Source organism: Mytilus californianus, unplaced genomic scaffold (genome assembly GCF_021869535.1).
Source record: "Mytilus californianus isolate M0D057914Y unplaced genomic scaffold, xbMytCali1.0.p SCAF_8, whole genome shotgun sequence".
Taxonomy (NCBI): domain Eukaryota; kingdom Metazoa; phylum Mollusca; class Bivalvia; order Mytilida; family Mytilidae; genus Mytilus; species Mytilus californianus.
This window is the reverse complement of record NW_026262734.1, coordinates 79,665,235-79,737,323: the sequence shown is the minus strand read 5'-3', so window position 1 is coordinate 79,737,323 and position 72,089 is coordinate 79,665,235. Positions and strand designations below refer to the sequence as shown.

Genomic DNA, 72,089 nt, shown 5'->3' with positions numbered 1-72,089 from the left:
TTATCACGCGAAAGAAAACAAATAACTATGGCATGCATATATAGCAACATTGAATATTTCTATGATGAAGAATAGTGGTAAAAATTAGAAATATACATGTTCAACTGTGGACTGTTAACTTGTGATCTATATCAGGTAAGAAAATCCAGCTCAGGGTAACAATCTGGTAAAAATATTGTCCTTATATGCATGAAACATCTGCCACTGGACGCTAAACATCAATCAATTAACACCATCATCATCCAATATTCAATCTGTTCGGCAAGTATTTCTTTAACATTTCTCTGAAAGGGAGAACAAAAAATTAATCTATGAGGGTCTGCATCATGGCGTTTACAGAATAGAGAGTAATGGACAAAACGTACAGAACAAAGGGCAAAAAAATAAAGAATAGTGAAAAATAGTGTAAAAATTAAAGAAAACAGAATAATTGGGTGCTAAAATATAAAGAAAAGTCTGAGAGAATAATATGCCAAAACAATAAAGAATAGAGAAAAATGGCAGAAAAATAAAATGAATACAGAATTGAAGGACCCCATCCAGACCCTCATCTATACTCAACAAAACTTAATTTTATGATGTGTTACAAAATCGATTTTGCATGAATTAAACGAAACTTTAAATGAAGATCAAAAAGAAAGCCTATAAATTAAAAAAAAAAAAAAATTAAAAATCTTGTGAATAAACTTACCTTTTCTTAGTTAATGGCAATCATATTTTTAAAGGAATTCTTTTCTATTCAAGAGAACTTTCCCATGAGCCACAAATCGGCAAGTGTTTATGCATATGAATTTATCTCTGTTTTAGGAAAAAATATGTCCAGAACATCAATGTTAGTTGATGATGTCGTCTGTAAGAGCACTTATTATACTCCCCGCTGTCTTAAGTGGGTAGTATATGGTGAGGAGGGGTCCATCCGTTTGTCCCTCCGTCCGTCCTTAAACTTTGGCCGCCATTTTCTCAGGAACTTTTATTCAGAGTTTCCAGAAATTTGATATCAGATTTTACGTGAGGATGCTATACTGAATGGTGGATTTTCAGATTCATTTCTCATCCACTTCCGGTTTACCAAATATTTATTTATTCTTACACGAAAACACCATGAATAAAATTTTGTAACTTAATCGTTTATCTCAGGATCCGCAAATCAGAGCTTTCTGATATTATATTTGACGCTGAATGGGGCCATGCGTTACTGTGTGATCAATGCATTTTCAGGTTCAATACTCATCCACTTCCTGTGTACCAAATACTTATATATTCTAACACATAATGGCCATAAAAAAAATTTTGTAACTCGTTCATTTCAGAAACCGCAAATCTTGTATTTGACGCTGAATGGGACCATGCGTTACTGTGTGATGCATTTTCAGGTTCATTACTCATCCACTTCCTGTTTACCGAATAGTTATTTATTCTAACACATAATGGCCATGTATGAAATTTTCGTCGCATTTTTCTGAGGAACTACAAGTCAAGATTTTCTGGAATTTGGAAGTAATCTGTGATCTTGGTGTGAGCATGTTTAACATTTAGTGCTTTATTTACATCCATCACTTTATATTAACAACTTGATTACGGAAGGTTTTTAGCCGGGGTTGTTTAGGCAGTAAAAGCTAACACAATTCAACTTGTTTTTTTTATAATTCCAGATAGTCTCACAAACGAAGTACATCTTCTTCTGCTTCTCTTCTTCTTCTGCAATCCGGGTTTTTGTTTGTGCAAAGGGGTTTATAAAGGGGTACTTTGAGGGTCAAAAAGGAAAGAGAGGTTTACTATAGAACCCTATGGGATTTTTTCACATGATTATAACTTGAAAACAGTTTGTGATAGACACAATCTTTATAATTGAAAATGTTCTTAATGATAAAGCACATTAAATGAAATAAAAGGTTAGTCCCCAGGGGTTAGACTTCACCCCTGCCATTTGAGAAAGTTCTAATATCTTTTAAGTGGTCAAGATCCCCACCCCTAAACCATATATATTCTGGTTTGTCATGATAAAGCACATTAAATGAATTAAAGGGTTAGTCCCCAAGGGTCGGGCCTTCACCCCTGCCATTTGAGAAAGTTCTAATATCTTTTAAGTGGTCAAGATCCCAACCACTAAACCATATATATTCTGGTTTGTCATGCCAAAATGATTTCAATGATATACAGGGTTAGACCCCAGGGGTCACCCTCACCCCCTCCCATTTGAGAAAGTTCTAATATCTTGTAAGTGGTCAAGATCCACACCCCTAAATCATGTATATTCTGGTTTGTCATGCCAAGATGATTTAAATGATATATAGGGGAAGTCCCCAGGTGTTCCGCCCGACCCCAATGTTATAATATCTTGTAAATGATCCCCACCCCTAAACCATATATATTCCTGTTCGTCATGTCACAAAGATTTGATATATAGGGTCACTCCCCAGGAGTTCCCCCTACCGCATTGATTTAATATCTTGTAAATGGTCGAGATCCCCACCCCTAAATCATATATATTTTGGTTTGTCATGCCAAGATGATTTGAATGATAATCAAGGTTACACCCCAGGGGTCACCCCCACCTCCTGCCATTTGAGAAAGTTCCAATATCTTGTAAGTGGTCAAGATCCCCACCACTAAACCATATATATTCTGGTTTGTCATGCCAAGATGATTTGAATGATATACATGGTTACACCCCAGTGATCATCCCCACCCCCTGTCATTTCAATTTGTTCAAATATCTTGTAAATGGTCAAGATCCCCACCCCTACACCAAATATGTTCCTGTTCGTCATTTCACGAAGATTTGAATGATATACAGGGTCAGTCTCCAGGGGTTCCCCCTACCCCAATGATTGAATATCTTGTAAATGGTCGAGATCCCCACCCCTAAACCATATATATTTTGGTTTGTCATGCCAAGATGATTTGAATGATATTCAGGGTTACACCCCAGGGGTCCTGTTACAATCATTTCTTGTTCTTAACTGATAAATTTATACTTTCCCCGACCGGTTCATTATTTATGATCAACGTGTGGTTTGTTTGATCTCAAATTTTCATTGGTTAACATTCAATTATGCATCAAATGTTCTTGCTTTTTTTTAATTGTCTATTGCAACGTCATGAAAAAGGCGACCATGTCTGTTGACGTCAAACCGAAAGAACGTTTTTTGAGATCATTGAAAAAGAAAGATAACGGTAATTTGCCAACATTTCAATAAAAATCATTAGGGAAACCGAGTCAACCACCGAATGTCGTGCAATACTATATTTCTGCACCCTCTACTGTAGTAAATAAAATTTAAGTATTTATAAGGCTCGGCAAGCCACGCTTTTTTAATAAGTAAACGTTATTGTATCGAGCGGAGAAAGATTGGTTTAATTACACTCAATCCGGTAATGATATTTTGTTTTGGTTATGTATTATGATAGAAACACGTGGCATAGATTGACTACCTTTCAAAACTAATATGATTTCATTATAATATAAATACATAAACCATTTTATGCTTACAGTCGCATGTAATGTAGATAGATATATTAACAAAATGTAGGCGCTCATAACGAGTACAAATGAATAAGGAAGTGTAAGAACTTGAAATGGGTACATATGATTTTTGAAACAGTTACTGTAGATGCTCTTAACGTTTACAAAATGATCCATTTATTTACGACAATTATAACCATTGATTAAAAATCTAAAATCGAAATAAACAGCATTACTTTTTTTAAATTTAGGTCTATAAACTCTAAAGCACAGTACTTTTGTTGTTAAAAAGAGGTCTTAATCAACACAAGAAGATCGAAATACCTGTACCAGAAGTGGATGAAATCAAACTAGTTATGGATGGAAAACCTAACAGTTTTGATACTGAAAGAAATAGAGATCCTTACAAGCACGACAAATCCGATATGGTTAATGGTAAAACATGTTATATCGATGTTGTTGAAAATGGCGAGGCTTTAAAATTCGATTCGGAAGAAGAACCTATTCAAACCAATACATGTAATGAGCTTTTATTAGAAAACGATTTTTCTAAGACAATCATTCAAAAATACACTAAGGTCAGACCTTATAAATGTGAAACTTGTGGCAAAATTTTTTCTCAGACCGGTAACTTGAAGAATCATATAAAAATGCATACCGGTGAAAAGGCTCATAAATGCAATGTATGTGGTAGAGGATTTCCTTATAAAAGTGTTTTATTGGGTCACATGATAATTCATTCTGACGAAAGACCCTTTCATTGCAATTTTTGCAGTAAAATGTTCCGTCGTCTTGGTAATTTACAGACACATGAAAGAATACATACAGGCGAAAAACATTATAAATGTGAAATTTGTAGTCAAGGATTTTCTAGGCAAAACAAGTTGTTCAAACATATGTCAAAGCATACAGATCATCGTTACAAATGTGATGTATGTGAGAAAGGATTTGTACGGAGTGGTGACTTGTTGATACACAGAAAAATTCATACAGGTGACACGTCATATGAATGTGAAATTTGTGGTAAAGGTTTTAATAGAACAAGTGTATTGAATAGACATAGGAAAACACATACTGGTGAAAAACATTTTCGTTGCGAGATTTGTCGGAAAAGGTGTTCAACAGCTGGGGACCTAAAGTTACATAGGGCAATTCATTCTGAGAAAAAACCGTTCAAATGTGATCTATGTGAAAAATCATTCAGGCGTAAAGATCACCTCAATTCACACGTGGCTATACATATAGGTGACAAACCTTATGCATGTAATTTATGTGGAAAAAATTTCAGCCACAATGGAAACTTAAAGGTACATTTGAGAACCCATTCTGATGAAAAGCCTCACACATGCAGCATATGTGGAATAAAAGTTCGACAAAAGGACAACTTGAAGAAGCATATGAGAATACATACTGGTGAAAAACCATATAAATGCAATTTATGTGGAAGAGAATTCTCTCAAAGTGGGGACTTAAAAAGACACACAGAAACGCATACGAATGAAAAACTGTTCGAGTGTAATGTATGCAAGAAACGTTTTGCCACTAAACGTAACCTTCAGAATCACATGCAAACACACAAAGGTGAGAAATCATACATATGTGAAACTATATGGGCACATAAAAATACATACTGGTGACCAACTCCATGATTGTAACGTATGTGGTAAATTATTTGGTGATTTAGATACACACAAGAGAACACACACTGGTGAAACACGTTTATATACATGTATTGTGTGTACAACATGATTTAATACATGTACACATACCAACCTGCGGTCACATATGAAGAGTCAACATGTTGGCATAAAACCGTATAATTGCGGTGTCTGAAATAAATCCTTCTTTCAACATGACGCATTTAAAAGCACTTGAAAACGCTTACTGGTGAAAACCAAGTAACGTGATATGTGTGACAAAAATATTTTGCTCTAATAGATCATTACATAATCATAGGAGAATACATACAGGTGACAATCGTTTTACGTGTAGTAAATGTGAAGATACGGTTCGTTCAGCTGTTTCACTAAATAATCACATGAGAAACCATAGTATAAAGACCTGATGAATAGAGTGATATGTGGTATAAAACACAGGATGATCATCAACTGATAAGAGTGATATGTGATATAATTACAATTATTGTAAACACAGGGTGATCACCAACTGATAATAATGATATGTGATATAATTACAATTATTGTTAACACTGGGTGATCACCAACTGAGAAGAGTGATATGTGATTTAATTACAATTATTGTAAACACAGGTGGGGTAACTAACTGAGAAGAGTAATATGTGATTTAATTACAATTATTGTATACACAGGTTGGTCACCAACTGATAAGAGTGATATAAGTACAATTATTGTAAACTTCAGATGTTCACAACATATTAGCCCTTAGGATATCAATATCCAACTAATTTAGAGCTTTAAACTTCTTGTTTTTCATGCAAAACTGCATAAAATAGCCTCGTTTTAATTTTTTTTAATTTTAATTCATTATGAGTCATTTTGCTGCAAAATCTCTTATACCTTGAATGTTTATTTTGGTAAACAATATTTTTTTCACTTTTCCTTGTGTCTTACCTTTGTGGGTTTGACACGGGGCTAGGAAAATATAACACTTTTTGCTCACCTGGCCCAAAGGCCAAGTGAAGTTTTGTCATCACTTAGCGTCTTAAAAATCGCTATAGATACAGAAAATCAGACAGAGCAAACATGTTAAGAATGTTGAGATCCACCTGTCTATCGACATCAAAACTTTCAGACGACTTCATATTGCAGTTATTGTCCTTATTGTAAAGTACCAAGAAATCGTTTGTCAATGCATTACATTTGCGCGGAAAAATCATTACGTTTGTGCGCAGCTTTTGATTACATTTGCGCGCGCGCATTCATTTTACAGGTAAACTGTAAAATGAATGCCAGCTGAAGGACGCCTCCGGGTGCGGGAGTTTCTCGCTGCATTGAAGACCCATTGGTGGCCTTCGGCTGTTGTCTGCTCTATGGTCGGGTTGTTGTCTCTTAGACACATTCCCCATTTCCATTCTCAATTTTATCAGATAATTACAGGTAAATACTAAATTCATAGGCCTAGTTATATCGTTTGTAGCTTTTCTCTTTAAGGTGAGAGGTACGTATATGAACGCCTCTAGCGGAAAACGGGAAAATTTGCGTTCGTTGTTATGCGAGTTATCTCCCTTACACCAGAAAAATATTTTCAAGATGTCGGAAGATACTCCGCTTCGTCGGAAAAATGGACAATTCGGTGGTAAAGTATTGAAAGCTTCTCATCAAAATATAACAAAAAGTGCAGTTATTGTAAATGAAATGTCTAGTCCGAGTGAAACATTACTTCCCTCCCACGAAAATGAAAGTTATTTGGCATGGCGTGATGGTCGAAGAGTGGTTGAGTTGGGTTTACCATAGGGTTTACTAGCTGACCAACCGAAAGCTTGCAAGAACTGTTGCGGACCATTGTTTCTACACAACTGTTTAAAAGAACAAAAATACGGTCTCTTAAGTATTTTGTATATACCTTGTGACAGCTGTCCCTACACAAATTTAATAAACACATATAAACGGCACAGATCAGAGACTTCAAAAAAGGGAATGTTGATATGGGACGTGAATACAAAATGTAGTATGGGTAAGAATATTACAAACACTTGCATATACACACAATAACAAATTAAAGCTCACACTATGATGTTGGCTTTTATTTTTTGAAATTCCATAGCAAATAGCCTATACTATACTATAGACGAAGACTTACACTTACAAGTTACAGTTGCATACAAAGAAATAAATTCCTTTCTCAAAACAACTGTCAACACTAAGAGGTATTCAACTCTCGACAAAAAAGAGGAAATACACTTTTATATGCTTCATAATGATATTCTTGATTTGATCTTCGTGTTAGATATTCATTTTCTCACATAAATATAAACATTTGGATGTTCATACAAACAAAAAAACGTTGTTTACAGTGCTTTCTTTCACGTCCGCAATATGGTCTATAAATAGAACTGGAAAGTGCTAGTACCGAGAGTGAAAAATAAAGGATTAAAAAAAAAAAAACAAATTGAATAAAGATATTGAACAAGAAATTTAAATTGTTGCTTGACATAAAATTTGCGAAATGTAATGTTGGAAATTACTTCAGAAGGGTACAAGCAAGAGAAAATGAAGAACAAAAATTAATGCGAATCGAAGTGGGGATTGGACCTTCTGCACGGATAAACGGAAAGTAAAGTGGTCTTTTAAAATGAACGAAAAATTATAAATAAAGGTTACACGTTTCTTTTTAGTCAATTTGAAAATAATATTGTGAATAATGAGTTTCAAGCATGAAAATACGCGAAGGAAAAATTACAATTCCGCTACACGACAATTATCCTTTACCGCCGCTTCAAAATGAAATAAAAAATGATTAGCAAAGTTCATATAGCATGTATAGTATACTGAAAATTTAGAGATTTGTGCGTGCATTGATTAATTTTTTTTTGAAATGGGCAAAATCATGTCACTATTTATTGCGATTTCAGTAAAAACTGCATACAAATGTTGCAATTAGAATTCATAATTAGAGGTTTTATTTTTACGATACGTATTTCTTAAGTACGAACATTGTATTAAAATGCTTTTCCAATAAACTTAAATTTTATTACATAATATTTATGAGAGAAAAAATCTTTGTTTAGCCTATTTAGATGCAGGAATGGGCCCACACCAGACAGTCAATTTCCTTGCTGGCATTAACATCCCCCAATAGCAGTTAAGAATTTAAAGATAAGAGAAAGAGAAATCGGCAAAACCATAGAAAAGTGTGCTGAAATATGTTGTCAGAAAGCTCTACAAGAAGGAATAGATTTAAGCAGGTAAGTCAAAATTTTTATATCTATAAAAAATAAGAAGATGTGGTATGATTGACATGCAATAAGACAACTATCCACGAGAGACATAATTACCTAGAAACTAACAACTATTAAACCGTACGGCCTTCGATAATGAGCAAAACCCATATCGCATAGTCAGCTTAAAAGGTCCCGAAATACTGTAAAACAATTCAAACGAGAAAAACAAACGGTCTGATCTATGTACAAAATAATAGACGAAAAACATATATGATATACAGCAACAAACGACAACCACTGAATTACAGGCTCCTTACTTAAGACATGCACATACAACATGTGGCGGGGTTAAACTAGTTTGAAGGCGCTAACCCTACCAATAACTTGGGATCGTGATGTATCTAGTAAGTAATTAACAAATTTTAGAATATGTCTTTCTGAAAAAATAAATCATTGCAAATGGTGAACATTTAAAATTAAATCTCGAAGTGTCAATGGGTTCAGCATTATGAAAAAATCAAACGAAATTCAGGCATCTCCTAACAGTCAATAATATATATAATGGATGATAATTTATAGATATATTGAAAACAAAGTTAATCTGATTGCTAGCTTGCAAGATTAAATAGACCTAAACGACCCATTAACACGAAGCATATATTTTTAGAGATGAAGATGATCATTCAAATGGACCTTCAATAACAGTTTCTTTTGATGGTGCTTGGCAGAAAAGAGGAAGTGGAAGAAGCTACAGTAGCTTTACAGGTATACCTGTATGCTTCTTATTTGGTTAGTGATTTTTTATGCCCAGCCGATAGGCGAAGGGGGCATTAAGTGTTACCCTTTGACCGTCCTTCCGTCTGTCCCATTTTTGTTTTCACAATCTTACTTAAATTTTCCTCATCCAAATTTTATAAAACTAATCCTCAATGTTAATAAACTGTTATCACAGAGATATGTCTCGCCTTTTTGTAATTTTGATAATGCAAATGTTGAAATTAAAATAGCAACACTTTAACATGTAAGTTATGCAAATATCCAAAGTCGATGAACCATGACTGAAGGTACATGGCTAATGGAATGAGATGTTCCAATGCTAATACAACTGCATACCAAATACCATTGACTTATTATAAGTCGTTCCCTTTAAACAAACCTAAACACAAACGTTAACTTGTAAACTGTGTAAAAGTTTCAAAGTCAATGTACCATGATCAGGGGTGGGGCTATGTAATCTCCATGGAAACAATACTTGCAAATGCCAATAAATTTGCATACCAAATATCATTGACTTATCATTAGCAGTTCATCATAAACTGATCTAATCACAAACTAATACATGTAAACTAAGCAAAAGTTTCAAAGTAAATGGACCATGACTGAGGGGCGGGGCCAAATATTCTCCATGGAAATGAGATGTGCTAATGCTTATACAACTGAACATCAATTAACATTGGCCTACCACTAATAGTTCCCCTTGAACTGACCTAATCACAAACTAATACATGTTAACTTAGCAACATTTTCAAAGTCTATAGACCATGACTAAGGGGGTGGAGCCAAATATTCTCCATGGAAATGAGATATGCCAATGCTTAAACAACTGCATACCAAATATTATTGACCTACCACTAGTGGTTCCCCATATATTGACCTAATCGCAAACTAATACATGTAAACTATGAAAAGTTTCAAAGTCAATAGACCTTGACTGAGGGGGCGGAGCCAAATAATCTCTATGGTAATGAGATGTGCCAATGCTAATACAACTGCATACCAAATATCATTGACCTACCACTAGTGGTTCACCATGAACTAGACCTAATCACAAACTATTACATTGTTGACGCCGCCGCCGCCGACGCCGGAAACAGCATACCTATGTATTGCTTTTTGACTCCGTCAAGGCGAGACAAAAACCATAATTTGCAGACATGCAGGTTTCAAATTTGGGCAGTAAGTCGCTTTCTGTTATTGAGTTATGCCCCCTTTTAACTTGGAAAATTGCAAATGTTTTCGTTTCCCCACTCTATCTAAAGTTTGCCTCATATAAATTTTATGAATCTAATACACAATGCTGAGAACCACAACACGTAAATAAAGTTCGAATTTAGGTATTGAGTCATTTACCGTTCTAGAATTATGCTCTTTTTAACTGGGAAAATTGCAAAGCTTGGGGGGGGGAGGGGGGGGGGGCATTTGTGTCCTCAGACAAATTCTTCTTTTTATTTTGGAAATTTTCAATATGAATGACGTTATAAATTCACATCGATTTTTAATTAATCTTGAAATTATATTGGTAGGTCATGCTACAATGATAGGTGATAAAACTGGAAAATGTATGAGTCAAGGAACTAAATCAGCAGACTGCAGAAAATGTATGTATGTGGATGAAAAGGGAGATGGAAATCACGATTGTAGGAAAAATCATACTGGAAGCGCAAAGTCGATGGAGTCAAACTTGGCCGTTGAAATGGTGCAGGAGCTGCAGTGCAAAGGGTGCAAAGTTTCTTGTATAATAATGGATGACGATACAACTACTTTGGCAAGGTTAAAACAAAGCATTAATTCTGACATTGTTAAAAGATCAGACAGAAATCACCAAAGAAAAAATATTGTTAGTGACTTATACCACTTACATGAAAAACACAAGGGTAAATTGTCCACCAGTACGATCAGCTACTTGACAAAAGATTTAGACTATGCAATAGCCCAAAACAAGAGCCGTGCAGAACAATTAAGTCAAAATATTCAGTCAATCATTCCCCATTCTTTTGGTGACCATTCTACATGTGATTTATCGTGGTGTAACTACCATAAAGATCCGGATAATTACAAACATAAAAGTCTTCCATATGGCAAAGATTTAAACGGACAGGAAATGTTTGCCGATTTGTCAAAATTGTTTAATACCTACGCAAAGAATTCAGATAAATTAGCTAACAGTGGCAGCTCACAAGGAAACGAATCATAAATCAAATCATCTCGTCAAAGGCACCAAAAGCAAAGCATTTTGGGAGCAGTGAATCCCTTCCTTTCAGAGTATGCGTTGGAGTAATTCAGAAAAATGAAGGTCGTTCCTATATACCACAAGTATATGAAGCTCAGAAATTGTCACCTGGAAAATTTACATTAATGCATACGACAAAAATAGACAAAAAGCGCAAGCATGACAAAGTAAATGCAAGTACCCGTGAGGCGAAGAGAAAAAGACTTGTCAAGAAGGGAAAATTCAACTTGAATCTAAATGCCAAAGAAATACGAGAAGGCGTAACATATGCTTCATCTATATCTGCACCAGCAAAATTGAGTGAGAATGCCGATGATATTCACACATTCCTGATCCTGAACCAGAAGTGACGGAAGATCCTGTGTCTTTGAAAGACGAAATATTTGTTTACTTTGATCTTGAAACTACAGGGTTTGGTAAGATATTAATTGATTAATAAAAATTAATAGCACCGAATGAATAGAAAAATTAACTGAAATATAGGAATTCAGTAGACACTGCAAGATAAAAATATCTCCTTCACAACCAGAATCGCTTTCATGTATCACGGGAAACAACAAATTGTTTTTTTCTGTAAGGGACTGCATGCGTTTCCCTTTGTATTGCTAAGTAGTATAATAGATAGTAGTTTGTTACCGTGTGTATCGTAAGATGAATACTCGGACGGCAATTTTTCCAGTATTAATATCAAAGACTTATTTTGAATTGTTTTTTTCAGGTACTGATTGTGATATTATACAAATAGCTGCAGCATAATTATGACAACCAAAATTTTAATCGATATATGGTACCCGTTCAGCGTTTTTCGCCATCTGCTTCTAAAGTTACCGGGTTTTCAAAAAGTGGTTTAATTTTATATAAAAACTGGGAAATAATGCAGACGGATGAAGAAAGTGAAATTTTTAAACAGTTTATTTCTTGGCTTCCCAAAAAAAGCATTTTTGTTGGTCACAATTCAAAAATTTTGGATTCCAGAATTTTGACAAAAGCTTTACAAAATAATAATATCATGAAAGATTTTGAAATGAAATGCGGTGGATTTATTGATACCTTATCATTAACGAAAGAAATACTACCAGACAGAAAGACAAATAAGCAGCCATACAATCAAGAATCACTTGTAAAAGATATTGTTGGCATCAATTATGATGCACACAATGCAATTGGCGATGTGCAATCCCTGCAACAGCTTATCAAAACGCTAAAAGTCTCTCCAAGAATTCTAGAAAAACACAGCTTCTCTGTTCAGTACACAGTAAGCATAATCATTAAACTGCAGCAAACAAAATCTAGACTGGATACATTTAGCAACATGCCGTCTACTGTCTGTTCAAAGACAATGTTGAACAAAATTGCAAGATCTGGTTTACGGTTAAACCATCTAATCCTTGCAGGAAATAGAGGAGGTGTTGATGGTGTACACGAATTGCTCACCGAACAGTTTGAAAGGAAGCCACGAGTTACAAAAGACCAGAAAATACTGGACTCGATTTCAAAACACATTATGTCATTAAAAAAATAGTAAAACATTGTTTGAAAGCTTATATATTTGTTATTGTATTACATGTTTAGTTACCCTTTTTGTGCAGCAACATAAATTTCATGCATTATCGGGTCGAAAATGTAAACAATGAATGTATATCGTCATTCGGAGAATTTATTATTTATGAGCGATCTTTGATTGTTTCTGTTAAGTTTGTTTATAACTTTTATAGACTGTTCAACTGATCTCGACATATGACATATACACCAGTCCATTGTTAAAGATGTCCTTTAATCATTAGATTTAATCTTTTAATCATTGAGTTGTTGTTCATTGACGTAAACCCCACACTGATTGAAGAAATAAGTTATACATGCCTAGGGTCTCATATAATCCGTAAAAAAATAATAATCCGCGGTAATTAATACTTTTTTCAAACAGGATAATTATTTCATGGCTATAGCGCATTAGTTTAGGAACAAATTATAATCAAAAAGACACCTGGATGAAGCGGTCTTTGTCTTTATGTAACAATATTTCTATGTTGGTAGACGACGATTCTGCTGATGGAGACTTGACGTTGCGTAATCCTTTTCGGCGACGTCATGCAATTTCTATCTTTTTCCGTCGGCAACATCCTTTCAACGGCTGATATATAAAAAGGGAGTTCGGTAACCATATGAAAATAATATATCAATAGAAAGAAAAATTCTGTCATAAAAACATTTAATTTTTATAGAAAAATCGTAGGAATGGCTTTAACTGCAAATTAAATTAAGCTTGAAATTTCTCATTTTTGGCGTAAATTTGACGTTATGTCTATGTACTTTTTGGTGTTTTCCTAACATTTTCAAATGGCTGTAACTTTGAAAGTAGATCGGTTACCCACTTACATTTTTCGATTTTCTTTGTATTTTTAAAAGTTCTACGTGTATACAATTTAAAATAAAATCGCTGGACAAGCCATTTACGTACCTGTTACCTTAAAATCGCACGGATAATCTGCCACTCAAGTTTTCTAAAATCGGACTAGTGTGTATGTTAACAAATTCCATTTAGAATGGCTGGTGAATGTTGATCAGTGTGCATCCTTCCTTTTCAATTCGATATAGTACATAGTCATGAAATATCCCCTAACTTTAAAAGTGTTCTGTCGATTTATTTTTAAAATTCAATATGAAAAATGTATTATTTAACTTTAATTTATACAGATGTTCAAAATTGATGACTATAGTTCTATTTCTTATGAATTATCTTTATGTTTACCTTTGTTACCTGTAAAATGAATGCGCGCAAATCATAACCAAAAGCTGCGAGCATACGTATTTTTTATATCCCCAAATAGAATTGAAAATGGAAACGGGGAATTTGTCAAAAAGAGACCACAAGCAGACCAAAGAGCAGAAAATAGAACAAGGCACAAATGGGTTTTCGACACAGCCAGAAAATATCGCACCCGGAGGCGGGCGTCAGCTGGCCCCTTAAACAAAAATACATATACTAGTTCAGCGAAAATTGACGTCAGACTAAACTCCGAAACAAAATTGAAACCTTTATCTTATACTTAAGCAAGCAATCCGGGTGCGGGATTTTTTCGCTGCGTTGAAGACCCATTGGTGGCCTTCGGCTGTTGTCTGCTCTTTGATCGGGTTGTTTCTTTGATATATTCCCCATTTCCATTCTCAATTTTATTGTCTGCTATCAACCAAACTGGTCTGGATAGTTCTTATTATGCATTGCATAGATTTAGAAGCGGTAGCGCAACATCTGCTGCTAACATGAATGTACCGAATATACTTCTTAAAGTACACGGAAGATGGGCTACTGATGAAACCAGAGATGGATATATTCAGAACAGTATTGAACAAAAATTTCTCGTCTCGTTAAATTTAGGCCTTTGCATAAGTATTTAGTCATTTACAGAACCTCCTTTGTCATGCGATCTTGTAGCGAATGCACAATTATATTAGGTAATACTCATTGAATTTCTTTCTGCACAGCGGATTGGTACGCACCTACATGTACTCTAATACCTTTCTTATATACTCCTCAGTCCGTATCGATTTGTGTATTTTGATTTTTTATGTATTTATGTATATCTGTTGGTAGATACTAGTATGTTAAATATGTTATACCATAAGCGACCTTGCAGCAAACGCACAACCCTATATTGTATATAGATATAGGAAGATGTGGTATGAGTGCCAATGAGACAACTCTCCATCCAAGTTACAATTTATAAAAGTAAACCATTATAGGTCAAGGTACGGCCTTCAACACTGAGCATTGGCTCACACCGAACAGCAAGCTATAAAGGGCCCCAAAAAATTACTAGTGTAAAACCATTCAAACGGAAAAACCAACGGTCTAATCTATATAAAAACGAGAAACGAGAAACACGTATGAACTACATAAACAGACGACAACTACTGTAATCAGATTCCTGACTTAGGACAGGTGCAAACATTTGCAGCGGGAGTAAACGTTTTAATGGTACCAAACCTCCCTTTTCTGAAACAATAGTATAACATCACAACATAGAAAAACACACTATAAAATAAAATACACTGTGTTTGGTTTTTTCCACATTATATAGTTAAGAAAAAAATCTTTTCGGAGGAGTGATACGAGGGAGACAATGATATAAATCCACTCACTACTTTTCAAGACTCGTATGGAAAAACACATCTCATCAACGATATCAGACTAATAATTTTGTACGCCTGATGAGTGCTTCATCTACAAAACACTCTCCAGTTACGCTCGAGTAAAAAAGTTAAAATGTCAAAACAAAACAAAACAACTGAGCAGTAGAAGAGTATAGACGACCCGAATTCCGAAAGGTTTTGCCAAATACAGCTATGGTAATTCATACTTTGGGTATTCAAACAATTCCGAAGTGATAAAACCAATCTACAGGTATGAGCAGACAAACACAGGAAAAACAAACAATCGGAATCTGAATGTCCAAACGGCGTATGAGGATCAGTTGCGTCGACAAGATAAATATTTTATGTCATTGTGGCTTGGTTTCATTGACGTACATACCACATTGGAATCGTGGCGATATAATAAGTCTCTTAAATTATAAAAGACAGCTCAAAGATATTATATTTAGAATTAACAGTAAATGTGATAATCAAAATTGATAATACTCTCATATGCGCAGACGTTACGCTTTTTTCTTAGCTACGTGTTTCACACTCTTGCCATCAGATAATTTGGGAGTTGATTCTGTCGGTTTTTTTTATAAACAGACTTTTGTTTTATAGACGGGAGCTAACTAAGATAAAAATAATTGGTATAAACTTTTACTTAATTTTATCATAGATATAGACAGTTATTGTGAATGTATGATTGAAGTGCAGGAATTTAATAAAAATGTTATTTCGTAACCAGCTCTTTAAAAAGCTGGAAAATTTAGGTGTTGTTCTCAACTTTTTGAAAGGCTTTGTTGATAGGTATTTATATATATTCCTTAACATGCATGAAATATTTACCACTAGATATTAAGCAAACTAACAATTAAAGTAATTATAACTATGATAATTTTGTTCTTAGTCACTGCGTTTCGTATTTTTAAGATAAATATCTTTTCATTAATTAAGGTTTTAAAGCAATGCTAAACTGCTTTTTTTCTGAGTGTATAGTTCTTTGTTTGTCTTATATACATGTACACTGTGGATTCATATATTTCCGTGTGTACCATTTTTCATGGCTTATGGGACATTTGTATTTTCGTAGATATATGATTTCGTGGTTTTGCCGAAGCCTAGATATAAGCCTAACCAAATTTATACTTCATTGAACATTTAATACATGGTTCACGTTTACCCATGAAATCCATCGAAATTGGTATTACAAGAATATTAATGAATTCAAATATATATGTTGATGACGTTGCTGTATGAAATCTTGAAGGAGGAAAGCTATAAATCTTGAACCTAGGACGGCATTATTTTTTATAATCAGGTTAAGTAATAAGCACTTAGTTTTATTAGAATTTATTTAACTTGATTTAATTCGGAATAATTTGTTGCTATTAATTTATCTATTATGCCGTTAGTTTAAAGTTCAGTTCTTTTCCTAAACAGCTGGTTTTAGTTGTACATGTCTTTATATAAAAAGAAGGAGATGTGATATGATTGCCAATGAGACAACTATCAACCAAATTTCAAATGAAGTGGATGTAAGCAACTATAGGCAACCGCACGACCTTCAACAATGAGAAAAACCCGTACCGTATAGTCAGCTATAAAAGGCCCGACATGAAAAATATGAAACAATTCAATTGAGAAAACTAAAGGCCTAATTTATCATGTTTATAACAATACAATTAACGAAAAACAAATATGACAGACATGAACCAACGACAACAACTGAACTACAGGCTCCTGACTTTGGACAGGCATATGAAGAATGTGGCGGGCTTAAACATGTTTGTGAGCGCTCAACCCCCCCCCCCCCCTTTTTACCTGGGACAGTGGTGTACAACATAAGAACAAACTATAAAAATCAGTTGAAAAAGGCTTAACTCATCAGATGGATACAAATAGAAATACATCTATCAAAAACACAGAGTGGACATGGACGGGTATACTTTATGTACACTTTATAAAACTAGATATACTAAATAAAATAAAAGGTCGATCAAGCTAGGGTGTCTTAATTAGCACGTTTTATAAGCTAGAGACATATAAGAGATTGACTATAATTGTATAGACAACTGTGTATTGTTTAAGACTAGATGTTTCCCTGTAGATATCGTTTTGGTTGTTTTTGTCGTTGAGTTACCGTCTCATTAACAAATACAAACCATCTCCTGCCATGTACAAGAAACAGTTAATCCATTTTTTTTTTTAGAAAATATCCTTTAATATTTTAACTTCCTTTCACTTATTTAATGCAATATTGCTATTATCCATACGATTTTACAATAACAGTAGTTTATATATGATGCCCTTTTATTCTTCCCTTAAGGTCTGACGCAACACAACACTTTAAAGATGTCATGATGACATCATACATGTTACCTGTTAAGAAAAAAATAAGTGTAAGTCTAAATTTTAATAGATTTTTTTTCAATAACACTGCCCACTTGCAAGGACCACTATATTTTTTGTAAGGATAAAAATCGAATCCCAAAAATTAAACGGCCAAATAAAGCATGACGTAGAAGAGCATTGTGAGCAAAAAATGCCAAAGGTTTTGCCAAATAAAAAAACAGCAGGCAATTCGGCTAAAATTACACGGTATTTCACGGTATATCTGCCTATCCCCAAATCCAGAGCCTGTGATTCAGTGGTTATCGTCGTTTGCTGTTTATTTGATTTTCGCTTTTTGTTTTGACATAAATCAGGTTTTTGGTTTTTTGATTGAATTGTTTCACATTTTGTCATGTCAGGTTCTTTCATAGCTGACTATACGGTATGGAATTTGCTCATTTTTTAAGGCTTTATGGTGACCAATATTTGTTTAAATCTACGTCTTTTGACTCTAGTAGACAGTTTACGCCATTTGTTTCATTAACAATCCTACCACGTCTCCTTATTTTAGCCCCCAAAAGTGACTGGAGAATAGAAATATTACCAGTTTAGTCTTCTGCCAACATGCCATAAAACCCTTACAAAAATGGGGGCGTGTGGCGTTGGACTGTGCGAGATGTATAATTACACAGCCACGACCGGTCAGAATGGGGGCGTTAAATCCTATGTCTCGTGTAAAGAGAGTTCCACGCTCTTTGCACGTTAAGAGCCCTTGTAACAACTCTTTGAGGGGTCCGTAGAAATGTTTGTCCCTATCCGATATACCCTCATTTTCCAGTGGAAGTTCAAATTCCCCCGACCTTTATTACCTACCTTTTGTATTTATGGTTAATCTGTTCTCGTCCTGAACATACATGTGATACTTGCCACAGGTTGTTAAGCAACCAAAAGTCAATATACCAATTCAATCTCCTTATTTTATATAGTATAACTGTTAAGATATAATATAACAAAGTTATAGGGCCCATTTAAGGCCTTACTGTCATAACTCATTTTATAAGGTACCACTTCATGACAATTATACTACATGGACCGTCCGTAAATACAATAGTATACATGTACGTATATGATGCCCTTACATGTATGTGTTCGTATATATTTAAAATGCTAGTGCAATTATTTTGGTCATACAAAGAAAAAGGCTCATTAATCCAACTTATATCTTTATTGTTTACAGAAAAAAAATGAGGATGATCCTATTTTATATATAAAAATCCATTTTCGCAATATTATCAAAAACAATTTTCAATAAACATGATAAACCGCTAAACATATCCATTTAATCTAAAATGTAAAATAGAAATGCGGTCAAATAAAGATTTATTTTAATTTGAAGATAATAAGATACAATATACATAGAATCTTCCTGACATCCTTTTCAAATAAGTTAACAGCGGTGCTAATCGTGTCCGTCGAAGTTTTTTTTTACTGTAACGGACGGTTGTAAAATAAGGTGACTGTGAGAAATAAATACACTATGTTACCTACGTCACTACTTATAATTAGACTGCGCTACTTTGAGTTTCAGAAGATTCAAGGACTTTGTGGACATTACCCTTCTTTGTGAAGTTAATAAAGAGGAAATAGACAATTCCTTCATTTAGAGATTTGCCTCTTGCATAAAAAGTTTTATTAAAACTTCTGTTTCATACATAAAAGCATCATCATTATTATTGCATGTTTTGAAAAATCCTCTTTAGAAATAATCTATACACGTTTTATTTCGGTGGATACTCAATGTTGGAAAAAAATGTAACCTGGCAGTGCGCAAATACATATCTTAATTTAACAGTATTAATAGAATACAATACATCAGAAAAAATCACGACGTTTTGTCAAATTTATAAAGTAAAAATTATTTCGTGACACTGAATTAACAGGAAAGTTACACAAATAAAAAAGGAATGAAAACAAATAAAAATATTAGAGAATATCTTAAGTCTAAAGTTTAATTATAGAATATAATATAAGTAAGTTCATATCAATTACAATACATTTAATATAGCATACATGTACATGTATGACATAAAAGCAATAACAATAATTTTTTTATGATATATCACACAAAAAGAATTTAAATTACCAAAAAAGCATATCACAAAATATGTGATTTACCAGACGATAAAGGTAAGCCTCCTCTAAAAAATGTATTTGAACTCGCTACGAAACAGGAGAAAAGCTCGGCGAGCCTCGCCTTTCGCCCTATTTCTACATCCCGTACAAATAACTTTTATATTTTCCGACAATGTACATATTTTGTTTTTATTCAGCAATTTATACCCGGCACTTGAAGCTTAGGTAAGAAGTTCGCAATCAGTTCATAGAAGATTTCATACAACGTCATACATAGTAAAGGAAGACTTAGTGTGGTGCAATTCCCAAAAACAAACTATACAAAAAACATAAGAAACATTTTGGTATCGCTTCAAACTGTAAATAAGAGAATTATTATTCATCTCCAAAATACGAAACCAGTGATTGAACAACAACACTTTTGACAGCCTAAAATAAAATGTTCAAATCTCTTTAGCCTTATACACAATCTTGCGGAAAAAACTGGATATAAAATGAAATTTTCTTATTTCGATAAGGGCACTTTGAATGTCTAGTTGCTATGTTGGCTATGTATGCCCGACGGCAGACCATTTTGAAAAATATATATATATAATTATATAAATCATTATAACGATCAGATATGTTAGTTAATATTAATCTATTTTTTTTCTAACTGTCTCAATGTCTCTGCTATCATTGTTTTAATTGAGTCTTTTGTTGGACACTCTTCTTCAATCTTTTTTGCCAATTTCCTCATCGCAGATGATACTTCATGTGGATTTTTCTTGTGTACATCAATAGCAGAATCTACCATGGTGAAAATGTCTAGTGGAAGAAACACAATGCCAGCAACACCACCCGCAACATGAAAAACTCGTCCAACAGTTCCAAAGGTCTTAAATACTCCACCTCCAATTCTTAGTCCAGTAATTGCTGCATCATCAAGAACGGTTGCAAGTTGGAATGATGATTTGATGGTTGTATAAATAATACTCGCACCTGTTCCCCATCCTGCCTGACCAGCTCCTTTAACAAGATTCCACCAAAATTTTATCCAATGGGGGAAAACTTCTTCGATGCATGAACCAAGATTTGTTAGTTCAGCTATTTTCTGTAATTCAACATGTATTATTAGATATTTGTTTTTTACTTCATCCAATTTTTTATTATATTTTTTTATAAGCTCTTCAGCTGCTTGTTTTCGTTTTCTTGAGAGAAATGCATCAGTTGCAACTGAACCACCGACAGTCAATCCTCCTGCTCCGGCAATAACACCACCTACAACAGATAACGCATGACAATGTATGATTCATGACTATATATGAAATGAGAGTTTGTCTTATAATGATTATGTAGATGATATACCTGTTTAATGAAATCGAATAAATATGGTTAAAGAAGCATTCAGGATGATTTTGCTTTCAGGCAAATGCATTTGATAAAACGTCTCCGTGAGATATAGCATGGGCTTGACGTTTCGGGAATTACAACGACAGAGAGTGTTAAAAGGTATACCCTTGTTCACCTCATCTGTGGTTTTGTAGCAGCGTGTTCGCCTCGAGTACTTGAGGTTGTGGGTTAGAACTCTGACCGGGTCTAACCAAAGACTGGGTTGGTATTTGCGGCTTCTGCGCCAAGCACGCGGCATTAAGGAGTAATAACAAAGAATCGTCGTATCGGAGTTAGAATAAAATGTTCGGGTAGGGTGACATGTATTTTTGAAGACTGTCACTTTGTGAACTAGCAGGTTAAAAATCCGGTTCAACGTTATTGTCTAACACATAGTAGGGTTAATAACGTTGATTTTGTTACATTCAGTAGATATTTTTTTACGATAACTGTATGTTCAGTTTATTTGATAATAATCGAGGTATCAAAATTGTCTCAAAAATAATAACAAAAAAAGCAATACATTACTAAATCTTACATTGTGCATTTAATATAAGTCAATTTGTTTTTAATAAGACATCTAGGAAACCAATGAACCTTTTGTCAGAAATAAAAACAAAAATTACACAATTTTATCTTAAATTTATATTAAAAATTTTTCGCAGCGACGTAGTTTTAATGTGGTGATGCGGTATAAAGCAATAGCCAATCAATGAACATCAATTATTCTTTCTTTGGTCAATTGTCAGAATATTGCAATGAATATAAACTTATTCTATTTTTATAAAGTAATTCTTTTAGTTTAATTTTACAAATATTGCTCGTTTTGGGGGATAATACAAGTTGCCAATACCATATATATTTAATGTATAAACCAGTAAACCAGAATTTATTAAACATTATTCATGATGGGAAAATGGAAAGACACTGGTAATGCAAAGTGTTGAAAATCACCTAAATATACTGATTTATGGTAACCAGAATATCAAACCGTACGAGACCTTCGGCCTTTTACTATTCTTAAGCGATAAACCTTTTTTGGGATATGTACGATTTGATGTACATGTAATTTGTATTTCTAGTATTTTTATTCATATTGATTTTTTGTACAGATTGCATATGCCATACTAAGCCTACATGTATCAGACTTAATTTTCTTTAATTTCACATCAAAATAGTGTTAAAATGATTCCAACCAAAATTTCGATAGTGGCATATTTTTAAATTTGCTCTTTGACTGCTTTAAAAAAGATATGTGGATATTTTATGACATTGTTAACATAGGATGAAAATCACAATGAAGAGACGGATTTTAATGTACCGTATTAATTAACTTTTTTTTACGTAGTAGTTCAAAAGGAAGCAAATCACAGCAAGACATTTCACTGTAGCCAGACACCCCATAAGGATTCCGACTCCGCCCTTCCTTGCACGCTTCACAGCCAAAAAAAAAAGACGCGTGCTTAACCGAAAGCAATGTTTATGAATTCAAAAATCATGTGGAACCAACCCATGACCACTACAAATTGTAGCAAGCAAGTTATAACAGATTAAAAAGCTTTCTGTTTGTGCTAACGTACTGCCAAGGGCATTGAAATACATATTATACGTTTAAATATCTGTGCAGAACACGATAATTGTTTTGTTTTTCTTATTAGATGACACGAAAAGACAGTAGTTATCTAGAAAATGTACACTAAGAATTATGTAATAATGTAAAAAATAAAAACATATTGATTCTAGTACATTAAGGCTTAGTACTGATCTGTATATACCCGTTTGTATGATCAATATTGCATCTTCATACATAAATGTTAACGTTACCTGCAATAGATAATCCTAACGAGGCTCCAAAGGTAACAAAGGATAGACCAAATCCAACAATAGCAAGTATACCTCCAACGATTCCAGCAGCAGATCCTCCGATTTTTGCCTTGGCAATATTTTGGAAATGTTCATCTAAATTATCAGCAAGTGAGGTCAATTCATTGACGATTTGTGAACATAATACGATCCATTCAAGAAGGCATTTTTCATATTCGATTAGCTGTTCCATAGATAATTCTTCTGTCATATTTGAAGCTTCCAAAATAAAAGGTAAACACTAGATAATTGAAGAAAACTGAAATATAGAAAATAATTTTATAGGCAACTATTTGATCAAAACTCAAATTACCTTCATAAGTTCGAAACAGTATTTAAAAGATTTAGATAATTGTTAAAGTTATCATTTATTTTTTAAGGGATCTTGTAATTGTTAATAAAACCTTGCATTGAAATAAGAAGGACGAAACATCACAACTTTCTTTCACATCTTAACACACATATAATTACATATCCATTCATACGATTAAAAGAAATGTACTTAATATTTATGTATCTCTGTTACATGTCATAATAAAACAATTAAACCTATATAAGAAACACAATGTAAAAGCGCAAATAGAAGTCGGACAGAAAGTTTCGTCCAACTCATGATGGAATGGAGAGAATTCCTGCCTATAGCGTGCATAATTTTTAATATTTAGGAGCACTTAGGAAAATTGGGCCAGCGAAAAATCTGAACTGTGAATTGGCGATGTAGAGGAATTAGGTCTTTTGCATGTGATAGACTAAACAAGGAATTGGATGCGCTATGAAATACAAATTGGTTGACACTCAAAATCGTTTAACAATAGGATAAAAGATGAAAAAAAAACCCAACTGCGAATCTAAAGTGTTTACGATGGATCGAATAACCAACATCATTGTCCAGAGTTTATTTTATCTGTTTTTTGTGCGTTGTATAATGTTTATCAAATTGTTTTCGTTTATGTCGATCATTGATCTTTAAGTTATAGCCGAGCGTACGTTTTCGATATGTTTTTTCATGTTTCAATGTTTTTTTTTAAACTGAGTAAACATTTGACTGTCCAGCTTAACAGTCGTTTGGTGTAAAGTAAAGTCTAGACTTGATGGAGTTAATTAAAGTTGAGGGACACTTTTTTTGACAATTACATGTCTTAAATACATGACTTCAACTTAAATGTGGAAATTTAAAGTAAAAAGTTATTGTAAAATGTTAACCCTCAATAGAATGGCTGAGTTATCCTTCATATAAAACTTTAGATTTTAAATAATACAACTTGTAGTCATAGAAATATTTGAGACATTGCTTTTAGATTAAACACTACTGGCAATTTGTCTCTGGAATTATAACGAAAGTAACGAGGCGTCACATCTGAAATGTTTGAATTGTATCGTATTTTTCTTTTTGTTTATATTGTGTTTAATAAAACTTGTATTATACTGAACTATTTAATGACAATGAAAAGCCCTGTCCTTGAACTGGGTTATTTTCTGTGATCAAAGTTACCACCGATTACTCCCCTTTATACAGGAAATTGTCCCGGTCTTTCCCGGATTCTTGGAAAAGCCATTAATCGTGATCTTATATATTTTATTGTCCTTTATGAATTTAGATATTTAAATATGAGTCAGAGAAATGTATTTCCCTCGTACCAGTCTATCGACCATTCACTTATAAGCTTCTTCAGGGGACAGCACAATTGATCAATTGATTTATACCAATTTCATACACCGCAACAAAATTTGTACTGGCAAAACCTTTCGGAATTTTGGTTTCTCACTGCTCTTTAACTTCGTACTTTATTTGACCTCTTTAAAGTTTTTGATCGTCACTGGTGAGACTTTTGAGGACAACATGCGCGTCTGGGGTACAAATTAAAACCATGTATGATTAGTTTATTTCCATTGAATTATCACCAATCTAAACATAGATGTTAATTTCTGTGTCAGTTGGTATCTTGTGGAGAGTTGTCGTATTGGTAATCATACCACATCTTCTTATTTTTATATTATCTGTAATTTACAAAAAACAACAACATATTCTGACTAATTTCTAAGCGTATATATAGTACGTAGGCTACTGAATTTCTAGCAAGAACCCAAATTCTAAGCTCACAACGATTTATTCTCAAAGTGATTGTCAATATGCAAATTGAAAGATATGTATTGAAAGAGATGACAAAAAAGGAAATGGACAAATTGATGGTGATCATTTTTTTTGAAATATGCGAAAAGGCCAATAAAAGGCCAACATTTAACGGGAAAACCCGTTCTTATTGCAAATATATCAACAGTATGACACAAAATAAGAAAACAGGAAAATATAAAAAAAGAAAATAAAGAGAAAAGAAGAATAGGACATAAACCGACAAATTTCTATTCAAAATTTGAATCTACAACGCATCAATATAAGGATCGTGGCTACCAACTTTTACAATATATTGTCTATTTTATATATGAGAAAAAGATGCATTACATAAGCTCGGATTTGTATTACATTTGCGCAAAAAATATCAGTACGCTTTTTAAAACAAATACCAAAAATTAAATGGTAAAAGCCTAGTCTATAATCAATGGAATAAAAATAATATACTATATATGCATGATATCCTGGATGAAAATTGAGATATTTCTCAAAATCAGATATCAAACAAACTATCATCTAATTGTAATTGGTTCTCAGAATATACAAAATTAATAAAGGCATTGTCAAACCATAAAAAAGTATGAGTTACAAAATGTAACAACAAAAGAAATATGTAATATACTTATGCATAATAACATAGAAGCATCAACATGTTTTATAAAATAGAGAATATTTTACAAGTTGGAGATATTAATTTGAACATAAAACACAAAACATTATATTTTGATACTTAAATGATAATCAATTGAAAATATTTAGGTAAAAATTGTTACATTGGATACAGTCGTGTTAACAAATATTATAAAGCTGGAAAATAGTTGATAATCCAGTTTGCAATTTATGCAATGCTATAGAAAATAATGAACATTTCTTTATCATCTGCAAATATTTTAAAGCTTTCTGGGGAAAGTATTAGATGTATTCTTAATAAATTCAAAATTTGATATCACGTTATAAGCTGAAAAACCTAATACTTTGATAAAAAGTAACTGACGAACAGTAGTACAAGATTATGTTTACTTTGAATTCAGTATAATTAAAGCATTTTTTTTATCAAATAGAAAAGAAAAAAAAAACTAAATATTTTCTTTATATTCAAATGTGAATTTCTGTCAAGAGTAAACCACTACAAAGCAATAAAGCAAGAAGTAAGCTTTAGATACAGGAAATCGTAGGTATTTTAAAGATATCTCCTTTTTCGTCTAAGCTAAGACTTGTGTAACTGTTAAACCACATGTCTCAGTGACAATAAAGTCAAACTAAATAGTTATATAGTCACAAATCATCAAATTAAATCACAATAGCATGTTTTGGTTTACATCGTATAGTAATGTTATGTAGGAAGATTTAGTAGAAACTTAATAATGTACGGAAAAACACTGCTATATTTCACGAAAATTGTAAAATGTAATTTATACATATATTTATTCAATAGGTAACACTAAACCTTTCATTTATAGTATTTAGGGCTTTAAAGGAAAAAAGCAGTATCCTTAAAATATTTGAAAACAGTTTTAATGAAATAAGGTATAATGTTTAAAAAAAAACCAAAACCAAAAAATAGAATGTTGGATAAAATGGTTATAAAAGACAATTAGAGAATCTAATATAGATAACAAATAATAGAGACTGACTTAAGTTTTGCAAAGACTAGATCGGATTTGAGAACTTCAAGTTCTGGTTCAGATCATTTTATTTTATCAACATATACCTGATGTAACCTCAATACCCTGATATTCCAAAATTATCTCAGATGGATGACACAGTCAAACACAATCTGAGTAATATATAGCTTGCACGCAAACCTTTTAAACAAAGGCTGAACGCAGGGTCTGCATTCTAAGCAGATTGATTAAAACAAAAACTTATATTCACACACTGGAATGACCATAATTATTAAAATTCCAAAGCAGGTATGGATTTTACTGTAGAGGAAAGAATAAAATATGATTCTTTTCGTTTTTTAAGAACAAAAAAAGGAATGGTCGATGCCTTGCCTAATTATCGTCTAATGCTAACGTTCCAGATTTGTTGAAATATGTACTTTAAATTGACGTATTTATCAAGTAACCTCAATGAGAAAGGAATCGATGAAAAAAAAAAAATGCTAAACAGGATTTACTGCGTAACTTACGGGCAAGGCCGATGGTATAAAAAATGATTTAGATTTTCAATTGTACTGCGTTCATTCCTCGTAACATTCTTCTTAATTCATTGATTTTTTTCTTATATTTAATCTTGACAAAATTACCAGTAAAGTTTATGTTTTGTGTTCACCAAATTTGTATCCATAAATGCTGAAATCCGTTTTCTGTCGGAGATTTCGCCCTCCTATGAGCCTCCTACAAGAGCTCTGCCTTGAACCTGCTGAGGGCCTGTCGCTATTTGTGCATATAGATCATTTGCTACCTAGCTAAGCCTCTGAATTTAATTTATTTCAAACTTGACCTCTCATGTTGAAATTTAATCATAAGAAAATTAATGCATTAGTCTGATGAAAATTTAGACTAATATAGGTTCAAAAAGAAAGGGGAAAATGTTTAAGCTTTATCTGTATCAAATGAGTGTTATATTACCGCTCACGTTTTATCATTCGATAAAGTCATTGATTAGACTAGTATCAATAAGCATCTAAATTTATATTCGTGTGAACATTTGGTTAAATTTTGATGTCAGTGAAATATGTTTACTTTGCTTGACATTTTATGAATCCTGGATTTTGTAAATGTTTTAGCAAGAGTCCTTTCGATACTATAAATATAGTTTTTGTTATCTTGCATGTAGATGTATTATCACTCATTTATTTTTTTTCTTTCTCTTTATTTGTATAAATGCATCTTCATGAATAGATCATATTATGCATTTCAGTCAGTAAATAGGAGTTTTGCTGAACAAATTAACTAATGACCAAAAAATGTTTTAAGACACGACGAACAGACTGAAAGAATTTACACTCCGATTATTTTATAAGAATGATATGAAGCACATAATATAGTCACATAATACAAAGTGGGATATTAAACTGAATTTTTTGTTAACAATCATTTTCATGCAGATTTTTTATTCAAATATAGTTAAAGACCAAACAGCCTATTCAGTTGTACCAGTGATTTTTCCTTAAAATTTTGTGTGAAGGTATTTCATGATTTTAGGAACACAATATGATGAATAATTACAGTTTAAAAGTAACTTAACGCATGTAACTCATTTGTTGAGAAAAAGTTAAAAAAAATCCGCGAAAACAAATGAGATCTAAATTAAATGAATACTTATTTAATCAGTGGATTATTAATGTTCATAGGAACCAAAACAATATTCCTATTAGTATTGAAATCAATTTACCTTAAGATATTTGTCAGATGTATATGCCAATAGATGACCAAGCAAATTTAATGCACATAGTATTTATACGCCAAACAATACACGTGACATAAGTTATACAAGTATGATTGAATGTGTTCCAAGAACTCCTACCTAAATTAGAAAACTAGTAGTTTCTGAAAACCAAAAGATATTTCTGGAACTACACTATTTATAAAAAAAAATCATTTACGAGAAAATTTAATAAGAAAATATAAGAGTACATGATAGAATATGCACCACTGATGTGAATAAAAAACTCACTTAATGAATACATCAGAGAGACAAAAATACATGCCACATTGGTAAGGATGACATTCAATTCGACAATTACCATCACTTTTAACATGATAAAGTTAAATACTGAAATATATCACCGTGTGTTTTTGCATGAAATGAAATGGTTAAGAAATTAATTGTGCTTGCCCAATTTAATAATTGTCACCTGAAGTTATAAACTATAACTGTTACCAATTTCGATCATCCAATAGAACAACATTAAACAATGATTTGGGGAAAAAAACATACCGCTCTGATGGAATATTATACAATTAACTTTTCATCCGGACGAATATTTTGTAATGTTATTATGTTTAAGAGAATCGCTAGTAGTCTCAAAAATGTTTAATCTATACAATATGTTAAGACACATTGCTTTCAATTATTAATTGCAGTATTATAATAGTAAAACATGTTGTTTGTTTGGTCAAGAATTGGATTAAGAAAATTAATTCAAAACATAATCCCATAAGATTTCAAATTTTACTTTTGCTCAAAATCAACTACAATAATCTGTGTCCATGAACCGAGAAATAAGAGTCAAAACGCTTAGTTAGAATACAATTTAAAAGATTTACAGCATAAATAAACGCGTATAGCAAGTTTCAAATTGATGTGATAACAAATTCAAAGTTAACTACCTTGAAACAAAAATCAACCTTATACCTGCTGGCACTAAATTTCGATATTCATCGAACCGTTAAATCGGGACCAACCCTATTGACAAATAATGGAGAAAGATAATATCAAATTGAACCCAATTCATTGTCATACTTTGACAAAACTTGAGATAAAACCGAATCATAATGCCTCTACTACCGCAGTCGTGGCATACAAGTCACTATTAAAATGTTACGCAGATAAATACATAGAAAAACTAAAAATCCGTAAACTTTACTGATTAAATAATGCACTTTTGAACCCATAAAACACGATATTTCTTTGTCAGGATATTTTTATTGCAAATTTTAAAGGGACTGTAAACTAATATATTTTCCTTTAATTAATCTTCTGTTTTTACAAGCTACTAGATATATTTAACTTCTTTATAAACAACAATTATCCGTTTAGAAAAATACACACGATACAATAACAATTAAAAATATGATACAGTAATTACGACAGCTTCATTGCCATTGAATAAGGCAGCCACAAAGGTTTCATTAATCTAGTGGACGAATTTAAAATTGATCAGAGTTAGTTTAAGGTATGGACATTGTCTATATCAATAATGTTGCATGTTTTATCGTCTAACTGTAAAATGAAAACTAAGTGGAAAGAGGTAATATTGAATATGTCATGATTTAGATTACCAAATACAAATATAACCTTGATAAAGGAACAGTAATTTTATTGACACAGCTTACACACAACCATAGACCAAACTCGTTACTAAGAACCAAAGTATCAAATATGTAGCTATAAAATTGATTGGGCACATTACTAAGCTATCTGAATACATTGTTATATAATAAACAAACAGATTTTTTGAAAACTTTACTTTACCAAGAAGCAAGAAGCATAGCCTACTTCTTAAATGTTGCCATAAAAGTCTTAAAGCTTTAAGCCTCTTCCAAACATTTGAAAGTCCCGACTATGTACTGGTTATCGAAATTACACAAACAACATTTAAATTTCTTTTCATCTCCGCATCTAGTAAGTGATCTACTAATAATATGTCAGTGCTTCTAAATTCCTCCCTTACTACTATACAGTTATGCTTTTTCTACTATCTACGCTACACTTCCACAAAATCTTATCAAGAAAAAGTGTTCATATTTAATTAAATGGTCTTTTAAAAAATATCATTGCAAATTTATTTGCTGTATCTCGTTTAAAGCCTTTTTCTGTAAAGAAAAAGAAAAGTATGCTAGATACACTTACCTGCTTACTAGAAATGTGAAGATATGATTGTAGCTTGAAATTTTCTGCTGGACAACATATATGTACGTTTAGTCGATAAAGTGTAACGGCAGGTAGTAAATATTTCTTTGGGCACTAATGTTGGGCCCCTTTAATAGCAGATTTATTCCTGTACTGCTATGAATCACAGTGTATGGCCAAACTCAGTAAAGACACGTCATTGTTACATTTGGTTGACACATTCAACAATACCTATCGTTATCTTGATGAATTGTTTTCGTTAAAAATCCATAGTTCTCTAAATTTTCTACCTAAATGTACCCAAAGGAACTTTCTTTGAATAAATCTAATATAAACAGCAGTAGTTGTTCTTTTCTAGATTTAGACATTTCAGTTTCAAAAGGGAAACTCCATACTACAATTAACGACAAAAGAGACGATTTTTCAATCCTATTGTTAACTTTCTTTTTATAGACGGCGATATTCCTTTGGCTCCATCATACGGTGTGTATATATTTCACCTCGTTTGTTATACCAGTGTGTGAAGTGATGTCATAGATTTTAACGAACGTAATAAATGCATCACTGGTAAATTATTAAGTCAGGGATTTCGTTACCACAAATTACTTAAAACATTTACTAAACTCTTTCATAGATACACAGATTTGATCAGTAAAGTTGGCTGTACCTGTTGAACACTTATTAAACAACGGTATTTCACATCTGAAATTTTACGGTAATATTGTATTAAAAGCGCGAAAATCACTTTGTGATCCGTGTAAATTCATCGAACCTTTAAAAAAACTTCTTAGTAAAGGTTATCTTTCTAATGTTGTAATAAGATCTTTGAATATTTCTTCCATTGGCACAACCATCGATTTTGTCATTACTAAATTTGTATTCTTTTCGAATAGTTGTTGGGATGTATAAATACACATTCACGTTAATTTTCTATTTAGAGATTGCTTTATCTATATATAACATGATACATATTAATTGTAAGGTTAAATCCTAACGATCCTACTGCCTGTCGATACTTTTATTTTGGCATTGCACAAGTCGTGTTTTCTTTGACTGTCCATGAAGTTAAAGTACTAAATCCTTGGGATGTGTTTTAATTGATTATAGTCTCTAATGCACGATTTTTTTAATGTTAATTTTTTTTGGCTTTTAACCAGCTTTCACATGTTTCAGTAAATAAAGGCAACAGTTGTATACCGCGGTTCGAAATTCATAAATCGATTGAAAAAAAAACAAATCCGGGTTACAAACTAAAACTGAGGGAAAAACATCAAATATAAGAGGAGAACAAAGCAGAAACACTAAAATGCAACACTCACAGAAACGAACTATAAGATAACAATATCCATTTTCCTGACTTGGTACAGGACATTTTAAGAAAAAAAATGGTGGGTTGAACCTGGTTTTGTGGCTAGCCAAACCTCCCGATTTAATGGCAATGTTAAATATAACACTAAAATGACAACATTACATGACAGGACTACAATACAAATAAATGGAAGAACAGACAGGACAGAGAAACACACAAATAAACAATACAATAGAACATTACTACAAGCTAATAGTTATCAAAGGTAAAGGTATCAGTAACTGCGAGTTCTCTCAAATCGTACTTTCATGTTAATTTGACCTGTTGACATAATTTGTAATGAGTTTCTGTAATTCAATGTTTACTTATTTTGTGTTATATCTCGTCTCACTATTTTTGATATGTAACACCTTTGATAAGTATTTAGTATGACGATAAATTTTAACTTCTGTACTCGTACTCTGAACTTATTAATTTTGTAAAATATGTTTACTTCTGTACTCCTAACAACAAAATGAGTATACTTAAAATTACACGTGTACGTTGTTTTATTAACACCATTTTGTCCCAGAAAGGAGTTTTCTTATTAACACTCTTCCTACATCTGTTTTATTACTACCTGAAACGTATATGTTTTATATATAGGCACCTACGTTTTAATATTGTATTTATATTGTGTCACGGATCAAACTTTTTCGTTCAGTGCATGTTTACTTGTTTTTGTTTAAATGCCTTTTTGGTCTAGTTAAGCCATTTGAATTGATGTTTTTAGTGTATCTTTTTATGTTGTAATGTTACACTACTGTGTCAGGCTAGGATGAAGGTTGGGGCCTGTTAAAACGTTTAAACCCGCTGCATTTTTATGCACCTGTCCTAAGTCAGGAGCCTGTGTCCAATGATTGTCGTTTGTTGATGTGGTTCATAGGTGTTTCTCGTTTCTCGTTTTTTATATAGATTAGACCGTTGATTTCCTGTTTTAGTTGATTTACACTAGTCATTTTTGTGCCCTTTTTGAAGTTGCTGTTCGGTGTGAGCCAAGGCTCCGTGTTGAAGACGATATTTTGAGCTATAATTGTTTACTTTGTACACATTGCGACTTGGATGGAGAGTTGTCTCAATGGAACTCATACCACATCTTCTTATTTATAATATATATGTCACAGCAAAAAGTTGAAATTAAGAATTATACACGTAATTACTAAACAATTCAGTAAATACCTGTAATTACTAATCAGTTTAGTAATTACATGTATTTACTGATTGTTTCAGTGATTACAGGTTATCAATGAATTCTTTTGTAATTTTTTCAGCTATTTACTAACTTGATATTTTTGTTTCAAAATTTTTGACATGAATCAAGAAACCAAATAAGAAAGTAAAGGGGTAGGGATTGTAGAGCTTTCTTTATGGTTACGGAATCCAAATCTTTCAAGACTACATGCTCTTTATTTAAAGTTTGTGTATTGACACTGAAAAATAGTTGTTTTATAATTTCTGAAACTCGCTGAAAATCATTTGCACTATGCAAAACAATGAAATAAAACCATGCAACAACAATGTTTAAAATTCACAAAGTATCTCAGCCAAACATGCATAGTGTCACCAATGGCATAGAATGAATGCTTATTTACACAATGAATGCAAATTACTTATTATGACACGACAAAATGATGTGACATCTTGAGTTACACAAAACATTAAACGTGACACATTTGCATGTATTTCGTACACAATCTGTTTCGCATGCACACTTCACGAATCCCTGCCCATGCATCTCTGATGTACGCGCGCTGCTTCCCTAATACTTAATTCGAACTTGGTATTTGCATCTTGCAAAGCTAACGCAACGAACGGATTCCTGAGAAAGTGAATTGATTCCTAGAGAAAGATCCATTTAAAATTCCATCCTTTGAGCAGAGTTTGAATTGGTTATTTGTCTGATCATGTTCCCAAACTAGACACAACAGATTTCTTGGATCCCCACGTCCTTTATCGACACTAGGAATGGGAACAGTTACGTTATCACAGACTTGAACAGGTCGCAAAAAATTTGGTTGCTTAGGGCACCCATCTCTCGGCTTGCTTTGTTGAGCCACTTGCATGGCTATCTCGTTGAATGCATTCTAAACGGATACAAATGTTGCGACAGACCTGTTATGTTTAATCCGTCTGAAAATATGCAGAACATTTGTTACATTCGCGTTCATATTGTTAGCTATGAACCTCATACGGAATATGCTCTTCTACGGAGTCACTTTGAGCTTGTGGTATCAAGATGTCAAATAATGATACTACTATATCAGATGTCTGTTGACAATCCTGTGTTTCTGAGGTTGGTTGCCTATCACATACTTCAGATGTTGGTTGACGTTCCGGTTTTTCAGAGGCTGGATGAATATCAGGTTATGATCTATTTACCACGCTTATGGTACTGTTTCGGTTAAATGGTGTTAAAAACTGAGTAATTGGAGCAACCGAATCCTCGTTACTATTTGAGAAACTGATCCATGATGTCTGTTGGTCATTTCACAATTCAGAGTTCTTCCTACTGCAGAGTAGCTAGCATTTCGTATTAGACTGGAGAAGTAGCTAGGTCGCCTTGTAGGGTGAATATCTGATTCCAGAGTGATTACGGCGTTTTTTCTGCAACTGCACAAATTTAATTCCAGTTGCCCATTTTGTAGCAGTTAGTTAAAAGGTGTAAAAATTTACACATACCTCAGTTTTTTTACCTCAATTTTTATAAAGATAACAATATTCGTCTTCAATATTAAGGTTGTTAATGATTACAATGTGGTGTTTTACATGTTTTAGCAGGGCATTTACTATTTCAAGGAGTTTTTATAATAAATCTTTCTCGTACAAAATTCAATGCATTCTCTAAAAACACTTATTTCTTTAAACGTTCCTGTTTCAACCGGAATGGGTGCATATTGGATACGCCACGTTTGAAATCTTTCTAACGCCAGAATTTTGCCGACTATTGCACGTAAGGGTGTATCTATGTTAACCTTCTTTATTGTTTAAAATCGAACATTAATTTTAATAGAGTCACACATATTTTTTATAAGGATAAACTCATTATCTGGACTAATATACGGCACATTTCACACCATCTTACCTATGACTTAAATGAAACTTGATTTTGTTACATCAACGACACAAAAGCTTAAAAAAATTTAACTCCTCAATTCGGTAATAAATATTTTTTTTTAATCAAACAAAACAAATGATTTGATCAACTTGTGCCAAAAAAAAATAATAGAAGTAAACAAACCCAGTAAGCATATATAATTGTCAAAGGAAAAAAAATAAAAATTACAGTTGTAACAATGGATGTATTACAACTTAATTTGGCATCATCAAAGGCTTTGTAAATCTGATTGCCAAATATAAAATTGATAACATGTAATTTAAGGTGAGTGAAGATGTCGGTATTAGAATGGTAAGATATTTTTCGTTTACCTGTTAAACTAGAATTTAGTGCAAAGAAGCAAATTTTAATTAATGATGCTTCAAATGTCAAATGAAAATATAATGATTGTCTTGTTGAGATTTCAAAATACCCAAAAAATAGAAAAAGAAGCATTAATTTCATAATTTTATTAGAAGAGATTATACGCAATCATTGAACAAATCCAATACTAAAAACCAAAATATCAATGTCCAGATCACCAAAAGATTGCCTGTATTACTAAATATATCATGGGTACATATTTATATGATTTAAAGATTGACTAATGAAAATCTTTACTTAACCAAGTAGGAAGCATTTATGACCTAATTGTCTGTCTATATATAAACATCACATTCACACTTTTCAAGCCTTACAATTCAAATTAAATTTCGATACCAGTTATTAATAATTTAGTAAGGAAGGGGATCAGCTGACATTTACTATGGTGACCTACGTTTTTTTCTCAAATAACTTTAGTAAAATAATGGCTTCCAATTTTGTGAAATGTTCCTATATGAATTGTAACTAGAAACATTAATGAAAAATTGAAAAAAAACGTGACATAAATTTGACACATGCAGGTTAATGAATGATTGGTAAATGGTATTTCAATACGAGACTCTGTATCTAAATCTCAATGTTATCAAATGATGCGACCATACAGGTAACATTCACTATACATTTCAATAAAAACAGGTAACGTTCACTATACATTTCAATAAAATAATTGCACAGCTATTACAGAAAAAAAAACTTTATTGGAAAAACACTAAGTTGGTAATATATTTCTTATCTATTTGCAAAATAATTTTACGTTAAACTTACTGCAATGATGTATATATACCGTTTCGATTCCTAGCATCACTGAAGAGACATTATTTGTCGAAATCCGGATATGGTGTACAAAAACCTTTGCACCTTTTGTTTGCGGTATATCATCTTTTCCGCAAGTTTATTGTTTTCTGTTTAGTATTAAATTTAAAATTAAGATCCATTTATTACATCGGTGATCCGTTTATTTGGCAATCGCCAATGGCAGTCAGCAGGGTTTAAGAACATTTGTTGTTCGACCTGTTAGTCAAATGCGTTTTGTTAAAATATACTTTTTCACTTTTTTGGTCTTTTTGGACAATGTTGTTTGTGCTGTATTTAGACCCCTCTAACAAGAAATTTGTTTTGCATGCACACGTATAAAAATTGCGGTTTTTATCCAACGCAATCATAGGTTTGAACGTTGTTTTCAATTTAGACTTGTTTATATTTTTTCGTTTGGGCTTCTATTATATTTGCCTTAGGGTTTATATGATCCGTTCATCCTATTTTGACTCCTCAAAATTCAAGAGTCTATCCTAAATTGATGTAAATTGTTGGGCCTTCCAAATACTGTTTCGATTCCTAACATCACTGAAGAGACATTATTTGTCGAAATCCGGATATGGTGTACAAAAACCTTTGCACCTTTTGTTTGCGGTATATCATCTTTTCCGCAAGTTTATTGTTTTCTGTTTAGTATTAAATTTAAAATTAAGATCCATTTATTACATCGGTGATCCGTTTATTTGGCAATCGCCAATGGCAGTCAGCAGGGTTTAAGAACATTTGTTGTTCGACCTGTTAGTATATATATATATATACAAGTCTAAATTGAAAACAACGTTCAAACCTATGATTGCGTTGGATAAAAACCGCAATTTTTATACGTGTGCATGCAAAACAAATTTCTTGTTAGAGGGGTCTAAATACAGCACAAACAACATTTTCCAAAAGACCAAAAAAGTGAAAAAGTATATTTTAACAAAACGCATTTGACTAGCAGGTCGAACAACTGATGTTCTTAAACCCTGCTGACTGCCATTGGCGATTGTCAAATAAACGGATCACAAGATGTAACAAAACAGATCTTATCATTAAATTATTACCAAACAGAAAACAATAAACTTACGGAAAAGATGGTATACCACAAACATGAGGTGCAAAAATTTGTACACCATATCCGGATTTCGACAATTAATGTCTCTTCAGTGATGTTAGGAATCGAAACGGTATTTGGAAGGCCATATAATTTACCTCAATTTAGGATAGACTCTTGAATTTTGAAAGAGTCAAAATAGGATGAACGGATCATATAAACCCGAAGGCAAATATAATACAAGCCCAACCGAAAAAATATAAACAAGTCTAAATTGAAAACAACGTTCAAACCTATGATTGCGTTGGATAAAAACCGCAATTTTTATACGTGTGCATGCAAACAAAATTTCTTGGTAGAGGGGTCTAAATACAGAACAAACAAATGTTGTTTGTGCTGTATTTAGACCCCTTCGTAAATTTTACGGACGCCATCACGAGTTGGTTGAATGTTATGAAATAATCGTTTCACAGATGATAACTACAATTACCTTCCCTTTTCACGAATGTGACTAACCGAATTAGACTATTTACCGGATTTTTAATTATACAAGCAATACGACGGGTGCCACATGTGGGGCAGGATCTGCTTACCCTTCCGGAGCACCTGAAGTCACCCCCAGTTTTTGGTGGGGTTCGTGTTGCTTAGTCTTTAGTTTTCTATGTTGTGTCATCTGTACTATTATTTGTCTGTTTGTCTTTTTATTTTTGGCCATGGCGTTGTCAGTTTGTTTTCGATCTATGAGTTTGACTGTCCCTCTTGTATCTTTCGTCCCTCTTTTAGCAAATGCTTGTTAGAAGGAATTATTGGTAGCTGTCTCAAATTCAATTCAAAATCTGCAGTGCAAGTTTTAGTTGTTGTTGTCAAGCAGTCTTCATAATCTGCTCTGATATTGTGTATAGTTTATGTCACGATTGACATTATGGTACCTGAATAGCATAAGTTAACCTTATAACAGTATTCGTTTTATTGCTTAATCTATAATTGATTCTACAAAATATATTATTTTTATCCAATAACGTTTTTTTTTAACAGATAATTAAATTGTTAAAAAATAGAAACGTTTTTTTTTATACCAATATAATATTGTCTTACCAGCTTATAAATACACAATGATTCGTTAGAAAGAAGGACAAATATTGTGAACGTATTTCAAATGCTTTATAGAAAATGAATAATACAGTAACAAAGGATTCATAAATCAGATTGACGAATATAAATATGTTCAAATTTATAAGGACAGATCTTTCTGGTATAACTGGCAAATGAAGATTAAGTGTAACGAAGTATTTTTGAATTTGTCATGCCTCAGAATACTAGATAGATATTTTTTATGTTTGGTGAAGATTTCCATTCACTCAAAATAAAATACCAGAACATTAATTTTATTGACATTTATATATCTGATCAAAGTCCAGGCCTTTGAATGGATTGCATATATTACTAATACCTGTAATATATCGGAGTACTTCGTAATATAGTCTACAAATGAATTATTGAAAACTCAACTTTAACAAGAAAAAAGCATGTATGAAAAAAAGAGGCGGAATATACCAAAGTGATATGCATGACCTTCATTTTAAATGTCTACATGTAAAAATTGAATATACCAGGTATAGATAGATAATATATTAGTTGTTGCTATAGGAAATTAGACATTAATGTTGAACAGTTAAATCTTTGTAAAATGTCCTAAAAAAATGCTTTTAATAGACTCATGATCAACTATTCCTATATTGATTGTGAAAAAAAAATGAAAAGCGTTTTCATATTTCATAATTTATACAAACATGGTTTCTGTACTCAGTATATCCAGTATTGTCTATTACAAAGCTGATTAATGTTTGGGTGCATCTGGGATCTCAACTCTAGATTGATACTGGACAAGATTGTTATATTTGTTTTTATTATCAAATGATGCGACTAAAACGGTTCACTGAAAAAAGAATATATATCAATCAGGTTTTTTCCGAAATAAACCATTAACAAAATGTATTACTTCCAGTATCGCTAGTCCAAGGCTTTTGAAATTTGTATAAAATTTGACATTCCAAATGTGTTAATTCGAGCGTCATTGATGTGTCTTACATGATGAAAAGCGAGTTTTGTGTTTAAAATTGAAGACGGGTATCTTTTTTCATGGTAAAAAAAAACAACGTGAATAATTCCTAATGGTTTGATTGTTGATGCCTGTTGTCACTTCTAGGACTTTTATCATTATATCGACGTACAGGAGTTCATTGGCAGAGCAAAATCGGAGTATACGGAGAGCGAACCACCGACATTCGTCAGTAAAACTAGTAGTTCTACTCATTTATTGCTAAAGTATTAAGACCACTTGGTCACAAAGGCTTTCTAATAATTAATAAAAGCATTTTTGCTGCTGTGATATATAATACAATGAGTCAAATCGATTTCAGTTAATATCTTATTACGCGTTGAATACTAAACATAATCTAAAAAAAAATGTCTTGAAAATCAACAGACAATTATATTGCTGAATGTTCCTGAAAAGCGCTACGGACGCACGAAATTTAAACATTATGGTTTTCATTTTTTTCGAACTGCGATTAATATTGCTCAATAAATTACCCTCGATCCCAAGTTGTTGACATATCAATGTCAACAATGTACTTATTGTAACAATCGAACATCAAAGAGGACTCGTTAAAATTTGCTGTATAAGATTCATAAGAGTTTTATTCGTTTTATAAGAATGAAAATGTGGTATGACTGCTCATTTAACAACTCTCCACCAGTAACCATATGACATATCTACATGTATATAATACAATGGATCAAATCGATATGACATTTTTGTTTTGCGAGTTGGAGAATATACATTTGCATAACGATAATCCAACCTTTTTTAATATTTTGTCTTGAAAATAGACTGGAATTGATAGAGCTGTATACTTTAACTACACTATGATATCGCTCACTCAATTAGGATCAAACTCAAGTTGTTGATCACCGACAAAAATGATCCCTTATCATGTCAAGAAGCTCGTTTCTTATAACTTTATGAAAAAGGCATAAAAAAGACAACCATTTGGCAGTGAAAAGGACTAATGCACTTTTATATTAGGAAATTGAGCCGAAAATTATCCATAGATACGATAAGTAATAGTATTTTACAAAAAAAAAAAACAAAAAACCTCAGCAATATTTTTTTAATGAAGGACACTGTTATTATAAAAAAGAAGATATGGTATGATTGCCAATGAGACAACTCTCCACAAGAGATCAAATGACATGAAATGAACAACTATAGATCACCGTACGGCCTTCGACAATGAGCAAAGGCCATAGCTCATAGTCAGCTATAAAAGGCCCCGCAATGACAAATGTAAAACAATTCAAACGAGAAAACTAACGGCCTAATTTATGTACAAGATAATGAACGAAAAACAAATATGTAACACAGCAACAAACGACAACCACTGAATAACAGGCTCCTGACTTGGGACAGGGACAAACAGCATGTGTTACACTACTATAAAGGAAATTATAGCCACTAATCATTCAAAGTCAAGTAATGTAAAGCAACTATAAAGCAAATTATAGCCACTAATCATCCAAAGTCAAGTAATGTAAAGCACAAATACCTTAAGACAGGTATTATTCAGTCATAATTTACAAAACATACATGCATAATATTGATCACTCGTTGTCGGAGTGGTTTCACTAATAGTTGTTTTCTTCAATCTAGTACTCAGTGAAATAATCGGCGAAAGCTGTCATGTCTATGATAATCTTTTTGACGTTGTCAAGTGTGTTGGCCTCTTTCATCCGATGCATTAAATATAGTGGAATAAGCAGTTTCTCGGAGTTAATATAGCGAATGCTTGTTAGAATGAATTACGGCTAGCTGTATCAAAGTTAGTACATAATATTTGCGGTGCTAGTTGAAGTTGTTGTTGTCAAGCAGTGTTCGTCATCAGCATGATCAGCTCAGCCATTGGGGCTTTTTTCACGATTCACAGTATGGCACCTGATTAGCACGTTTTAATTATTATCAATAAAACAGTAATAATTTTATATTCAATTCTGACACTTCTATTATGTTTGTATCTCTTTAATATTTTTAAACACGTAATAAAATTTTTAAAAGAATAGAACATTTATATATTAATACAATATTGTCTTCCCAGCTTATGATTAAACAATGGTCCGTTAGAAAGAAATACAGTAAATATCAGGAACGAGATACAGTAAATAAAAATGCTTTATTGCAACTGAATAAGGCAGCCAAAAAGTCAATACAACAATAAACAGACTCAGTACTAAGTACTAAGGTATCAAAGTCCAGGCCTTGTTTGCATATGTTACTAATACATCGGATTACATCGTAATATAGTTTACGCATGGTTTTTTGAAAAGACGACTTTAACAAGAAAGACCTATGTATGCAGAAAAGAGGCCAAGATACCTAAGTGATATTCATGACCTTATTTTGAAATGTCTACATATACACAGTGAATATACCGTTTCAAACCAGATAATTCAAGTTAAAGTTAAAATAAATACTAGGTATTGATAATGTATTCGTTGTTGCTATAGGAAAGTGGACATTTACGTTGTACAGTTTCATTTTCTCAAAAAACATCTTGCTCAATAAATATAATGATTTTATTTGACTAAACTATTTCTATATTTATTATTTATAATAATTGAAAAACATTACAAAATTAAAAAAGTTAAAAGAAGAAGGGTTTCTGTACTCATTATATCTAGTATTGTCAAATACAAATGTGCTGGTTTATGTGTGGATGCATTTGGGATTTAAGTACTATATTGGTACTGCATTCGATGGTTAAGATTTTCTTTATTATTAGATGGTGAGACTACAAAGTAAAATATTATGCTTACTTTCATAAAATCATATCATAATAGTTTTCAGAAATACAACCATTTAGTGTGTCAAGTATTCCCGTTCTATCAAGAAAGTATTTGTCATGGCTTACAAAACACTTATAATTTATGATTGCTTGATTGTTGATGTGTATCGTCACATTATATTTTCCGAGGAAGGCAGAGTTTACAAAGAGAGAACATCCGACTTTCGGCAGAAATACTGGCAGTTCTATTTAATTGATTTCGGAGTCAAACGTAACTGTCACGAGTGGAGAACGAACTCAAAACCTCAGTATTGACAGGCTAGTGAATTCTGTAAATGAACTATGACGACTACATGGCCACCAAGGCTTCTTAGTAACTTATGATTACAATTATTGCTACTACGATGATTTATATATTACATCAATCAAAATGATTTGAATATTTCATTGCACGTTCAATAATAAATAATTTGATGATGATATTCCAATCTGTTATGATAATTTGTCTTGAAAATCGACCGACAATGATATTGCTGCATGTTCTGCACGCAAATCAATATAGCTCACTAAATGAGACACCAACTCACGTTGTTGAGACATTAACGGTAACAATGGCCCCGCTTTTACAATCCTGCGTCAAAGACGACTCGTTGAAAAATGCTTGATATATTGTTAGGAATTCGTGTTCGTTTGAACATCTATACTGCTGTTTTCATTAAGAGATTTTTAACATATTTCACAAAACATAGTGGTATGGGGATATTATATGTTTGCAGATAATATTTTCACTGTCTTTTAGGACCAATTGTTTTTTCTCATACAATTGCACACAGTTTGGTTTAGTTGTTGAAATGATACTTATGCATGCAGAGTTTCATTCATTCTCTCATAAGAAGACATCACTTAAATGTACCTATTCTATATATACCTACGGGTTGCATATATTATTCACTACGTACATGTAGGAAATTTCGGTCAATTTCTAATAACCTAGGATTTTCCCCAGACATAGTATGTAAAGTTGTATCTGTGTTGTCATCTTTTTCCGTTAGAGAATGGAATCGTAACTGTTCACATGAGTAACATGTATACATACAATTTTACTTGCGATCGTTCTGATATGTTTCTTCAATTGCTAGCTTCGGAAACTGCTATACTTCTCTTTGAATATAGTATCATTGATTAATATAATCAAGTACATTTGTTCAATTTTTCTTTTGCTGAAAAAGCTAAGTTGCATTGGAGAAGACTTTAAATATTCTTACTATTGACTTGGATAAAACATCCTTTAGTTACACCAATGACACAAAAAAAAGGTTACAAGAAAGTAATTTAGAAATTACTCTTTTTCTAGCAAATACACATATCCTGTAAGAGACAAATAACAAAATAAAAAGAAATTAATGGAAGTCAAGTATTAATAAGTAAAACAAAATAGAAAAAAAAGACAATAAAATTAGGAACATGATACAGTTTTAACGTATTGCAGTTTAATTTGGCAGCTACAAAGGCTTCACAAATCTTTTATCGTACTATTAGTTTAATCAGACTTAGTCTAAAGTACTTAAAATGTCAAAATAATAATGTTAGATATTTTAGTCTAATTTTTTAATGGAAATTAAGTGTAAAGACGTAGATTTGAATTAGTAATTGTACAGAATATCAAATGATAATATCATTTTATTTTTGTAAAGATTTCTATTATAGATCAAGGTGTTGAAGTAACGTGTTTATGATAAATCGTAAATCAAATAAATTATCTGACAGAAGATTAAAAGATCAAATTTGAAGAGAAAAAGCAAACAATTTAAAAAATTTGTAAGCACTTAAGAACACAATGCACTATAAAATCATGAAATTACACAGACGATTTTTCATAAAAACAACAAGTAGTTATACTGAACAATTACATTCACATAATAATAATTATTTTAATGAGATCTTTGTACATGTTGTAATAGTATTATAAAGTAAATTATAGACGTTAATCATTCAAATTAAGCAATGTAATACAAAAATACCGTATCTGCGATGCTAGTTTTTGGTGTCGCTGTGTTTCAGATATGTTTGTTTTTCCGTGACAATGAAGGTCGTTTGAAACCAAAACTTAACGACAATAGTGATGACTACAACTACCCACTTGTGATCTTTCCATTTCTGCGTAGGACCTGCATACGTAGTATATACTATTCCCACGGTATTCCAGAGTTTGCGTTTTGTGTGATGATTTTTATAATAGAGGGTTCTTGTTTAGAATTAAGATATTGATCTATCCAAGGATTCAAAGGTCAAAACGTCGGACGTTTTACCGTCGCCATCACGAATTGATTGATTGTTATGGATTATTAGATATAGATGACCACAGATTTTGCAATTGTCGAAATCACAACCCCATCTTCTTTTTTTCTCGATTATGACATATAGAAGACTTACTCCGGAAGGTGTACTTGTATGAACAACATGATTGGTGTCAAATGTGTAGCAATAACTGCTTACCCGACCGTAGCACATGTTTGTATCCCGGTCACATTTTTGTTGTGTCTGTCTGTAGTCAGAAACCTGTATTTCAGTGCTTGTCATTGTCTGCTATATTTGTTTTCGTTTGCTGTTTTTTCTTAATAGGCCTGATTTCTTTTGTCTGATTTTTGTTCACATTTTCTCATGCCAAAACCAATCATACCTGACTGTACGATATGTGTTTTGTTACCTATTTAAGTTCATACGATGACTTATAGTTGTTTATATCCACGTCATATGGACACCAGCGACACAAAAATCGAAAGAGTATCAACGCACACCTTCAGTGTTTCATGTAAAGAGTCTATTGCAGCTATAGTCAAAGGGACTTGTTGACAGAGATATCAGTTGACGTCAAGACCATCAGCAAGTAGCGAAAAATGAATAACCTGTCACTCGTTATATAACAGACGAACTATAAGTACAGACTGTCCGACTCACGCCATATGAGGAATCATGACGTAGTCAATGAAGTTGCATCAAAGCAAAAACTGCAAAGTCAAAAATGCGTAGAACATAAATAGTTTCTTCCATTTTACAATGTTTTACATTACAAATCAGTGTTAATTAGTTATAGATTGAAATACATTTCCAATTATCAAAATGTCGAAAGAAAATTTTACAGTATTTGAAATATTGGCTTGGTTAATCAGTAAGTATTTACTACTTTGTAAGCTTCCGTTATTTCAATACAAATTTAAGGAAAATCTCGGATATGAATTCATAAAGTACTATGTACAAGGAGAGGTAATTGGGATTTACCCGATTTCAAATTGTTCGAGGGTAATACAACAATTAAGTCAAGACAAGATAATTCAGTGTTTTCTGGGTGCAGGACTAAAATGATATCACCTGTAAAAAGTTCCTGAATCCGAAATTCAGTTTATACATACGACGCTATCATTATGTTCCAAAGTTTTTATTTGAAAATCAAACGTGGCAAATAAAATATCTAAATTCAAAATCTCTTAGACTAAATGCCGAATTGAAATGGTTGGCAAATAGGTATATGCAACTTATAGGTTGGACAATATGTGTTCCATGTCAAAGAAATCCTTTTAGAAGGAGTAAGAATAATCAATCAGTAAACACAGATTTTGCAAGTCCGTTTTCATCAAATATGTATGAGGCACGAGATCAAAATCATTTCCATATACAACATCGACCTTGTGCCATTTGCATTGCACAAGACTACACAGCACACTTTTTTTGCTGTATTTCAACCGAACCCTGTGCAAAATCAGCATTTTCATTACAGTAATTTTGTCAAGGCATTTCAATTAATTATATGAGGCGTGTTGTTGGGATCGGGGGATTGGGGGTGACGGCTTACATAAAATTGTTTAACAATCATAAATGATTGATTAAAAATGTCGAGATAGATAATTTACCAGGGAACATGAATAATCTCATGCATGTAACTTACCGTAAGGAAATTTGCTCAGACTTGTTTTCATGAACAAACTGAAAATCAAACAGATAAATGGAGCTCTTGGATTGTTCAGAACGGAAAATATCTTACATGTGAATGCGAGGTTCGCCAAATCACAATATCAATGAAGAAAAAATTAAATAAATTAGAAAATCTTGATTCAATTAGCCTAAATCGTTACATATTGCATTGTCAGAACATTCTATGATACTATTTGTAAATGCATTTTGTGTATTCCTTTGACATGTTTGAATGCCAAATTCTATCAAAATAGAATATTGCTGAAGCGGCTTCACATGAGGCCTTTGAGGGCTTCCAAGATAATGAAAAATAAAATCACGCCTCTTACCTCGAAAATTTAACTACATCTGTGAAAATGTCTCAGCATCGAAACTAGTCATTATACATATGCAAGTTTACGATATGGATAGAGGATTAACTGAAAAGTCTAACATTGTCCCGTACGTGAAATGAATTGCGCATATTGACCCAGATGCATATTTATACAATATATGCCTCTTCATTGATTCTTTTGTTCAAAATATTTGAGATTTTGAAATCTATTACGAACGTTGAAAGGCTATTGCAACATAAGAAGACCCAAATGATATTTATGTATATTGTTAAACTATTAACCTAACACACTTTGCTGATATAATGTTCCTATGAAAAGTCACTTAATATTGTCCTGATTGACTGATGTTGTTGACAATTTAAATGACGTATAATTAAAATAATTGAATAATCTTCAAGGCAAGTCTTGATGAATGCATGTTAAGACGTTTAAAATTTTGTTAAAAACAAGTTTGGCCAATTCTAGAATATTCTATTTCAATCATACGTATGTTACAGACATTTTCTTAATGCAAACATAAATGTTAAGCCAATGTATTACATGTATAAACTTAACAGGAATTGTATACAGGACTAAGAATTACCTAGTAATTTTGTAAAATGACAAAATTTAAAAAAAAAAAAAAAAAAAAAAAAAAAAGACCAAATTATAATTATGATCAATTTTAGGTAATTAAAAAAAATGGAAAAAAATAAAATGCATGATAAAAACCAAAAAAAAGTTCAGTAAAATAAATATTATTTTTTCAATACATGCAATATACGGGGGTAAATTTTTAGAAATAAATGCCTTCCTTCTCTGAATTTCATAGAAAAAAGTGTTGTGACATTAAAATATCGGCGTTAAATAGTCAGATCGTTCTTCTTAAAGTAGGTTTGTTTTTATTCATCATTTTAGCTAGCGAATATCAAATTGAAGAACATTGGATTTGTCGGTTTTTTTCAAAATTGATGTATTTGTAACAACATATAAGAAAGAGCCAAAAGATAGTAAAATAATGGTTAAGGTCAATGTCAATGAAGCAATTCTCCCAAAAATAATAAAAAAATAGATAGTGAATATATACTTGTATACCGATAACCTGAAATACTTTAAGCATATCTAGATTGTAATCTTCTACTTTTGCATGCGTGCAGTGTGCACAACGTTACGACAATCTATGTAACATGCATGTACAAAAAAATATATGTCACAGCTATGTCCAATCTGAAATCAATATAATTCCTCCTTTATGTGGCAGTCAGTTAAAAAGTATTTGTTCTCTAAATAGTAGGCAATAAACAAAACAGTTTTGGTCAATTGGTTGTCCCTTCCTACATGCAAAATACAGTGGTTTATTGTTTATTTCATCAGGCTGATTAATGTTAGCGTTATTCTTTAGCCAGTTGTCGACTTCCACCATGCAAATATTTTTTTAGAAGCATTCTTCCCTCTTTCATTAGGATTATTTTTACACCACAGAGATATTTTATTAGTTAATCTATAGTCTGCATATTTGTGAAATAGCACGCTAAAATAAAGCTGTTTCGCTATCACTGTTAACATGGACAACGTCATATCCTCTCTCTATGACACTCCCTACAATACCCTCATATTCTACTCTACATGCTGCATGGAGTACACTTTTTCCTAAAGCGTCTACAATACAATCAATGGTATACCAGATTGATCACTAACATGATGTAATGATTTTAGTAGTTTTGTAGAAAGACATTATTAAAAATCATTCTTTTTTAGGCAAACATGGGTGGAATTGATGTTTTGTTCAGAAAAAATGGGTTATCTGCATTTACCAGTGCTATTTGATGTGTTTCAATCATCTTTTTCAATAACATATCAGCTATGGATGGGAAACAACTTTCAGCTGCCCTATGCAGTACAGTGTAACCCTCACAATCAGCAATACACGGGTTAACACTATTTTGCAACTAAAATTCAAAAAATTCTTTCCAAATCTTCTTATAGCCGTCTGAACTTGTATACTCCGTTCTATCGGTGACATTTGTAACATTATTATTGTCAGATAGAATGTCATCTTTTTCATCCTCATTTAATCAAGGTTTTCACTCCTCATCTCTAACCTCATTCAAGCAGGCTTCAAGCAGTGCTATTCTACAAAACATATTTCTGATCTTTACTTCACATTTCCTATCATTACTTCCTTTTTATCTTAAAAGTTAATGACTATTTTTACAAGCTTCATGATGACGACTTTCACTTACCTTTTCACTTGCATTAATATCACAATCGTAAGTCAGAAGAAAATTCACAACACCAATATTACCATATTTGCAAGCAATTGATAAAGAAGTTTGTTCTAATAAATCTAGTTTGTTGATTTTACACCCTCATTCCAATAATAATAATGAAACAATTTCTATGTTTCCCTCTCTACAAGCAACATGGAGGGCAATTTTTACCCTCGTGGTCCTCCAAATGTATTTGAAAGTTACAATCAAGAAGATATTTAATGATGTCTGTATGGGGGTAGTTAAATGCAGCGATCAGTGGAGATTTGAGACCCGGTTTAACACAATCAATATTATATCCATATTTCAAAAGAGTTTTAACTATCTCTAAATAACCTTCTTCGGAAGCTGTTACTAAGGTCTTTTTTGTTTGTTTGATCCGGTATTCAAATATCAATAAACATTCTGAAGTTGATATTTTAAAACTGCTTTCATCGCAAAAATTAGTGTTGTGTGTCGTTATTCCAACAAAAACTGTATAAGAATTCAACATACATACAATGACGAAAGACAAAGAGGCTATTTTTTGACGTATTATTTCAATAATATCTTCCTTTCTAGAGAAAACAAAAATGATAAATTTCTCTTGGTTTGATTGAAAATGATATTGTTTGTTTCCAATACGAAGTGAAATTCTTCATTTTTATCTCCTTTTCCAAACGACTGGAGTACAAGTGTTCCGAGCTAAGGGGTATCATAATGGTTAAGTCATCGTGTTCTTCATCTATTGATTCAAACTGTATCTTACTTGCAATAAACCCTTCAGCCGCATATTTGACAGGCGCTAAAAAGGCTCGTTCTTTAATGCAATTATATATCAATTAATAATTAGCCTGTGATTTGATATTTCAAGGTAACCATTTGATTGCCCATAACAGAAAAAAGTGCTCGGTATATTGGCCAAATTTGTACTAAATCAAACTATATTTCTCGTTAGAAATATTGATCTGAAAAGAAGACTTTGCTGTGTGTTTCTTTATTCTACATTGGTTAGAGGTAAAGGAGGAGGGTTGAGATCTCACAAAACATGTTTGACCCCGCCGCATTTTTGCGCCTGTCCCAAGTCAGGAGCCGCTGGCCTTTGGTAGTCTTGTATGTTTTTTTTAATTTTAGTTCATTCATATTTTTTGGAGTTTAGTATGACGTCCATTTTCACTGAACTTGTACACATTTTTATTTAGGGGCCAGCTGAAATTATATAGATAAAGTACAAATAATACATGAAACGGAAAATACTGGTATGAAAGATCTGTCATCAACATCAAATGCTCCTTTGTACAAAAAGCATTTAGATATTACACAAGACAACCTCTGACCAGGTCTTTGCGTTGGGACAGTAGCAATATAAATTCTGATGTGATTAATATTAAAAGAAACATGATTTCTTAAAAAGAATAGTAAAAGAATTAAAGTAAAGTAAATCTAAAATTGATATAGTATGAAAAAAAACCTGAATAATTTTCCTTCTCTTGACAATATATAAGGTACATATGACTAAAAAGGAAAAATAACAATGTACAAAAGTAACTCAATGATAAACGTAACTAAATGGAATGTTTTGATTGTAAAATAAATATATATCAAACTAAAACTGCATCTATAAATATGACACCACTGAAATATCATTAGCTTCGAGGACCGGACGATTGAGACAACTTCCCTAAGTCCTCATATAGAAAATTGCATTGTCCGTAGATTCCAAGACAAGATCCTCAACAATTCCTTTAAACAGACCTCAAAGTATGTGAAAACCATCTAAACATCGAACAAAAATGTGGAATGCAGTGAAAGTAAATGCAGAATCCGTCCATGTATGCAATTGTCATTACTTGTTTTGCCTTCAGTAACATATTTTAGTTTTGAAATCACATAAACCTACACATGCATCTTCAACAATGACAACGCTTTAGTACAACTCATCGTTAAAGATAAACAACTCAATTAAGAGTTAACTATAATTTCAATCATGTTCACGTAGATCATATCCTGCTGATCAGTTTTCCTTTTTTTATTTATATTTATCTATTATCTTTTATAAGATAATGGCCAAGAAATGCAAAAGACAAATGATAAAAACTATTATGAAAGAGCAATAACGAGACGACTAAAGATTTCGATCATGACAGCTTATTTGTGTGTCATGTCTTGCTGATCATTTCTGGGTTTTAAAGTTTCTATCTATCTATTACAGATTTCAAGATAATAGGAAAAATTCAAAAGTTGGCTGACATCGTCATTAAAGGGCAAAAACTTCAATATGAAGACCATAAACGATTTTGGTCATTCTGGCTTATTTGTAGATCTTGTCTTGACTCTTTATTCTAAGGTCTCTATCTATCTTTTATAGTTTTCAAGATAATAGGCAAAAATGCAAAAATGGGAAAAATCGTCATTAAAGGGCAATAATTTGAATAAGGAGTGATATATATTAATATTGATATAGTTAGAAATGAACTGTTGGCAAAGAGATATGTCTCGCCTGTCTGCAGAAAATTAAAAAAAGGCAATTTTATAGACAACATTGAAATGTTTTTATTAATTGAAAATTTCTGGACCTTGGCTGGCCTAAGGACAGGGCCTCAAAAAAGTCGTCAAACTGGTATGTACTGAATTAACAAAACTGTATACAAAATATCATGTATCTATAACAAGTACAAAAATGAAGTAGTTCCTATCAAACTTAGTTAAGCAGAAAACTTAACAATTGTTGACGCATCCAGCGCCGACATTAGAGCAACACTTATGTCTCGCTTTCCGCGACTTTTGTCGCAGGCGAGACAGAAAAACAAAATAATTTGCCTTTTCTCGACAATGTATCAGATATATATGATTATTAAGAAGAATGATAATGTACAAAAGAAACTCAAGGATAAACCTAACTAAAATTAATTTTGATTTTAAAATAAGATTTTCATTTCGAACTGAATTGTATCTATAAATATGACACCACTGAAATGTCATCAGCTTCATGGACCGGGCGATTGAGACTTCAACTTACAATTCATTTTTCATTTTTGAATGACTAAAGACCCACCTCTTCATTATATTACGTACTCGAAAGCTACACATTGTTATGTGTGGTCAATCGTGTATATGCTTTCGTGTTTTGTCAATATCGGGAAGCGAGTTATGGTTATGTCGCATGAAAGTGGCAACACATCAATTCAAAATCCTTATATATATTATATTCATCCAAATATTTCAAATTTTACAACTGTTTAAAAATGGTTATCTTAAGTTAAACTCCATGTGGTCCTGGTTTTACCCTAATTTGTACATGTGCCTCCCTTCAATATGCGAGGCATTAAAGGCCCTGACATCACTAATGTATAACAATTCAATCTAGAACACTGACGAACTGGTTTAAGTACAAAACATAAACAAAAAACAATTATAAAAAAAACAGTAACAAACGATTATCACCGAATTACTGGGTACTGACTTGGAAAAAACAGAATGTGGCGTGGTTAAACATGTTTCTGGACATCAAACCTCCAATTAACCTCTTAATTATCATTTCATAACAAAATATAGGTCACATATTGGATAATAGTATCTGAGAAAGGGAATTTACCAAGAAGACTAATGAACCTCGAAAAAAAAATAACACTGCCAGATGGACATGTAGTAAGACCTTGCTCTGATTCTATATACTAAATAAAGTCATCCTATCACACAAAATATTAGAGAGAATCACGTGATAAAACATTATACAGTTTGTAAGTAATCTTTGACCCATACAAATGAGGTCAAGGACAACAAACATATTCTAGACGGAAATCCAAGAACAGAAAGCATTGGTATACAAATATGAAGTATCCAGGTCTTTTACCTTTATGAATTCAAAAACTTTATACAAACGGTTTTCGCCGCCGCCAGATTAGTACTACTTCTGTGTCATGCATTATGTGTCATTCATAGCAGCCGAGACAAAAGGGCTAAAACAATCTGCAATTGTGTATATTTTGTAAACATAATGTTCTTTTAATCATGCATGGTCAGCACCAACAATGTCTTCTGTGTGAATATACTCTTTAAAGTTCCTTTAACATCGACTTTTAAAACGTCTGATGATGAAATCCCGGAGAACATCTCAGAATATATTGTTTTGAAACAACTTATTTTTTCGAGAAGTGAAATGAAAATAAGAAGGAACTGTGTACAATAATTTGCAACAATTGTCTAATAAGTGACGTCTAATAAGTAAACTTTGCCATCTTCAGTCGATACCAACAGTTGCTGCTTACTGTAATTGTAGCTTATTGCCCTAGGACGAGATAGATTGCTGTTACAGTACACTTCTTTTAATTCGTTTTCAGTACTCGCTAGTGCATATATATTGGTTGATTTAAATCCTGTTATAAACAAAACGTATTCATCACTACATGCTACTCCCAATGGTGCTTTTAGATTTCTATCCTTATATTCATGAATGTTAATGCCATTCAAATCACAACAAACAACTCTATCTTCTTTCCATTGTGAATAATATATTTTGTCGTTAAGAAGCACTGCATATATCAAATCACTAACACAATAAGGTATCTTATTAAGTATGTTTCCTTCAGTATCGGTAATATAACATCCCTTACCATTAACTAGAATAAGGAAACGTCCTTTCGTAAAGGACAAAGAACATATGATCCCGTCCACTTCAAAGGAATTATCAACTAAAGAGCTCTCGGTGCTTATCATACTGATCTTGTTACAGTTGCAATCGCTTACTGCAATTCTGTTATCTTTAATATAAGCAACAGCATTTGGCATAAATGATAATGATATGCCCTTTTCATAAAGACCAGTGTCCTTAAAAACAATTAAACGTTTGTTCCATTTATCTGAAAAAACAAGTCTTCCGTTTTCCAGAAAGCAATTATCACAAATAATAAACTTTTTATCCTTTCCACTTTGTAACTGTACACTTTCAAACACAGGTGTAAGTTGTATTTTGTCAATACAAGGGATTTTGTCAATACAAGGCGTTTCAATTGCCAGAAGTTGTGCCTGTTTTTCCCTGTGGCTGACAAGTTTTATGTCCGATTCTTTGGTAATCACATTCACATTGCCTAGGGATGGCAACAATGTTTCGATTGCAAGCTCGACATTGGGAGAAAACGATATTGAAATTTGCCTTGCTGAATCTCTTTTAATCAAAGATTGGACATCTCTAAACTCTTCACTGTGGTCTCAAATTCTCTAAATGCTATAAACAATTGGGAATCTGACGCATATTCTTTAATAACTTCAGCTTCTTCCTGCATTTTTGCAACATTTTTTTTTATACTTCGAACTCTTTAATCGTTTCTTTAATGGCCTGGAAATGTTCTTGGTGTAAATCTTCTATTTCGGTTTTAAGTTTTGTTTCGAGTTGATCAAGATGAGCAATGAAGTTCTGTTTGGTATCTGCAATTTCTTTCAAACAATTCTCTTTCTCGTCGGCAAGTAACGATATATAATCAAATCGGCCTTTCATTAAAGAATTTAAGTTATTGAGCAAATCTGATAATGTTCGCTCAAAGTCCGAAAGAGCATTTGAGGTTTTGAAATGTTCAACGACTTTATGCATTGCAGTTAAATGTCGGCAGTCTGAATGGGTTGTTTTCATGCATTCAACACAGCAGGAAAATTCATGCTGACTACCATAATATTCAAATCTTGCGTCATGATCAGGACAGTCATTCTTTATTTCTTTTACAGCTGCAGGCAATTTATCAAAACATTCGAAAGGAATTGTTTCGTGCGTTTTACTCAGTTTTAAAGCCGAGTGATATAATTTGCACGGCTCACAAAGACTTTGCTCACATTCTGGGCACCAATCAGTGGCAAATACTGTTACGTCCCTTATTTGAAAAATATCACACAACCTTTCAACTGTCGCCATGCTGAAATAAAATGAAATACGGTTGAAAGAAAGACCAAATTCGCTTCACGTATCAAAATTCAGACTAACTAGTTTACATTTTATACCACTCTTCACACAATACAAGATGTAGAGATTGTGTTTAATACATTTCAGAAATATGTGATACATGTTAAAAAAATAAAAATCATTATGAAATATTTAATTTTATTCGTACTTAGCAATTATATTTTTATATCGAATTCAAAATCTGTAAATACAATTTGGTAATGCACATTCAACTTGGACAATTTAGTAAACTCCTAAAAGGATACAAGAATCCCTGCAGTACTACAAGTAATATGAATAATCTACAGATCCTGTGTCAACGCTTCGCTTACAAGGTTATGATAACGCAGAATTTTACTTTCAGTTTAATGATCGTTTGGGATCCTCTAGTTTTGTCGTAATGATACATATCCTTGAAAAATGCCATTGATTGATGTTATTACTACTACATTGTAAGACAGAAAGTAGAACGTTGTGTTGGCAGATCCTTGTAAGCGAAGCGTGAACACACATGGCACATGATCTGCATTTCAATCAGATTTTACTTTAAAGATGTTCGTTCCTTTTGTTTTTGAATGTTTGTTTGATATTCGGAATCCTCTTGTTCTATCAATGTAGTGTCAAGAAAATTTTTATCCGCTAACCACCACTTTTCTTTTCAAATTTGTTTTAACACATGGTTTAAAAGCCATTTTTGAAAATCTTATAAAATCCTTTTTCATAGTGTTTGAAAGAAAAAAAGATGCCAATATTAAATGTATGAAAAATCTAGAGAGAATCATTTAACGAAACATTAAAATTGAATATATTCATCTACAAAGGCCACAGACCTTTTATTTTTTCCTGCTTTTTAAATTCTGTTATTTATATACTTTCCATTTATGGTAGTCTTTTAAAAAGCTTGCTGTTGGAGCGAAAATCCTTCAGGATAAATCTATAAGGCACTAGATGATAACGTAATCCAGCGTCATTTCATTCAAATAAAAATGGCGGAAGATATACCAAATGACATACAAATTCATAAGTCAAGGAGAAAAGGACAACACCATGGTAAAAACAATTATAACAAGAAAAAAACAAACACATATATAAACACTACAAAGAAAACTAGAGACTTGGTAAAAAGAGCCCATTAAAATGGGTAATGATATCAGGTTTTCCAGAGTGGAAAGCAAATCCGGCCCCGCATATTTTGCACTCTTCTGTGGTTTATTTTGTACCAAGACTACGATTCCGTCTCATTGCATTAGCCAGGAATAATCGTTTAATAGTTTAGAAATGTAAGATTACACTAACGAATTTGATGGTTTAAATGTCGCAATGTTCAATTTCGGAAAAGAAACATAAAAATTCAAGAAAAAAATCATATTTCTTTTGTATGAAGTTCTGAAGATTGACATTTGCAAAATCAACCGTGCAACCTTTTTCATAAACAAACAAATATACAGGCGGACAGATTAGTCCTATATACCAAACAAACAAATGATTGCATGGTATAACAATTTGTCAAAATAAACAAAAATCAATAGTACGTACGCTGAAATGTATTGCCTGTCTTTCTTATCATGATTAAATTTAATAATACTGTAAACCAACTTATTTTTGCGAGCGATTTATTTTCGCGACTTTCGTGGGTACAAAAATAACGCGAATATAAATCGTCGTGAATATGTAAAAGTCAGAACATCGGTACAAGCCTTTCTAAAACTGCCCGTTTATTAATTTTAAAATTATAAAGAAACTTAGGTTCAACCTCCTCAGGCAAAGTTGACCTTAGATGAAATAGGCTAATTTTAAGGTCCTTTCGAATATATAGCTCTTCAATTGCTTCGGTTCTTATACATCCTTGGCGCTTTTAAATATACGGCTTTGAGCGTTCCTGATGAAGGTAAATACAGAAAAGCGCTTCAGACGCATGAAATTTATCACGTGTTGATTTAATTTTTTTTCACAATAAGTGAGAATTTTACATGACAAAACAAAATAATTATTTTCATGCAGTCACTGAACAATGGAAATGAGGACAATGGACAGATGGAAACTTCGTCACATAAGGTATCTGCATACAAGGTATGAAACATCCAGGTTTTCTACTTCTGAAATTGAAAGCTTTATACAAGTAGTTTACGTCGTCGCCTTCGCCACCGCCGCCGGATGGTAATCCCTACAATATGTGTCTCGTATTCTGCGACTTTCGTCGCACGCGAAACAAAAAATAATAAATACGTAGAAATGAGACCGAATTATTTCTTTTTTAATTTTATTTTTATCCTCAACGGGCTTCCGTATACACAAGACTATACAATAAAATAAAATATGTAATCGTCCACTTTAGCATAAATCAAGATTACAAGTTAATAGTATCTTAACGAGTTTACGATTCAGGTTTGTTTCTTGTATATGCATTGTAATAATTGTCATTATAAAAATAATTCAACCGTTAGAAAGAGTCACACATAATGGACAAAATATCAAACAAAAAGAAGACCCAAAAACAATAGATGATTGAAAAATATTAATATTACTCGTTAGTGAATAGATTAACAATAATCGATTCATTAGTCAGAAAATGATACCCTTTAAACACTCCTTATTCCCGATGTCTTACCTTGTGCAACAATTTCTAGTTAAATTACGTATCTGCTCGGACTGTGAACTATCAACAAATCGTCGTGAGAATCCTATAGCGTTATATGTCCACTTTTGATAAAAAGGAGATAGCTATATATTTGATATCAAAGTGTAATGGTCTATCTCCATATACACCTATAGTACAAGATTTCTGTAATCTGCAAGTTTTTGTCAGAACTAGACTATTCATCGTCATACTCCCATTGAATTATGATAGCTTATTAATCTAGTTAGTTCAGAGAACAATATTTCAATAGTGTTGTATCTCCGCTATGTGTCATGTACTTTTTCTGTAAAATAATTGTTATCAAAATGATCTTAGTAGTACTATGCTTAAATTGTGTGCATGGTTTGAACTCAATTTATAAGCAGTTCTAAGCAAACCAAGCAGTCCAGTTTAGAAATCCATGGTCTATTTCCAAAAGAAATATAGGAATATATTTCTCAATCAACAAGGGGATGCTTTATTTATCTAAGTTGCTGGTCTTTTAAAAAACAATCGAGCAAAGATTAACTCTTTATGTACGTAAATTCGATTCGTTTATATTTTTTTATGTTTAGTCAAATTTTATGATATTGCGCATTTGAACTTTAATATAAATTTTTACCATTATTACTAAATGGGACATACATCATTATAAGATTCACACGACGAAATTTTCGTCAAGGTCACATGATTGAAGAACAGAAATTTATATGGAAATCTAGATAATCAAAATCGTGTCGTCTTCTGGTCGGATTTGTTATTTGGTACAACAGACCAGTGCAATAAACCTGAATCTCATATTTTGCTATATAATAATGAGTCTCAAATTGAAACTTTGTGCGGCATGTATACCATGAATTTATTTCAAGGCAGCGGATGTTTGAATGTTATTGAAAATCATTCGTAATTAAAAAGCTATGAAAAAGACTACAAGGGATGGAGTTTAAGTTATATACAGTTTTACGGACGACAACGTGAGTTGTATGGTATATCTGTCACTGGATATGCTTACTTTTCAAAGGCACTTGAGATCACCCCCAATATTTGATAGGGTTTGTGTTGTTCATTTTTAGTAGGGTTGATTTTTCTCATTTTGTATTTGGATTTGTGATTTTCAGTGTTAAGTGGGGTTTGATAATAATTATTAGTCTTTAGTTATTGTGTCGTGTTTTGAGAACTGTTTGTTGTCGTTTAATTATTTTCTTGACAATGGCTTTGTCAGCTTTTCGATTGATGAATTTTGAAAGTCGCTTTGGTATTTTCTACCTGTGTGTTAAATAACATTTTATTTCCTGATTGAATATTTTCGATATCGATGTTCTTTATTGACAATGCACTAATTGGTGATCTTGAATACTTAAGAAGTTTAATGCTGTTTAAAGTTTACATCAACTGAACTGTCCATGATAATCATATTTATTTTGTGCTAAAGATTTCTATCCTTGTAAACTCAATCATTTGTGCCAATGTATTTTAAACATTTTTTAAGTGAAAAAGTAATTTCACTTATACATTATATTCATTTAGTTGAAAACTAAATCGACTCTGACCTATCAAATATATATACAAAAGCAGGCTATCTTTAAAGGCAAATTACAAATCAGCTCTTCCAATTTTTTGCTACTGGACATGCAAAGGTTGCCTGTATATATTGGTAAGTATTAATAGCTGGTCAAGAAATCTTTTGGGTTTATCTATCGTGCACATGAAAGGTTAGCTAAATGAAAATTTTTCCAAGATCATCTGCAATAATTAGGCAACAGTCAAACGAGGCTACACATGTGATTTGTTACTTATCATTACATAATCATAAAATACATCTCTGCTGTATTTTATCGTAAGGCAAAACTGAAAATGGAGCAGTTAAAACTCAAAATTCAAGATCAATTACTCAACTAAAAAAACTCTAATCTATGATGTTTAACTATTTCTCATATATGTACTGTGAATCAGCTAAATATTGACAGATGTGATCTTACAGATAACTATTTGTCTTGGTTAATGAACTTATAAAAGTCCTAAACTGATGACAGAAAAACATCTGAAGAGGTTAAACAGTATCAATCATCCACAGTTATTAAGTAATTTACCCCTTATTTGATTTAAAGAAATACACAATGTATGCTTTCATAACTAAATGTTGAATCCGTACTTACAATGCTACATTCATGATATTGATGTTCTTATCACATAAAAATTATGTAATAGTAACAACTCCTATTTCAGTTGTTTTGTATGTATTTGTTATACAATTTGGGACTAAATACACTAAGAACATGAAGAATTAGTGTGGTAATTTTTTATTCAAATCGGTAATTTCAGAGTGGAGGTCTTTTTTATTTAAGAAAATGAACTAGCACAAGGTGATGTAAATAGTGTTCTGTGACCAAAAGGTCAAGACTTGGCTGCACAAACGTCAACTAAAGTGTCATGGCTTTAAGAAACGATTAATAAAGGCCTAAGTTCCATTCGTTTGATATGTTTGAGCTTTTGATTTTGCTCTTTGATAAGGGACTTTCTGATTAAAATTTTCCTTGGAGTTCGCTATTTTTGTTACTTTACTTTTTTCCAACTCTCTCAGGCAAATCTGACCGTAGATGAATTTAGCTATTTCTTTTAGGCCCTTTTTAGTCATTAAACTCATTACGTTTCTACATATTGATACATACATGGCTTTCAAATGTTTAGGTTTAAGCGTGCTTCATGGAGATAACTCCAGAAAAGCGTTTTGGACGCATGAATTTATAAAGTATTATTTTTATTTTCTCAAAGTTCTAGTCTGCTTTTTCATTCAGCATACAAGTGTCAATTAAATCATGGAGAATTCAACAAATTTAGTTGACTCTTTGTTTAATTTTAATTGACGTTTGTTGAACCCAGTCTTATAGTTTACATAACTTGCAATTACTTGGAATTTTGAGATGTATTGTTATGGTCTGTCAACTAATAACCCACATTTCAATGAGTACTAACATCTCTTTTATTGAGAAAACTACCGAATGTAGTACACCCCATGATTAATATTTATGATAAGGATGTATACCAGAAGGAAAAGGAAAAAGTAAGATGGTATCAAGAGAAGAGGGAAACTCAAAACAATTCATTAAAAAAAAGACGGACAAAATCTTGACCAAAAGAAGAAAAAGAATAAAAGAATGAAAACGGAGCCGGGAATATGACCAAGACAAAATGTAATGGCGTTAGCCAAACTCTCGGAGATACGACTCAAAATTTACCTTTACCAATTCCCTACGTTCAACATATCGCTTACATTCACAAAACATAACTCAAAACAACTTGATGCGAAAGGTAATCACTATATGGACATCATTTGCATGGTATGCTCCCGGCACATAAACACGCTAACAGAGTACACAGTTAAAAAAAACCCAGTTGAAATCGACAATACATCTCTTGTATGAATTGGATGACCAGCACGATACAACATACTGGCGACATGTGTTTGTGGTCTTAAATCTTTTGATATCAAAACAGTCGTATGATCTATAATTTGACCGATTTTGTCCTATTCTCGATTGTGACAATTACTGTTTGACGACTTACATGGCGGTCTATTCAGGTTTATCAGAAGACGCATACATGTATCACGTCGGCACACGCAGTCTCGCTCCCTGTGCATTACGTTTTAAATTTTTATCGCGATTTTATCTTCTTAATGGTTTTATGATTTTGAATATCGGTAAGTTACGTTGTCTCTTATTTAAATGAATTCAACCATGTAAAACGGTGTAAAATCAGTAAACATATTAACATTTTACATTATGTAGATTTGCTTAGGGAGTTGAACTTTTAAATTATCAAATATTACAAATATTGTTTAAAAAGATTTTGGATTACGTGACACATAACATGGTCACAGAGCAACAACTAGGTCGACATTTCTATTTTATCTTCAATAGCCCCTTTTGAAAATACGTTTATCAGAGTGCATGTACCTGATTTTTTTGGCGTATAATTTGCATTTAAATCATGGTGAGAATAAAAAACTTGTTAGCACATTTTCGTATATAAATCACCGTAAGATCAACACTGTATCGTATGCTCTTAAACAGTAACACACAGAGACACACGTTATGACAAACACATTCACATTAATAGATTTATTCCTATGGATTTAAAAAAAAAGAGAAAGAAGATATCATAGGGCAATCGAACATGTCGAAAAGTATATATGCACAATAAAAATGGACATCACTGCGAAAAATAAAAGTGACGAAAGGACAAACGGCAAAAACAAAACATGGAAATGAACACATTTTATAGTGAGCAACATGAATCCTATAAAAAAAAAATTTTGCGGTACATCATATTTGCTTTTCGTTCACTGTTTTGTATATAAATCAGGCCGTGGTATTTCTCGCTCGAATTGTTTTACAATTGTCAATTCGGGACCTTTTATAGCTGACTATGCGGTATAGATTCTGTTCACTGTTGAAGGTTGTACAGTGACCTATAGTTGTAAACTTCTATGGCATTTGGTCTTTGGTGGAGAGTTGTCTCATTTGAAATTATACCACGTTTTCTTATTTTTATATGAATTGAAAATTGAAAAGAATAGTAATGTACAAAAGTAAATCAAGTATACACGTAATTGAATAGAATAATTGATTGTAAAATAAGATAAATAAATCAAATTGAAATTGCATCTATAGCTATTACACCGCTGAAATGTCATGAGTTCAAAGGACCGCCCCATTGGGGCGACTACCAAAATTCATCACATTAAAAATTGCCTTGTCAATAAATTTCAAAATGTGCTCTTAAGCAATTTGTCTGAACAGACCTTCAAAATGTGAAAATCTCTAAAAAAGAATGCAGCGAATGGTAAACCTCGAATCCGTCAATGCATACAATTGCCATTACTCTTTTTACCTTTAGTAACATAATTAAGTTTTGATAAATAAAAAAAAAAACGGTCATCAATTAAATTGATCAGTACACTCAACGCACACAAACGTGAAGCAGTTATTGGCTTTTAACCTTTGTAAAAATATGTGTTTTTTGTTTTGTTTTGTTTCATCAAATATGTAGATAATCAACTGGCCGAACATAGGAACAATTCTAATATTTCGACAGCACATAAAAACCAAGTGGATAAGTACTTAGTCAACTGAAGAAACTGCACGAAATCCATGTTGACATTTTTTTTTCGAACTACTTCGAGGCATATAGTATTTTGATGACTTGTATTGTTACAAGATTTTGGTTTCAACGCGACTTGTATTCAAGATCGTAATAATTCAATAATAAGTGTTATGCCTTTTTCAGGCGTTTGCAAACAAATAAAAATTCAACAACGTATATTGTTACATTGTCAATAATCTCCGTGTTCCGTATCTAAATAAAGTCTTCTTCACTGATTCATTGTTTGATGTTTCATTCATTCGTATTAGAAAAAAATGCAAAATAAAAAAAGAACAAAAACAAAAAAGCAAACATCTTGTTCTCCCTTAGATTTATATTACTTTAAATTTCTTCTGCTAACCTGTATGTAACCTTTGCAGATAATTAACTTCGCATTTTTAAAATAGAAAAATAGAACGAAACACAATTTGTTTGCCCGAGTTATATACAGTAATATATTTCTGACGATTGTATTTTTGGAAGATGTAATTCATTTCTATATGTGGATAACTCATGAGACAACTTTGCATTATATAATGCCTTCAGGGTCTTTTGTGCTAAGAACTACGCTACACATTGTCATATATTTCGGGCCAATTGTGAATGTACTTTCCAGGGTTTCGTCAATGTTGAAAAGTGAGAAAAGGTATGTATACATTGCATGAAAGGTAACATCCCATCCATTCAAAACATTTATATGCATTCAGCCAAATGTTTTATTATGAACAGTTTTATAAATATATTTAACTTCAGTCTAACTTCATGTGAGCCTTGTTTCATCCCTAATTGTACATGTGTCACCCTTTTCATATGTAAAACTTCTACCAATGTCTAAAATTTTATTTTGACACAAGGAATTCACCTTTTACTTTTAAAATTAAAATAAAAAACATATTGAACTCCAAGGAAAATTCAAAACGAAAGTTGTTTATCAAATTGCAAACCCAAAAGCTCAAACACAACAAACGAATGGAAAACAACTGTCAAATACCTAAATTGGTACAGGAATTTCCATATGTAGAACTTGGTTGATTGAACATGGTTTTATACCAAGCTTAAAAAAAAGAAAACTCACAAAAATACCGAACTCTGAAGAAAACCACTAAACCACTCACTAGTAGTTATAGAACCACTACTTCGGGCCCTGTCAGGAAGCAAAGAAAGAAAGTAGTACATATTTTATACAAATAAGTTCCTACGCATAGCTTTAACTTTGTCAATACTTAAATTAGGTATCAAATGAAAGCTTAGGGACTTTGAATCTCTGTAGGACCATTTTTGAACGTTTATTACGAAAATTAAAAAAAATACATATTAAGAAATTATGATTGTCGGGAACATTTGCCCTTTGTTCGTATCGGAAGTACTACCGGTTTTTATATAACCAAACTTCAATATGCAATCAAAGGTATTATGAATTTTTAGCACAATTTAGGATAAGGTATAATTTGACATGAAATGATTGTCAATCTATTAGAACTTAAAACAAAGTAGCCATTAATGCTGGAAATTGCACGTCCAAACAATAGTACTAGAAATGGACTAAACAGTAATGGTTCAAAATATACAAAAACAAATCTAAAGAACACTTTCAAACGCAATTAGGATGTAGGGCCATCAGCTAAGATTAAGATACAATTAAAAAAAAGATTGTTTTTTGTTTTAAATATTTATAAAAGCTGTGGAACAATATTTAGCTATTAGCAGTCATTACACTTTAATTTTGTCAAAACTAGCAAAGAAAATTGTTGATGTATTATTGTCCTACAAGGCAATAATTCAACCTCATTCGAATCCGGTTTCATGAGTACTTCACTTTGAACTAAGCTGAAGATTGGATATGCATGTGCAAAACGTGATTTGTTATTTTAGACAAAACAATGTCGACATGGAAAAGAAGAACAAGAAAGCCAACCGGAAAAAAACATTTCGGTAACTGATTCGGCCGAACTAAATATATTCCTATACAGGTTAAAACAATGGTTTCGATATTTTTTAATCTATGACATGAAATCAAAAAGACCCAGAAAAATGGTCATTCTACGAATGCACATACTTGTCTATTTATATTTTATATTTATATTTATGTTTATGTTTTCATCAGACCAAAGAATAATAGACATTCGCAGTGGTTATCTCGATGGCCTTATGTCTAACATGAACACGAACATCTGATCCATTATGACGAATTAATACATTTATACTTGTTTCTTTTGGACTTTCTGTAATTTGGATACACGTTATGTTACTTTATGAAAAGACAATGCTATATTAGTCGAATAATAATATAATAATCTTTATTGCAAAATGACATCATAAGGGTCAAGCGATAAAACAAACATTGATACAATTAAATACAATACAATGCAATACAATACAATAAAATATATTTTAAGAAAGAGTTCAATTAACAAATTTATGTTAAAAACACAATCATAAGCTTGTCTGATATGGGTCTGACCCCCTCAGTTCTAAAGACTGCTTAATGAAGACTCCAATATGACAAACAAGTTCAGGGGTGGGGTTTAGAATGTGTTTTAGTCTATTAAATGCATAAAGATGTTGAAATATTGGTACACAGTCTTTTAGATAAGCAAAAAAATTTGAACGCAATGCAATGTTAATGTCACAATACAAAAAGAAATGAAATTCGTCATCTAGGACTCTATACTTTTTACATGATCTTAGTGCTCTTGGAATGTTTCTGTATCTTCCCAATTCAATGCCTAGGGAATGATCACTAAGTCTAAATTTTGAGAGTGACTGCCTATGTATAAAATTATTACAGTTTGAATATTCCTCAGACTGACAATTAGTTTTCAATTTCCAATAAAAACAAAGTTTGGATGAGGAATCCAATTTTGAAAGTTTATTTAGATTAGTTTTTTCATATTCTTCTAAAACACTTTTTTTAATATAACATTTTTAACATTTTTTTTATTGTTTAAAAGGTATCTGCAAATGAGTAAAAAAAAAAAGTGAATTTATATTTGTTTGTAACGATGCTTTAACCAGAGGATTACTATCATTAGAGTTTATTCTATGAAATACATGAGTGTGTGAGTTTTTATATATAAGTAAAAGTTAATCTCCCTAATTCTGATCTAGCACCTATGATAGTAGCTGTCTTTTTCAGTCCTAATAATGCTTTAAAAAATCTTGAATGAACCTCCTCAAAAAGATATTTCTCTGCCAATGCAATAGTATCACAAAACATATTATCTTCAGCAGCTCTATAAGATGCCCTAAACATTAACTGAAAATTATCCGTAAACCAAATTTTAGAGTTGTATGTCAAAATAGGTCTTATAAGAGTATCAAATAATTTACATGACAAATAGTGGGAACAAAATTAAAATTAGACATATATTTCCTCAATAAAAATAAAACTTTAATTTTTTAAACAGCTCTTCAGTAGTTTTTGTAAAATTTCCTCTATACATGTAGTTAATAATATTTTCTAGAAATTTAAAGTCCTTAACTTTAGTAAAAAATTTAGCATTGACCAAGAGGGGTGGGGATTGTTTATAAATATTCAGAAACACTAGAATTTTAGTCTTGTTTGTATTTACACTAAACTGCCATTTAATGCAATATTTATTTAGTTTGTCTAAAGCGTTTTGACGCCCCTGGTGTTTCTCATACAGTAACACTAAATCATCTGCGTAACTGAGAGTTTGGATACTTGAAGTATCAAGAACTGGAGGGTTACAAGTTTCATCAAAAACTGAATGTAAATCATAAATATAACAATTAAACAAAGTAGGACTCAAACTGTCCCCTTGTCTTACACCTCTAATAATTAGGAAAAACAAAGAGTGTTCATTACCAATCTTCAGTGCAGACTGACATAAACTATACATATTTTTCAAAGTAGTATAAAATTTCACACCAACACAATCATTTATCAATTTATATAACAGGCAATTATGCCAAACAGAGTCAAAAGCACCACGCAAATTTACAAAACAGGCAAATATCTTTTTTTTAATATTTGGTGACAAAGTTTTTAAAATAAATATGCTATCAGACGTTCTATGGTTTGAACTGAATCCAATTGGTGACTGGAGAACTTATTTTCATAATGCATTATTAGTCTTTTATGTAAAATAGACCTATATAGTTTTATTAGACAGTTTAAAATAGAAATACCTCTATAGTTACATATGTCTTCTTTATCTCCAGACTTATGGATTAAAACAATAAAAGCTTTCCTCCTATTGGTGGGGTAAATACCAGATGATAAAATAAGATTAAAAAGGTTAACTATGGCTGTAACTGTGACAATGCTACTATATTTTATAATGTCATTAGTTATTAAGTCAGGTCAAGCGCTTTTCCTGATTTTAATTTTTTTATACATTTCTTTACTTCTGATATTAAAAATATACTGTTAGTGCAAATATTATGTTCTAAAGTACTCTCAAGCATATTTAAATCTTTTTTAACTTTTTCTTTAAAAGAAATATCATATTTTGCAGCTTTATCAAGATTTTGAAAATGTTCTTCATACTTATTTAAGTTAATAATTGAAATTGCATCCTGTTTAGTGTCTTCATTTTTAATGAGTTCCCAATATTTTAGGGAGTCATTTTCTTGCAAATTTGTTAATGTTTCATATAAGTTCTTTTTTAATATAATTTTCGTTCTCTTTACTAATTTTTAAAGTGTTTTAGCATATTTAAGAAAAGCAGATTTCAGCTCTAAATTAAAGGTTTCTAGTCTGAGTTTTATCTCCTTTTGCTTTGATAGTACTACATGGTCTTATCATGCTTTTCTGTTTAGTATTTCTTGTTTTGATTTTTGAAAACTTAATATTTTACAGGATTTATTTGCTAGGCTCTCAAAAATATTTGTGATACTAGAAGTTGCCTTGTCAATTCCTGAAAAAGTTTGTTCAAACTGTGCGTCTTAGAACTCTCTAATTTGTTGCATAATAAAAAATTTCCCCTAGTGCTTCAATCATTGTGTGTCTTGGTGTATTCTCCCATCTATATTTCACTCTTATCTGAGTTAAGTTTTTATTACTTTTACGTTCTGTATGGCATATATTCACTTTCAGTATTACAGATATAGGGACATATAATACAAATATGTTGGTTCACCAATATACACATATTCTATAGAGGACATCAAATATATATGATAAAAAAGTTGACAGCTAATGTCTCTTTGAGATACACTTTGATTTCTGAAAACATTGAATAATCGTGCTGCATGCATGTACAATGTAGCACATCTACGATTATTTGGTATGATTGACAATGAGACAACATTCTTCAGAGACCAACTGACGTAAAAGTTAACATATTTAGTTCAACTTACGGCCTTCAATAATGAGCAAAACCAATACCACATAGCGAGCTATATAAGTCATGACAAAATGATTGGTTTATATACAAATCAATATATGATCTACAATAACAATTGACAACTACTAGGTTTAAAATTTTTTGCGGTTGCCTAAACTCTCTACCTAACCTGGGACAATGTTCACCTTATAATCATTCTATTACTAACTATAGTTCATTTATTTGATACTAGTTTCTAAGAAACGGATTAACCACAATGACCAATGAACCATGAACAATTAACACTCAGTACCAAGCTGACAAGAAGACATTTGAGTCGTTACTCCACATTAAGTTATCATATTACAATAATATACGAGAGAACCACTATACTTTTTTCAGAAGTCGTTGAACCATAAAAATAATGTAAAGGACAACGAACATATGCCAGAGGAAAACTCCAGAATATAGAGCATCTGTATACAACATTTGAAGTATCCAGGTTTTTTACCTTTATAAATTCAAAGCTCTATACAAATAGCTACGTCGCAGCCTGATTTGCACTCTGACATTAATGGGAGGTAAGACCAAAAAGGGCTAAATAAACTGCAAAAGTGTCTTTAGTTCACTTAGTCTGAAGTTGTATATTTCGTTTTTGTACGATGAAACATTATGCATATTTTGCAAACTGAATAAAGTGAAATAAAAATGATCTTTGTATCATTTAAATCGTGCGGGTCAGCTCCAACACTTTCTTCTTCATGGTTGGTACCTAGGCACTAAATAATCGTTGAGAATTGTAAACGTAATCATGATGCTAACAAGAAATATTCTGAAAAACTATTTCTACAGAAGAATAAAAATTCAAGAACCGTAACTGTCGTAGCTCTAAAATAATAATTGTACATCAATAATAATGGTATTGTATGATTTGAAATCAATTTCAATATTACATTAGGCCTAGTTTTACGTAAGGATGTAATTGGGTCAGGTTTAGGAAATTTTGGTAGATGTTCGGACTCCTTGGTTTTTTTTTCCTACGATACAGGGTAAAATAGTTTGCCCCATAACACCCATTTTTCTTTTCATATAAGATTTCAATAGCTCATAAAAGGTCATTTACCAAAATTTAAGCAGATTCTAGATTTCTATTCTTTCGATTTGAGACCCAAATAATACCAATGCAGATATAAGGTAAAAGTCCGAGTCAGTCTTTATCCACTATTTAAAAAAAATCAATATCTGAAAAAGGAACTCCATAACCTATCACTATTTTTAGCTTATTTTGTTCCTTAACTAATACTCTTATGACATTATAGTATCAATTTTAAACTCTAGATTTTTTTTTATTAATTTCACCAAAGTATACATCCTTAAAATTAATATTTACCAATCAGCCATGGTTCTTCACTTGGTGATAAATAAAATAAGTAGAATTTGGCCTCTAAAATACACACGAGCATCTGATCCATTATGACGAGTTAATGCATTTATAGTTGCTTCTTTTGGACATTCTGTAACCACGAAATCCATGACAATTGGTATCCAACGAATAATAATGAATCCACAGTATATACCTATAATATAAATTTCATACAAATCTGGCATGAATTGTACACATGGGAGCGCTTAGAATGTAATTTTCCATATAATTAATGTTACCAAGGGGCAAAACTATTTTAAAAATAATTTATCGGCACTAATTGTCGAACTTGTCTAAGACATTGCTAATATAAACCTATGATATAAGTTTTATAAATATCTGCCAAGAATGTAACACATGACAGCGCTAACGATGCAATTTTCTGTATAATTAATATTTCCAAGGGGCACAACTCTTTTAAAAATAATTGATCGGCACTGATTTTCGAACTCGTCCAAGACATTGCTAATATAAACCTATGATACAAGTTTTATAAAAATCTGGCAAGAATGTAACACATGAGAGCGCTAACGATGCAATTTTCCGTATAATTAGTGTTTCCAAGGGGCACAACTCTTTTAAAAATAACTGATCGGCACTGATTTTCGAACTCGTCCAAGACATTGCTGATATAAACCTATGATATAAGTTTCATAGAAATTTTGCAAGAATTGTACAAATGAGAGCGCTAACGATGCAATTTTCCATTTAATTAATGTGTCCAAGGGGCATAACTCTTTTCAAAAATAATTGGTCGGCTCTGATTTTCAAACTCGTCCAAGACATTGCTGATATAAAAATCTGGCAAGAATTGTACACGTGAGAGCGCTAATAAGACGGACGAACGGGTGCACGGACGGATGGACGGACAGACGTCCGTCCGGTATTTCAACAAGCATTCTGAGAGTATTGCATGGCAATAAATAGTCCCCTACCGGTTAAAAAATCATTATACCGCAAAAATTCTAAATCCATCTATAACTTGTCATGGTGTATTTCAACTATATAACAACTATCAAAATCAATATCTTCAAGCATGACAAAATAAAAGTGTGGAAACTGATTATTTACGTGAATTTTCGAAGTCCGAGGGCCATAACTCTGAAAAATAATCATATGAACCGACAAAAATTAAAACCTGATCTGTAACATGTCATGGTAAAACTATATACCAAATATCAAATCAATAACTTCAAGCATAACAAAAAAAAAGTGCAGAAAACTGAATATTTGAGTGAAATTTTTAAGTCTGAGGACCATAACTGCAAAAAAAATCATCCGAACCGAACAAATTTGGAACTTGATCTGTAACTATTCATGATAACACTATATACCAAATATTACATCATAATCTTCAAGCATTAATAAAAAAAAGTGTGGAAACTGACGGATGGATAGACAGACAGACGGACGGAGGGCAAACCTAGAGTCCCCTTCGAATTCTTTTCTTTTGGTAACGGACTAATAAACGCTGTAACAGAGTTACTATTTTTGTCACCTTTAAACACCGACCAGGCTAAGGAAGGGCTTGTTCATGAGATCACAAATGTACCTAAGAATTACAGTACAAAATGTATGTTCATGTGACATAATTACAAGTTTTTTTGTATGGTCTTGACAGGTTTTTTTTTTGGGGGGGGGGGGGGGGGTATTTTGGGTATTTTTGAATAAATCTATGGACTCAAGTTTCACTGCCCAAGTTTTCGGATTAACGTGTTTCATTAAAAAAAAATACAATGAAATGATAAAACAAGTGACATGAATGACATACTGTTTACAATTCTTCATTAAATCAACTGGTTTCGCTTTTCCATTTTTTTCTGATGGATGAAATCACATATAAGACCTCATTACACAATAGTTTTATTAACTATTCAGATAAAATCGTTTTAAATTATAGTGAACGGATATTAAAGTGGAAATGTGTACGATCATTTGCAATAAATGTCTAATAACTGACGTCAAATAAGAATATTATGCCATCTTGAGTTGATACTAACAGTTGCTGCTTCGTAGAATCATAACTAATTGCCCTGGCACGAGACAGATTGGTGTTGCAGTATAATTCTTTAAATTCATTTCCAGTGCTCGATAGTGCATATATATATTCTGTGATTGATATCCTGTGATGAATAAAACATCTGCATCAGTGCATGCTACTCCGACCGGTGCTTTTAGTGTCTTGTCCTTAAATTTATAAATTGCATTCCCCTCCATGTCGCAACAAACGAACCGATCTTTAGAAAATTGTGAAAAATATATTTTGTCATTCAGTAACACTGCAAATAAAATATTTGAGTCATGATTATAAGGTATTTTACTCAGTATGTTTCCTTCAATATCGGTTATACAGAATCCGAAACCAATGAACCGAATAAGAAATTGCCCTTTTCTATATGAGAAACTTTCAAAAGAATTTCCTTCCACCTCAAAGGATCAATCAACTGACGACCTGACCATGTTTATTATATTGATCTCATTACTTTTGCATTTGCCCACTGCAGTTTCGTTATTTGTAATATATGCAATAGAACTTGGCATAAATGATAGTTGTATGTCCCTATCATGGTCGCCGTTGTCTTTAATGACAATTAAGCGTTTGTTCAATTTATCGGAAAAAGCAAGTTTTCCGTGTGATAGAAAGCGACTATTTATTATATAGTAAGCTTGTCATCTTTTCCACTTGGCAATTGTATGTTTTCAAGTACAGGTTTTAGTTGTATTTTGTCAACTCAAGGCGTTTCAATTGCAAGAAATTGTGCCTGTTTTTCCCTGTGGTTGACCAGTTTAATGTCCGATTCTTTGGTAAT

At 32.2% G+C, this 72,089-nt stretch overlaps 2 protein-coding genes across 2 annotated transcripts; one reads left to right on the top strand and one right to left on the bottom strand.

Annotated features, from left to right (window-relative positions):
- Window positions 1–3,954: 3,954 nt before the first annotated feature.
- On the top strand, window positions 3,955–5,217 carry LOC127712400 (zinc finger protein 836-like). Its single transcript, XM_052218793.1, has one exon. The coding sequence runs from the start codon at window positions 4,117–4,119 to the stop codon at window positions 5,101–5,103; it is 987 nt and encodes a 328-aa protein (XP_052074753.1). The 5' UTR covers window positions 3,955–4,116; the 3' UTR covers window positions 5,104–5,217.
- Window positions 5,218–20,545: 15,328 nt separating this feature from the next.
- LOC127712401 (uncharacterized) lies at window positions 20,546–28,669 on the bottom strand. Its single transcript, XM_052218795.1, has 3 exons — window positions 28,646–28,669; window positions 23,134–23,431; window positions 20,546–21,198 (listed from the first exon to the last, which is right to left on the bottom strand). Exons 2-3 carry the CDS (start codon window positions 23,381–23,383, stop codon window positions 20,579–20,581), a joined length of 870 nt encoding a protein of 289 aa, XP_052074755.1. The 5' UTR covers window positions 23,384–23,431; window positions 28,646–28,669; the 3' UTR covers window positions 20,546–20,578.
- Window positions 28,670–72,089: the final 43,420 nt, after the last annotated feature.

Coding starts and splice junctions, on each gene's coding strand:
- LOC127712400 (XM_052218793.1), top strand. CDS start 4,117: ATGCATACCGGTGAAAAGGCTCATAAATGCAATGTATGTGGTAGAGGA.
- LOC127712401 (XM_052218795.1), bottom strand. CDS start 23,383: ATGACAGAAGAATTATCTATGGAACAGCTAATCGAATATGAAAAATGC. Junction 21,199..23,133: donor GTTAGGATTATCTATTGCAG/GTAACGTTAACA, acceptor TATCTGTTGTAG/GTGGTGTTATTGCCGGAGCA.